The following is a 68367-nucleotide window of genomic DNA, read 5'->3' as shown; positions in this document are numbered from 1 at the left end:
TAAGATATGGTGATTTCAATTTAAATCATAGCACAAGGTTTCCTACTCCTAACAAAAATAAAAACTAACTACACACGGTTCAAACAAAACCGTTGAAAATGAATCGCGGCACAAAGAAAAACTAAGGGGGAATTAGTACACTATCTAACAAAAAAAAATCTTTTTGGTCTTTAACCTTCGACTTTAAACCCTCAAGAAACCTGTCGAGTGATATCCATCATCGGGAAAAATCAAACAATTTAACATTTTTATGGTTTTTTCCAATTTCCCGCCTACGACAACTGACAAAACTGACACATATATATATAATATACAATTATCCCCCACCCCACACTTTAAGTTGTGGCATGTCCCCATGACACACAATTAAAAAGCATAAGGTAAAGGAAACTTCTCTGAACATCTAGTCGGTGTCTAAGTCGAAGTCGGGCTCCATTCCTTGCACCCGAACTAATGCGCACATCCATGCAAACAACTTCTTCTCAGCCTTCTTGGGTTACACCCCACACTTATCTTTCTCACTCACCGAAGCCTTCTCTTTCGGACTTTTCATTTTCCACTCAACACTTGCAGCTGATTTTTCCTTTTTCACCTTCGTTGCTACATCCATCTTGAAGGCCCGCTTGGTCAACACCCGAGATTCGGACCAAAACCCATTTACCCATTTATCCCGAGCCCGATTATGTAATTAGTTTTGAAATCCGACCTCAATTTGAGGTTTAAATCTCAATTTTATAAAACCCCACAATTCTTCCCGAATTCCTAATTTTCGACCATGAAAGAACATAGGTTAAGGCTAAAAATTAATGGGTGTTAATGGAAATGGAAGAAAATAAGTTAAAGCATACTAACCTATGAAAGGGTGATGAAATTTCTCCTCCAAATCGCCTCTAGGCCGAGCTCTAAAGAAAGGATGGTGAAAATGGGTGAAATCCCATGTTTGAAATATTTTAAGGTCTGAGCATCAGGCCTGCCGCGTTTGCGATGCACAGCGGCTCAATTAGCCTTCACGTTCGCGAATGTTCCTTGAGTTTGCAATGGCTCTTGCCCCCTGGCCATCGCGTTCGCGATCCAATGATCGTGTTTGCAAATAACATAAGACCAGCTCCCCTAGAATCCCACAACGCTTTGTGTTCGTAGAGGAACAATCACGTTTGCGAAGGGCAAGCCCCCCTCCACTTCGTGTTCGCGAAGAACAACTCCTCCTCAGTTTTAAACTACTCTTCGCGATTGCGGAGTATCTTCATGATCGCAAAGAAGCATGCACCAGAAACCAGCAGAAGCTAAACCAACATTTTTTTCCTAAGTTCAAAAACATCCTCAACTTATCTGAAACTCACCCGAGCCCTCGGGGCTCCAAACCAAACATGCACACAAGTGTAAAAATATCATACGAACTCGCTCACGCAATTAAAACACCAAAATAATACCTAGAACTATGAATCAAACACCAAAATAAATGAAATTTTTAATGAAACTTAAGAACATGCAATTTCTCAACCAGACGTCCGAATCACGTCAAATCAACTCTGTTTTGCACCAAATTTTGCAGACAGGTCATAAATACTGAAATAAACCTATACCAAGTTTCGGAACTAAAATCCAAAATTGTTAGAAACAAATTCAAACTTATGAAATTTTTAAACCTTTAAACCTCCAATTTTTAACAAATTATAATAATCGAGCTAGAAACTTCCGAATTCGATTATGGGCATACGCCCAAGTCCCAAATCATGATACGGATCCACCGGGACTGTCAACATACTGATTCGAGTCCATTTACACAAAATATTGACCATAGTCAACTCAAATGAGTTTTAAGGCATGATTTTATATTTTCATAAATTTTCTCCTAAAAACCTTCCGAAAAAAGGACACGAACTGTGCACGTAAACCGAAAAAGACTAAACGGAGCTATTCGAGGTCTTGGAATACAAAAATAAATAATAAACTATAAATGACCTATCGAGTCATCACACTTTTAATGCATTATATTTTAATATTTTAATGATTAAATGTGCGACGTTTGAGCTTAATTGTGTTGTTTTTATATGTATGAGCGTTGGAGGATGAAAATACGTAAAGATTGCATACAAGGATGTCAAAGATACACAAAAAAGTACGAAAAGGTAAAAATCAAACAAGTTTCAGAACCAAGCGCCAGGCCACGCGACGCCTGGTCCTGGGCGCGGTACATCAAGCGGCACAGTAGGTGTCTCCCACTCCTCAGCGCTTCTGCACACCAGGCCTCACGAGCTCCGAGGCCTGGTCCTTTTCTAGTCCATTCATTAAACATTTTCTACTTGGATTTGTGCTTGAAGACTCCAACCCTAACCTGTAAATACCCCTAAATATGATTAGTGAAGGGTTGGTCAATTATGGAGGCAAGCAAAGGCAAAGAAACACAAATGGAGCACGGAATTCACCATTCTTCCATCTTCCATCTAGTATTCATAGCTTTTATATTTAAAAATAATATTTTGAGTATTGTCATTAAAATGAGTAGCTGAGAAACTCATTATTCTGGGGTTATGGGTTGTTACTAATTATTGTTGTTTGACGGTTGATAATATTGCTTGATTTTATCATAGTAATTTGTTTATTCAATCTTGCATTTAATTATTCTATTGCGTAGCTAACAATTGAGTATTATCTACGAATTTATCGTTGAACTCGAAAGTGGGAACTGTAGATCACATATAAGATTGAATAGAGTAAGTTCTTCAATATGGGCATCAAAGAATAGATTCGCGATTAGCATAGACATATTCTAGTTGCCTTACTTGGTTATTTTTGCAGGAAATACACATGCGTTCTTGTTAATTCTGATTCTATGGACATATAGTCTTAAATTGGCTTGAGTATGTGAGAGAAGCATCGAAAGAACTTTGCAAGCAAAATAAACTCTGCTAATCAACAAATTAGATAAATCAAGTGGTTAAATCAATCGGAAAAACACAATAGGAGAGACATTAATCCTATAACCCCGGAATATTACCATCTCATTGAATTCTTTCTAAGTGTTTGTTTGCTCTGCTTGTGATCTTATCTTCTTCTTTGCTTATTTGTTTTGTAGTAATTTAGTTAGGAAACACACAATCATCTTTCTCAAAATCGTTTGAACAAATAACTCGCACTAGTTTAAGTTAGACAATAGTTGATCATAAATCCTCGTGGGAATGATACTTTCTCATTAGTTTATTACTTGTCAACCACGTATACTTGTGTATGCGTTTGGACCCAACAATCACATATTTACTAGTCTAACAGCTATGTTTTTTAGGTAAATATTCCAGAAACAATGTATGTTTGCAGCTTTAATTAAGCTCCATACTCGAGCTTTTTTTTGTGCCAAATTTATTGTCATTTCTCTTGTTAAGATAATGATACTATTAACAGATGGGCATTTTTCTTGTAAGCATATTTCAAGTACATATCAACTTAAACAAAATAACTTCAATTCATAAAAAACGCAAGAAACCGAAACAAACATAGAGATCATCAAAGAACCAAAAGGACCATTACATTACTCTTGACAATCATAATAACCAAACTACACTAACTCTTAGCCACTAAAATCAGAATAAAGACAGCCTACGAAATAACGACAAAAAGCTTCATCCTTCGTAATTTATCCTCCATCTTAGACACTGCCGCTAAATTAGATGAATTTATGTCGTCCATTTCTGCTACAATATTCTTCAATTTTAGCTTTTCTCGACAAACAACATCATCCAAGTCAGTCACCATCTTCTTCAAAAAATTCCTTTCTACTTCCACACATTTCAGTGAGTTATTCAAGTTACTGATCACCATTATCACATGTGGTGGCATATATTGGTCGCGCCATTTCCAAAGATCACATGACAATTCTTCATCAAAATGAGGGCATTGTAAAATCTACGTCCAACATTTATAGGAGTCTTAGCCACAAAATGATTAGCAATCAACCCCCAACCACTTCAACGCAACGAATTAGAAGCAATTGAATTCTCAGATATGGTGGGCTTGTATCTTACCAAAAAAGAATAGCTTTTACAAGCAAAAGCAAGTTTAGAAGAGGAGTGGAACAAAACACTTACGACCTGAAAGGAGAAAAAAAATTGAAGAGGAAGAAAATTAGAACTTCTCTAATTTTGATGAAGAAGAAGGGGGTAAAAGGAATGGGTAGGTAGAAATAGTATTTTTACTATGGGTGGTCCGAAAAAATTGGATTGGTGGATATTTGGGGCGGGTTATATGCCTCCTGGACCAAATAGTCAAGTGTCCCAATCAAATCGTGATGATACATTAAAAGTTGGGACTACGGATGGTTCCGTTAGTCGCAGGGGTATTTTCAGACCTCAAGATAGACGGAGCGCGATAACAAACCATTTACTAGAATACTATAGGGGTATTTTTAACCCTTTTCGCTTTAGTAATAAGTTAAAAAATAGTTTCGCGTAACATATAGTTGCAAATATCTGTACATAAGAGAAATATATTTATATATTAGTTCAGTATTACATGTATCTAATCTTAGTAATAACTATTAAGTTTGAAAAAAAGTTTCATGTAACATATCGTTTTTAATTCGTGTCCCACTAGGTAATAGCTATGGGCGGTTATCAATTCAGCAAATCAATAGATACATCCTCACATTTTCTCTTATAGTTTACTTTCTTGTTCTCTTAGATATTTTTGTTGTAGTATTAGTTTAAGTATTCATACAGTATAGTATGTTTCATGGCAGTATCAAATCTAGGATTTTAAGGTTGTGGGTGCTCACTTTCTTTAACATAAAGTTGCTATCAACCATATAATATAAATGCACAACTATTCGAACGCTACAGAGAAAAAATCAAAAAATAACTTCTAGTCACAAGTCAAGTAGGAATCAAACCTGAATCTCTAGCTTCAGACACGCCTATACTTCAACCTCAACACCACAACACCCATTAGGCTTTTTGGTTTCTTAGTGCTTGATAGCATTTTATATCAGTTTTCTTATATTGTTTATATAACTGTACATAATTTATGTCAACGTCATTAGGTGCTAAAGTACCGAAAATTAGTACTCTCTCCGTTCCAATTTATGTGAACATGTTTGATTGAGCACAGAGTTTAAGAAAAAATGAAGATTTTTGGAATTATGTGCGGTCCTAAACAGGTCAAAAAGGGGTCCAGAGTATTTGTGTGGTTATAAAAGCTTCTCATTAGGGTAGAATTGTAAGTTTAAGCTAAATTATTACCAAATTTAGAAAGGAGTCATTCTTTTTTAAACGGACCAAAAAGAAAATAGGTTCACATATACTGGAACAAAGGGAGTACATAGATCCGCCACTGTTCCATGGCCGGTAAATCTGTACAATGGTCATGTTGCTTTAGCTGCATAATGAGCAATTGTTAGATGATATTCGAGAGCAGTCTTTGGTTTTGGATGACTTATTTTGATACGTTATCTTGAGATACCGTTTTGTTATTTTAAGAGATTCATTGCAAGGCGGATCCAGATTTAAAGTTTATAAGTTTCTACAATAATTGAAATTTAATATTTCAAATACACTAATAATTGTGTTCACAATGTGATATGGTGTTAGGGATGGAGCAGGAGTAGGAGTATGGGATATAGGTTCGGCCGAACCCAGTAGTTTTTGTCCAATTTCTTTATTCATTGAATACATAAATTATTAATTTAGAACCAGTAACTTAAAAGGATTGTAATTTCGAACCCACAAACTTCAAATTCTGGTTACGTATCTGTATGATGTGTTGTCAGAAGATAAGTACATTAATATAAAGAAAGAACAAATAACGAAGAATTATTTTTCAAAAGCCATGTGAACGATGGGGTCCAATGAAATACCACCCGTATCAAGCGATTTGCATGAACCTGTTACAACTCTCTAGATCCGCCCCTAATTCATATCAAGTGATTCGCTTGGTGAGCTATTCTGCTAGGCGTTGTCACGACTTTGTGGTTTTGGTTGGGACATCTTCATAAAACGTTCTATGCTTACACCAAACGGATTCGTTATGCATGCTTTAATGGGGGCATTTGCATCTATACCCGCTTTTTGAATCACCTTTTAACTTATATCCGCTTTGCAAAAAAAATTGCAAGCATACCCACTTTTCGTGTAACTTCAGACATACGGGCCTGAAGTAGCAAAAATTTATGTCTGAAGTTTGAACTTTAGAATGTTTTGTCTGAAGTGTAGCAAAACTTCAGATATTTTTGCATAAAATTTCGCCTGACTTACAAAGACAATCACGTAAACTTGAGTTCAATAAAACTACAGCATGTTTTGGTTGAAGTTGCTGTTTGTAATTGCTGAACTTCGGCATTCTAGTAGCTGAAGCTTTTTTCTGTATTTGCTAAACTTCAGCATGTTTTAGCTGAAGCTTTGTTCTGTATTTGCTGAACTTCAGCATATTTTGACTGAAACTTTGTTTTGTTTGTGATGAACTTCAACATTCTAGGGCTGAAGTTTGTTTTGTATTTGCTGAATTTCAGCATTCTTAAAGCTGAAGTTCTAAACAACAATGAATTTAATAAATCATGATTAGCAGCGATTGATGTTGTTCATTTCAAAGATTAAAGAATGAAAAATATTTTTGACATGAAAATAAGTTACTACTGATAAATTAGAACCAAAGGACAATGTGCCTGTAAAGCCAAAATATCGAAGAGGTTAAATTATTGTGAATAAGACCAAACTGAACATAATGAGACAAGTAGATATATATGAATCATCAGGCTAGAACGCATAACGATTTCTCAAGCTTCAGAAAACGAAGGAGGAGAAGGAGGAGGAGAAAGAGGCATAAAGTTGTTTAAACAGTGGGTACACGTTAAAACTTTTTCAAAAAGTGGGCATAAGTTATTTGGTCGCCCCGTGCAATTATTACTGCTTTAATGGGGAAATAACTTAAAGATTTACCATTTGACGTTCTTGATATAAAATCTCCATATAGCGCCTCCAAATGGGGCATTTGCATCTATACCCGCTTTTTGGGTCACGTTTTAACTTGTGCCCGCTTTGCAAAAAAATTACAAGCGTACCCATTTTTTTGCATAACTTCAACATACGGGGCTGAAGTAGCAAAGGCAATCACGCAAAACTTCAGCATTCTAGTAGACGGGCCTGAAGTAGGAAGTGTGCTAACCAAGTGTGCTGAAGCTTTTGTTTGTAATTGCTAAACATAAACATAGTAGCTGAAGTTTTGTTCTCTATGTGCTGAAGTTTTTATTTGTAATTGCACTAAATAAGCTAAAGTTTTTTGTCCTGGATTCATTAGTTTTGTCATTAAGCTTTTCCAAAAACTTCAGCAGAAGATGCTGAAGTTATTTAGTTCATTTATAAAAAATTCAACACTAAATAAGCTCAAATTTTTTTGTCCTCGATAAGCTTTTTCAAAAACTTCAGCAGAAGATGCTGACGTTATTTAGTTCATTTGTAAAAACTTCAGCACTATATAAGTTGAAGTTTTTTTGTCCTGGATTCATTAGTTTTGTCATAAAGATTTTTCAAAAACTTCAGCATCTTAGTTCATTTGTAAAAACTTCAGCACTATATAAGCTGAAGTTTTTGAAAAAGTTTTCTAACATACTAGATAAATAATCACCTTATTCTTTCATAGTGTATTACTACTACAAAATAATCAGATTGTCAACAGTATCTAAATCATAAATTTTGGAAACAATAAATGTTAAAAGAACAAAATTACGTGAAAATATTCACAAATTATTGTCTATTAACTTACGTAATTATTTATAATTTATTTTTAAATAATCTGATAAACATATTTATAGCAATCATCCCATGAACTGAAGAAGAAGAAGAAGAAGAAGAAGAAGAAGAAGAAGAAGAAGAAGAAGAAGAAGAAGAAGAAGAAGAAGAAGAAGAAGAAGAAGAAGAAGAAGAAGAAGAAGAAGAAGAAGAAGAAGAAGAAGAAGAAGAAGAAGAAGAAGGAGGAGGAGGAGGAGGAGGAGGAGGAGAAGGAGAAGGAGGAGGAGAAAGGGAGCTGAAGTTAAAATATTTTTAAAAAAGTGGGTATAAGTTAAATGGGGACGCCCAAATAGGGAGCCGTGCAATTTTTACCCTCCAAATATGAAAATTAGGACAAAGATCAAGGCTTTTGGGCCGAACCTTGTGTTTGAGCGAGTATTTATGGGCCTTTGTGTGGAGACTTAATAGACCCATATTTATGGTCCATTAAACACGATCATATCACACTGTATTTGCATCGAGCAAAATGGTTCCGGTATTTTTGTTTTCTTCATTTTATCTTGTTGGGAAAATAACGGTTTAATTTCGAATTATTTCTTAATTCTAAATTTGGTGTGATTGGTCCATGAAACTAGTAGAGTTAAGAACCTGAACAAATAATTGTTCTATAAAAATAGAATATAAAAGACCAAAAAAGAGACACTTCAGATGAAAGAGAGTGCTCGTTGGATTCAAAGTCTAAAATCATACATTTTGAAGTATATTTATCACTAAAACAATATCAATATAACATCAAATATTTTCATACTGCATTCAATTGGTATTTTGTTTGCAAAGTATGTAATACTGATATATTAATAATGTAGGATTGCGTATAGATGTTTATAACACGCAGCGGAAGATAATAACAATCCTAGGCAGATCTTTTCGTATTTAAAATTTATTTACATGTCAATAGATCGAATCTAAGACGTACCTGGTGAAAAAAGTCTCATTTCAAATTCTTCGATAGTGCGAAGACTTTATGCGTATCCACACCGAAACCGATCCTTGCTATCAACTCTTTGATCAACGAAATCCACGAACAAATTGAACGAAATATATTGTGTTGTATTGTACTCTCACTTTCACAAAGTGTTTTTCTTTTCAAGAATTAATAATGGCAAATTTTCTCTATCGCCCTTTATATAGCATCACCTACAAATCCTTTTCCTATTTGGTTGAGGTAATGATTTACTTAGGGTAAAAATATATTCCAAAAATAAACTTGATGGAATTTTGTAGGAAGAATTCGTAATCCCATTCTCAATGGGTAACATTACTGTCGAGTTTCATTAAGGGTGTCTAACGGGTGGGCCGGGCCAGGTTTGGGTAGGAAAAATTAGTAACCGTACGGGTTGGGGTCTGGGCCGGTTAGGGTTGGGGCTTACCGGGTTTAATGGATTCGGGTTCATCCGGGTAAAAAATAACCGTAAGGGCTACGGGTACAAGGTGCAGGGCTGGGCCGGGTTAGTGTAATTTTTATTTTATTTTTTTTGTGTTTTGCATAACTATTGTAAGTTATATTAATATAAAGTAAAAATATAAAGAATACAATGAAGATGAGAAAAAATTGCACTTATAAATTGCAAGTGCTACATTTATTTCAAAATTCAAACTTACAAATTGAAAGGTTTACATTTAACAACAAGTAAATTAACCAAAAAAGAGTAAATTCAAAGGTTTTGCATTGCCTTAGTAAGTTCGTCATAATCAAAATGAACTGAGTGGCCTTCTTCTGGAGTGTTAAATTCGGATGGGTTATCATGTGTTAATATATCTCCAAATCTTCTAGGCTATCAACATCTTCACGTCCTTGATTTCTTCGTTCCGATCTAATCCAATCTCTGAAACATACTAAAACTTCCAAAGTATTGCTTCCCAATGAGTGACGGGTGTCTCCAAGTTGTTATCTTGCTTGGTTAAATGCACTCTCTGATGCAATAGTTGAAATTGGCACATTCAGCACGTCCCGAGCCATAGCGGAAAGAACAGGAAATTGCTTTCCATTCTCATGCCACCATCCCAACGATAAAAATTCCTTTGTGCGAGGCTCTTTTTGCTTCTACAAGTAGAATTAAAGTTCATCAATGTTCCTGCTACTGGTTTGAGTGTTAGAAAATGTAGAAAAAATATTAAAACTATCAAGGCCTTCTTCATCATCCACAGTAGTAGAAGTGGTACAATGCATAGTGGGATTAACATTGGCTATATTAAGAGCAGCATCATCAATTATATTTGCATAATAGCTATATAATTATTGTAAAGAATCATTTAGCTTGTTCATACAATAAATATATCTGGGGTTTCAGTTGGTCCAATCTCCATATAAGTATATAAATCATTGATTAATTGGTGACAATCAGACATCTTAATAGAAGGATTTAAAACAGCACCAATTAAGTAAATCGGAGGAATTAGAAAGATTTTTTTTTTGAATTTTGCTTGCATTTTTTCAACAACATCCCTATATTTTTCTTTCTTCTTAAATTCAAAGAGTAGAAAAGAAATTTCAGCTATATGTACTAAAGCCATAGTAATAGTAGAGTAATATGCTCCAGAAAACTCAACAATAGCTGTATAAAAATTATGTAAAAATTTAACAACATCATTAATGGCCTCCCAAGTAGTAGTTGTTAACATACGGTTTGGATCAGTACAATGCACATTAGCAACTTCAGTTATTGGGAATCTATATTTGTAGCAACATTTTAAAAATATATATATGTATAATTCCATCTAGTCACAATTTTGTCTGGCATGAATCTGGGCTTAAGGTTATGCTCGTTACACTTATTCTTAAATTCCCTAATTCTAGATTGTCTATTATTTCTTTGAATAATACCAACTGCTCTTCTAACATGAGTAATCTCAGTTGAAAATAAATTAAGGCCACTTTTAACAATTAAATTATAAACACGACATGCACACCTAACATGAAAATTTTCGTCAAGTGGTGGTTGCAAATGCAGTTTTAATATTGAAATTGCGGCATTGTTATTAAAAGCATTATCAAAAGACATACACAATACTTTTTGCTTGAGATTATAAAATTCAACAACTTCTCAAATAGTAGTACTTATAAACACAGCAGTATGACTCTGATCTTCTTTATATTTAAAAGCGATTATATATTTTTGCATACAATAATTATCATCTATCCAATGACATGTAATTGTCAAATAATTATTTCCATTAATAGCATGGCCAATATCAGAAGTTAGAAAAACTCTACAAGGAAGGTAGCTAAACAAATAATGTATGTATGTTTGATATTATCCATGAAGTCTGAAGATATCATATCTACAAGTACTTCTAGAGATACCTTTAAATAAAGGATTGTAAATCCTTTGAATATACATAATAAGATATGATGAAGAAGCAAAAGAAAAAGGTAGACAACCTAAAGCAATCATTTTTGCTAACTCCTCACGATCCTTCATTTTATCATATTTCAAAAGACCTCCAGTAGTAGGGTTTAGAGTTGTTTGATTTCCATCTCCATCAGAGCCCCATTTTATAGGATGCTCAATTCTCATATGTCTACTAAGTATCTCAGTCCCCCCTAATTGTCCTCCAGTCTTATGTTTAAAAGTATCTGTGACGACCCGGTCAGTCGTTTCATGAGTTACCGCTCCGTTTTCCCAATTTATGCTTCTTATTGCTTTGTCTATCGGTTTTATATGCGATCGGGTTGGTTGGCTTGAGTTCGGAAAGGATTTGGTAAGGTTTGAGACACTTAGTCTCTTTTGAGGAAGCTTAAGTTGGAAAAGTTAACTGGATATTGACTTATGTGTTAGAAGGCTCGGATGTGAGTTCTGATGGTTCGAATAGCTTCGGGAGGTGATTTGGGACTTAGGAGCGTGATCTGAATGTGTTTTGGAGGTCTGGAGTAGATTTAGGCTTGAATTGACGAAGTTGGTATTTTGGCGATTTTCGGTTGATAGGTGAGATTTTGATATAGGGTTCGGATGGAATTCCAAGAGTTGAAGTAATTCCGTTGTGTCATTTGGGATGTGTGTGCAAAATTTCAGGTCATTCGGACATGGTGTGGTTGGGTTTTTGATCAAAAGCGTAATTCGGAAGAATTTGGAAACTTAGGATTGAATCCGATATGTTTTGGTTGATTCGATGTTGTTTGAGGTGTTTTGAAGATTGGTATAAGTTTGAATAAGGTTATGGGATATGTTTGTACTTTTGGTTGAGGTCCCGGGGCCCTCGGGGTGATTTCGGGTGGTTGATAGAGAAGTTTGGAATTTTGGTGAGCTGTAGATTTTCTGCTTCTGGTATTTCGTACCTGCAGATTGGGGACCGTAGGTGCAATGCCACAGATGCGAGAAGGGAGGTCGCAGAAGCGGAAAATGGCTAGGAGGCTGTGACCGCAGAAATGGTTGGTGAACCGCACCTGCGATGGCGCAGGTGCGGCTTGTACATCGCAGATGCGGAAAATAGGACTTAAGTAAGGACCGTAAATGCGGTGGTCTTGACCGTAGAAGCGGTACCGCAGAAGCGGGAATATGGCCACAAATGCGAAAATGTCTGGGCCAGAAAGTATAAATTGTTTCCTTCGCGATTTTTGAGCTATTCCACCATTTTTAAGTCGGCTTTGGAGTTTTTTGGACGATTTTGAAGAAGGAATTTAAGGGAACTTCATTGAGGTAAGGATTTTGGGTCTAAAACTCGTTCCTATGGTATTATTTCACGGGTTAGAGCTATAATTAATGTAATTTAAGGGTTAGAATTGGGGAAACTAGGGCTTGGTATTGGAGATCTAGACTTGAGGATTTGAGGGACCATTTGTGGTCGGATTTTGGTACTTTTGATATGTACGAACTTGTAGGGAGATAAGGAACCTATTGATGTGAATTTTGTCGAATTCCGAGACGTGGGCCCGCGGGTCAGGTTTTGGTAATTTTGGTATTTGTGTTGTATATTGATTATTTTCGCTTGGGCTTCGTTCCCTTAGCATATTTTGACGTCATGATTCTGATTTTGGATAGATTCGACGTGAGTGGAGGCCGATTCGAGTGGCAAAGGCATCGCAGGATAGAGTTTGGACCGGATTGAGGTGAGTAATGACTGTAAATGATGTCCTAAGGGTATGAAACCCCGGATTTGCACATTGTTGTGCTATATTGAGGTGACGCACATGCTAGATGACGAGCGTAGGGTCGTGTACTGTTGGAAATTGTGACTTAGTCCATCCTGAATGACTATTTTACCGCATATTTGACTAAAAACTATTTGCTATCATCAAGTTTTGGGCTGAATGCAATATTTGGGCCTCGTGCCAACTATCGGAACCCTTAGGGGATTTTTATTGATATTTCCTCACTATTTTGACTTTATACTTGAACTCGATCATGCTATATTCCACTGTTTTCATAACTCAGCCATACTTACTCTGTTTTAACACTTAAATGATCTTGTAAACGATATTTTGAGCTGCGAATCATGTTTTGCTATTGCCCGAATGGCTTGTGGGGATTTTGATTGAGTAAGGCCGAGGGCCTATGTTGTGAGGAAACACTGATTATGATTATGAGGCCGAGGGCCTGAGATATGTACGCCACGAGGTGGCTTGTTGATATGAGGCCGAGGGCCTAGTGATGATGCCACGAGATAACCCCGTGTGCAGATTCAGGCGTTGTTGATCCCGCTACAGGAGTCTACACACTCCTAGTGAGCGCGGGTACCCATTGTGATGTGAGATATAGCCCGCAGGGCTAGTATTGTTAACATTGTGCCCGAGGGGCAATCCTTTATGTGCTTATCCGTCTTATTTATCTATCATTTACATGATTAATTGTTAAAAGGCATTTCATGAAGTTTGAATTGAATTAAAAATGACTTTACACATTATCATTACTTCACTGCTTCTACTGGTTTTACTGCTTCATTATAGCATGTAATGTGCCTTACATGTTTTCATATCTTTCAGTCGTTTATTTATGATTATTACTCACTGAGTTAGAGTATTCACTTTACTCCCTGCACCCCGTGTGTGGATTCAGGCATTGCTGATCTTGTCAGCGCAAGTTGAGAGCTCCTAGCAGACTTCGGAGTCCACGAGGTAGCTGCTTGGCGTCCGCAGTCTCGTATTTCTCCCCCTTTATCTCATTTTTATCTCTTTATCAGTTATTCTGTAATAGTTTAGTAGGCATTTCAGACTTGTAGCGTACTGATAGATGCTCATGACTAGTGACACCCCGGTATCGGGCTGTGTTGGATTGTATTTCGCAAATTATTCTATATTGTCACTACTTACTTTTGGATTTATATCATGTTTAAGACTAAATGCTTATTGTTTAGTTGCTTAAAACTGAATTGAAAATGTGTCGATTGGCCTTGTCTTCACGAGAAGCGCCATCACGACCGGGTCTGGGTTTGGAATCGTGACAGTATCATTACAAAGTTTGCATTTAACTCTATCAGCACCTTCTATTTCGTCAAAAAATTTCCAAACATTACTTCTTTTTCTCCAATTACTAGTCGGGGCCACAAGTTGACTACTACTAGCACCATGACCACCACCCCTGCTACCAGCTCCAATACTACTAGGTGTAAGTGGTATCTCATCTTCCATTTCTAATTCATTATCTTCTATACCGAAATCTTCCTGGAATTTTTCATAATCTATATTATTATCAGGTAACGTTTCAGGAATATTTGTAGAGTCATTTAAATTACTACCAGATGCTGAAGTACTACCTCTTTTTTTATTTCTCCGATTAGTAACCTTATTACAAACTTTTTTTGCAACATTAAACATATTATAAAAATTTAACTACTAGCAACAATTAAATATGCAAATAAAATAGTAAATAAGAGAAAGAGTTGGAGGGAGTGCACCGAATTTGACAATAAATTGAGCACTTGATGATTTTGCAACTCCAATGTTACCACGAAGAAACGTCAATTGTTCCAATTTTGAAGTTCAATTGTTCAAACTTCAAATAATAAATACTACGATAAATTAAATTCCAAAAAAAGAGCCTAATAGTTGATTGCACTTTAGGTGAAGATTGAAGAATGAGAGAATATGAGAATTGAGATTGAGAAATGAGAGATGTGTGAAGAAATGAAGAAGAGGGAGGTGTATTTATAATTTTTCAAAGGGGTGTTAATTGTTTTTTTTTTTTCAAAAAAAATGGGATATTTGTGACAATCTTCCGTTGGGCAACGGCCATAAGGATAGAAGACCATTGTCAGCGGTCAGAAATAAGGCCCACTATTAAAAAAAATAAAAAAAATTAGTTAGCCGTTATACCGGTCTGGGCCGATCCGGGTCGGACCGGTTAACCAGATGAACAGTAAAAAATCGTTGATCGGGTTTGACCGATAGGATTTAAGTAGAGGGACCAACCCCATACACCTTTAACCCAGCCCCACCCGACCCCTTGTACCGATCCGGGCCGATTCCAATTTTAACCAATTTGTGCTGATCTGGAAACGGATTGATCCGGCCCGTTAGACACCCTTTATGTTTCATGGACTTTCCATGAAGTCCAATTCCAAACTTTGGAATTTTTTTGAAAACAAGGAAAGTGTCAGACGTCCTTTTATGGACTTTTACATGAATCCAAATTCCAATTGGAATTCACTTAATAAAATTTCATCAAACCTTTTTTTATTAGTATTTTAACTAATTAATATTATATATGCAACTTAATATTAATCCGTGTTAATTATATATATATATGCATATATATGCATATATTTCAATCAAGAGATATAATTTAATTTTTTATTCCAAATAGAAAACTTCAATTTGTTCACAATATTAATTATATCCTCTGTGCTAGCAAAGAATATAATAATATTTCATTTGAACTAATAATTAAATCTATTTGACTAATTAAATTCCTTAATTTAACTATCAAATAATAAGTTAATTAATCCTTTAGCAAAGATCAGAACATTCGTAAGTGTGCGACCCCATAAGTTTAATACTAAACCGGTAGTAAATTGATCATATCAATATACTAATCAAGGGTGACATCTTGTCACAACCCGGATTTTTCACCTTCGGGAGTCGTGATGGCGCCTACTAATGAAAGATAGGCAAGCCAACCGTTTGAACAATTTATCTTTTTTCCATTTTTAATCTTTTAATAATTATGAACCAACAGTTTATAAACAGCGGAATTTAAACAAGCGGAAGAAACGAATAAAACCATTTAAATATTTTCAATACAATATGTTAAACAAATACTACCCAAAACTGGTGTCACAACTTCACAGACGGTCTAGGAATACTACAAACAAGGTCCGAAAAATAAATACAACCCTGTTTCTGAATTACATAAATGAAACAGGATGAAAGGATGGAGGAAGACGCCAGGGCTTGCGGACGCCTGCAGGACTACCTTGGATCTCCGAATGGACTAAAGGCAGCCACCCAAAGCTACGGTCTGAAAGCTGCTGCACCTGGATCTGCACACAATGCAGAGTGTAGTATCAGCACTACCGACCACATGTGTTGGTAAGTGTCGAGCCTAACCTAGGCGAAGTAGTGACGAGGCTAGGACAAGACTACCAACTAAACCTGTGCAGTTAAAGCATATACATAGCAAGTAATAATAAAGGAAACTAGCGGTTAAAGATGGGAAGGGGACATGTTGTGGGGGAATATCGTTTACCAACAGTAACTCAGGAGAAAAGCATAAAGAACATTTAAAAATTCGCAACAAAAAGAATAAGGAAACAATAACAAATTAATATCCACCTTTATTCTTTATTGTTGCGGCGCGCAACCCGATCCAAATCATAAAACACTGTTATGGCGTGCAACCCGATCCATACCACATATCACTATTGCGGCGTGCAACCCAATCCGAATATAATATTATTGCGGCGTGCAATCCGATCCAAATATAATATTGTTGTGGTGTGCAACCCGATCCAAATATAATATTATTGTGGCATGCAACCCGATCCAAATATAATATTGTTGCGGCGTGCAATCCGATCCAAATAAAATATTGTTGCGGCGTGCAACCCGATCCCAATATACAATTCAACACCAATCACAAAGGAGCCATGATAAGGGAATAATAAGGGAACGACAATATACCGGCAAGGGAATCAATAACATCATAGTAAAATCAAGCAACAATAGAAAATCAGTAAATAAACGTAAAGGACAACATAACTCAATTATCAGCAAGATTCAGGAAAATCAAGGACAAGTGTACGGAATCACCCTTCGTGCTTTAACCCTCTCTTACCAAAACAATAATCACAAGAAATAAGGGCAAGGAGATAAATGAAATCACAAAAAATATCCCGGCAAGGGAACAATAGTACAACAATCGAATCCCGGTGAGGGAACAATATCAGAAACATCAACATCCCGGTAGGGGAGATAGCATTTAAAAGCAATAATGTCCCGGCAAGGGAGACAATATAATAATCCTATTCTCTTTTCCTTTTCACATTTACTTCACAACTCACTTCACAACTTGAGCCAATGCTTTATGAGGTTCAATTGTCAATTATACTTCCACAATTAATTTTACAACTTGAGCCAACACTCTTCAACATTCAAATACCCATATTACTTTCACAAGCCTTGTTTAACAATAGAAATCATCACAAAAGGGCATAAACAATACAAACGAAGTCACATTAATCATAGTATATGACTTACGAGCATGCTTGACACCAACGTATAGATACTCATCAACATGCCTATATGTCGTACTCAACTAATAACGCATAGCAAATAGGACACAACTCTTAATCCCTCAAGCTAAGGTTAGACCAAACACTTACCTCGAACTTCTACGGCCAACTCAAGCCTCAAACACCGCTTTTCCTTTAGAATTTGCCTCCAAACAACTCGTATCTAGTCCAAATTGATTTTACGACATCAATAAATGCTAAAGAATTCATACCCAATGCTTAATTATAGGTTTTCTATCATTTTTTTCCAAAAAGTCAAAAATCGGCCCCGGGCCTGCTTGGTCAAAACTCGAGGTTCGGACCAAAACTCAATCACCCATTTACCCACGAGTCCAAATATGCAATAAGTTTCAAAATTTGACCCCAAAACGAGGTCTAAATCCCAATTAATCAAAAGCCCTAATTATACCCAAATCCCCAATTTTCTATCATTAAAACCCTAGGATTTTAGATAAAAGTTGATGAAAAACATTAGAGAGTTGAAAGAAATCAGTTAATGAATACTTACTTATGAATTGGGAAGAAAATCTCTTGAGAAAATCGCCCTAGGCCTCCTATTTTTATGAAATTTTGAAAGAGAAAACGCTGAAGTTTTGTTTTAAAAGACTCCACTGCCAGATTCTCGCACCTGTGGTGCTTGGGTCGCACCTACGCAGTCGCACATGCGGAAAATACACCGCTCCTGCGAAAATGATTAGGCCCGCTGGGGCCACATTTGCGAGGGGAGACTCGCTCCTGCGGAAGCTTGTCCGCATCTGCGAGAGGCTAGACCGCACCTGCAACCCACTATTTGCACCTGCGAGCTCGTACCTGCAGTGCTTGACTCGCAAGTGCGGTTACACCAGAGCTGATGCAACAACAGTGTTTTCCTAAGCTTAAACACCTTGGAACCTACCTGAAACTCACTTGAGCCCTCGGGACTATAAACCAAACATGCATACTAATTCAAAAACATCATATGAACTTATCTGTGCGATCAAATCGCCAAAATAAAATCTTAAAAAATGAATTTAGCATAAAAATCTAAGAAAAATCTCAAAATTTTTAAAGTAACAATTTTCACAACTACGGGTGCGAATCACATCAAACGACTTCCGTTTCTTACCAAATTTTAAAGGCTCAACTTAAACCACATATAAGACCTATACTGGGCTCCAGAACCAAAATACGGGCCTGGTACCATCAACTTCCAAAACATTTTTCATTTCTAAAAACTCATATATATTTCAGAAAGCAATTTTCTTTAAAATTTTATTTCTCGGGCTTGGGACCGTGGAATTAAATTTTGGGAATACACCCAAGTCCCATATTTTCCTACGGACCCTAGAGGACCATCAAATCACGGGTCCGGATCCGTTTATCCAAAATATTAACCGAAATCAACTTAAATTTATTTTAAAGGCAAAATTCATTATTTTTCACAGATTTTTACATAATGGCTTTCCAGCTACGCGTACGGACTGCGTACGCAAATTGAGGTGAAACTGAAAGAGGTTTTTAAGGCCTCAAAATATAGAATTTTATTTCTAAAATAAGTGATGACCCAAAAGGGTCATCACATTCTCCACTTCTAAAACAAATGTTCATCCTCGAACTGACATAAGAAGGAAGTATCTGAGTCGGGGAAAAGATGGGGATAACGGCTCCGCATATCGGACTCGAACTCCCAGGTCGATGCCTCAGCAGGTTGACCTCTCCACTAAACACGAACAGAAGTTAAACTCTTCGATCTCAACTGACAAACATGCCGGTCTAGAATAGCTACCGGCTCCTCCTCATAGGACAAGTCCTTGTCTAACTAGACAGTGCTGAAATCTAACACGTGGGATGGATCGCCGTGATACTTCCGAAGCATGGACACATGAAACACTAGATGCACGGTTGATAAGCTCGGTGGCAATGCAAGTCTGTAAGCCACCTCTCCCACTCGATCAAGAATCTCAAACAGGATAATGAACCTAGGGCTAAGCTTGCCCTTCTTTCCAAATCTCATCACGCCCTTCATAGGCGACACCCGAAACAATGCCCGCTCACCGACCATGAAAGCCAAATCATGAACCTTACGGTCGACATAACTCTTTTTGCCTGGACTGAGCTATACGAAGCCTATCCTAAATAATCCTGACCTTATCCAAGGCATCCTGCACTAGATCAGTACCCAACAACCGAGCCTCTCCCGGCTCAAACCATCCAACTGGCGACCGATATCGCCTACCATACAAAGCCTCATACGGAGCCATCTAGATGCTCGACTGGTAGCTGTTGTTGTAGGCAAACTCTGCTAAAGGCAAAAATGGATCCCACGAGCCTCCAAAGTCAATGACACAAGCTCGGAGCATATCCTCCAAAATCTGAATGGTCCGCTCGGACTGCCCGTTCGTCTGAGGATGAAACGCTATGCTCAAATCAACCCGTGTACCCAACTCTCGCTGAACTGCTCTCCAGAAATGTGAGGTAAACTGCGTACCTCGATTAGAAATGATAGACATGGGCACACCATGAAGACGAACAATCTCCCGGATATAGATCTCAGCTAACCTCTCGGAAGAATAGGAGACTGCCACATGAATGAAATGTGCTGACTTGGTCAGCCTATCAACAATAACCCACACTGCACCGTACTTCCTCTGAGTCTGTGGGAGTCCAACAACGAAGTCCATAGTGATACGCTCCCACTTCCACTTAGGAATCTCAATCTTCTGGAATAAACCACCAAGCCTCTGATGCTCGTACTTAACCTGTTGACAATTCAAACACCGAGCCACATATGCAATGATATCCTTATTCATTCTTCTCCACCAATAATGCTGCCGTAGATCCTGATACATCTTCGCTGAGCCCGGATGAATAGAGTACCGGGAACTGTGGGCCTCCTCTAAAATCAACTCTCGAAGCCCATCCATGTTTGGCACACAAACTCAACCCTGTAGCCTCAAAAAATCCATCATCTCCTAAGGTAACCTGCTTGGTACTTCCGTGATGCACCATGTCTCTAAGGACACACAAATGAGGATCATCATACTACCGACCTTGGATACGCTCCAATAAAGAAGAACGAGCGATTGTGCAAGCTAACACCCGATTGGGCTCAGAAATATCCAACCTCACGAACTGATTGGCCAAAGCCTGAACATCCAAAGCAAGTGGTCTCTCACCAACCGAAATATAATCAAGATTGCCCATACTGGTTGTCTTCCTACTCAAAGCATCGACCACCATATTGGACTTTCCCGGATGATATAAGATGGTGATATCATAGTCTTTCAACAGTTCCAACCACCTTCTCTGCCTCAAATTTAGCTCCTTCTACTTGAACAAATACTGCAGACTCTTGTGATCCGTGAATACCTCACATGCCACACCATACAGATAATGCCTCCAAATCTTCAACGCGTGAACAATGGTTGCCAACTCCAAGTCATGAACCAGATAGTTCTTCTTATGAATCTTCAACTACCGCGAAGCATAGGCTGACCTTGCCATCCTGCATCAATACCACACCAAGTCCAATACGAGATGCATCACAATAAAAAGTATATGGCCTTGAATCTGTGGGCAAAACCAACACCGGTGTCATAGTCAAAGCTGTTTTGAGCATCTAAAAGCTCGTCTCACACTCGTCCGACCACCTGAACTGGGCACCCTTCTGGGTCAACCTGGTCATCGGGGCTACAATAAATGAAAACCCCTCCACAAATCGATGATAGTAGCCTGCCAAACCCAAGAAACTCCAGATCTCTGTAGCTGATGCGGGTCTAGGGCAGTTCTCGACTGCCTCTATCTTCTTCGGATCAACCTGAATACCCCTTTTTGATATAACATGACCCAGGAATGCAACTGAACTCAACCAGAACTCACACTTCAGAAACTTAGCGTACAACTGACTATCTCTCAAAGTCTGAAGAACCACTCTAAGATGTTGCTCATGCTCCTCCCGGCTGCGGGAATAGATCAAAATATCATCAATGAAGACTATCATGAACGAATCCAAGTAAGGCCTAAACACTCAGCTCATCAAATCTATAAAAGCTACTAGGGCATTTGTCAACCCGAATGACATCACCAAGAACTCATAATGCACGTACTGAGTGTGAAAAGTTGTATTAGGGACTTCGGATGCCCTAATCCTCAACTGATGGTAGTCAGATCCCAAGTCAATCTTTGAAAATACCTTGGCACCTTGATGCTGATAAAAAAAATCATCAATCCTCGGCAATGGATACTTATTCTTGATTGTAACCTTGTTCAACTACCGATAATCTACACACATTCGTATCAATCCATCCTTCTTCTTAACAAACAACACCGGCGCACCCCAAGATGAGACACTAGGTCTATTGAATCCTTTCTCAAGCAAGTCTTGTAACTGCTTCTTCAATTCTTTCAACTCAGGCAGGGCCATACGATACAGCGGAATAGAAATGGGCTGAGTGCCCGGAGCCAAATCAATGCAGAAGTTAATATCCCTGTGAGGTGGCATACCTGGTAGGTCTGAAGGAAATACCTCAGAAAACTCACGGACAACAGGCACAAAATCAATAAAAGGAACCTTGGTGTTAGAATCACAAAAATATGCCAAATAGGCCAAACACCCCTTCTCGACCATACGTCAAGCCTTCATATATGAGATGACACTACGAGTAGAATGACCAGGAGTCCCTCTCCACTCTAAACGAGGCAAACCTAGCAAGGTTAAGGTCATAGTCTTGGCATGACAGTCCAAGAAAACGTGGTAAGGTGATAACCGGTCCATCCCCAATATGACATCGAAATCAACCATGTCCAGAAGTAACAAATCTACATGAGTCTCAAGACCCCCAATTACAACTATACATGAACGATGGACACGATCTACCATAATAAAATCACCAACCGATATAGACACATATGTAGGAGCACTCAAGGAATCACCAGGCATGACGGTGCAAAATAAGATGACTCATATGAGTATGTAGATCCTGGATCAAATAGAATTGAGGCATCTCTACTACAAACCAGAACAATACTTGTACCTCCACCTCTAGCACCTCTACCTCCACCTCTATCTAGCTGAGCAAGCTGAATGAGTCCCTCAATGAACCTCCTCACTCTCTCTCTCTCGGTAGGAAGTATAAGTAGAGCATGGTGGTTCAAATCAATAAATCTGGTCTCGTATTGAGTAATAATCATAGAACCATGTTGGAGACACTCAAACTGCCTCCGATAGATTTCTCTCTGAGTGACAGGAAGAAACTTCTCCAGAAATAGCTGAGGAAACTGATCCCAAGTCAAAGCTGGTGACCCCACTGGTCTAGCCAAACAATAATCTCTCCACCAAGTCTTGGCAGATCTAGACAAGCGAAAAGTAGCAAAGTTGACCCCATTGGTCTCCACTATCCCCATGTTCCTGAGAACCCCGTGACAACTGTCTAAATAATCCTGGGGATCCTCATAAGATGCATCGCTGAAAGAGGTAGTGAAACGCTTGGTGAAGCTTATCCAACCTCCACAAAGCCTCCGAAGACATAACTAATCTATTACCGGGCTGCTACTACTCGGCTGAAGACGCGGTACATGACCTCACCATTCGCGAAAGGACAAGAGTAGAGGTTCCAATTAGCATTGAGAGAACAAAATCGCACGACATGAAAAGATAGATGTGAAGTTTCCTAACTCTGTGGCCTCTGGGGGATAAATACAGACGTCCCTGTACCGATCCTTCAGACTCTACTAAGCTTGTCTATGAATTGTGAGACCTATGTAACCTAGACCTCTGATACCAACTTGTCACAACCCGGATTTTCCACCCTCAGGAGTCGTGATGACGCCTACTTGTGAAAGCTAGACAAGCCAACCATTTGAACAATTTACCTTTTTCCAATTTTTAATCCTTTAATAATTATGAACCAACAGTTTATAAACAGCAGAATTCAAACAAGCGGAAGAAACGAATAAAATCATTTAAATATTTCCAATACAATACGTTAAACAAATACTACCCAAAACTGGTGTCACAACTTCACAAACGGTCTAGGAATACTACAAACAAGGTCCAAAAATAAATACAACCCTGTTTCTGAATTACATAAATGAAACAGGATGAAAGGATGGAGGGAGATGCCAGGGAATGCGGACGCCTATAGGGCTATCTTGGATCTCCGAATAGACTAAAGGCAGCCACCCAAAGCTACGGTCTAAAAGTTGTTGTACCGGGACCTGCACACAGTGCAGAGTGTAGTATCAGCACTATCGACGACCCCATGTGCTGGTAAGTATCGAGCCTAACCTCGGCGAAGTAGTGATGAGGATAGGACAAAACTATCAACTAAACTTGTGCAGTTAAAACATATACATAGCAAGTAATAATAAAGGAAACTAGCAGTTAAAGATGGGAAGGGGACATGCTGTGGGGGAATATCATTTACCAATAGTAACTCAGGAGAAAAGCATAAAGAACAATTTAAAATTTGCAACAGAAAGAATAAGGAAATAGTAACAAATCAATATCCACCTTTATCCTTTATTGTTGCGGTGCGCAACCCGATCCAAATCATAAAACACTGTTATAGCGTGCAATCCGATCCATATCACATATCATTGTTGCGGCATGCAACCCTATCTGAATATAATATTGTTGCGGCATGCAATCCGACCCAAATATAATATTTTTACGGCGTGCAACCCGATCCAAATATAATATTATTGCGGCGTACAATCCGATCCCAATATACAATTCAACACCAATCACAAAGGAGCCCTAACAAGGGAAAAATAAGGGAACGACAATATCCCGGCAAGGGAATCAATAACATCATAGTAAAATCAAGTAACAACAAAAAATCAGTAAATAAACGTAAAGGACAACATAATTCAATTATCAGCAAGATTCAGAAAAATCAAGGACAAGTGCATGACATCACCCTTCGTGCTTTAACCCTCTCTTACCAAAACAATAATCACAAGAAATAAGGGCAAAGAAATAAATGAAATCACAAAAAAATCCCAGCATGGGAACAATATTACAACAATCGAATCCCGGCGAGGGAACAATATCAGAAACATCAACATCCCAGAAAGGGAGATAGCATTTAAAAGCAACAACGTCCCAGCAAGGGAGACAATATAATAATCCTCTTCTCTTTTCCTTTTTACATTTACTTCAAAACTCACTTCACAACTTGAGCCAGAGGCGGAACCAAGTTTCAAACGCAGTGGGTTCTAAATTCTAGCATTCCGACATCAGGTTTAGTAACAAGGTCTAATACCAAGAAACAGTGATGAGAAAGGAAAAGACAATGAAAAAGGAAAAGCTGATATATTTTACCATTACTACAAAGGGGAGGTTCATTTCTTTCCGTTTTCATCACAGGTAATGGTTACAGATCTTCTGTTTCTTCAAAGGTTAAAAGGCTAATGATCCGAATAGTGATTCAGCTTTCATTTGTTTGCAAATCTTGCTTATTATATAAAATATAATGATAATTTTATCTCTAAGTAGTACCCATGTAAATGCAAGTTGGTCTCACTAAAAAACTAAAAACAAGAAATTAGGACCAGTGGATCACTAAGAGAAAAACATGAACACAAAATCAGAATAGAAAAAGAAGAAGGAAGAATGGTCTAACTTCTAAGGGAGAAAGAGCACACACAGTGGAGATTTAGAGGGTATCTGGCATATTGTGGTAACAACGATTGTGGATCAACAGAGGCAGAGCAGAACCCTAATTTTTATTTTTGATTTGGGAATTTAGGTTTGTTGTTTGGAGTTGGAAGGCTTCTGTTCTTTTGTTTATTAGAAAGAAAATATTTTTATGTTTTATTTATTAAAAGAAAAAATGTTAGTCTCTGTTTAGAGGTCAAATTATGGGACAACTCTAGAATCAAATATTAAAAATTAAATTTTGCATAAAATATCAAATATAAAATATAAGATAAAAACATGAAGCAAAAAATCAGAAAATAAGAATTGAAGAAGGAAGAACTAAGAAGGGTCTAACTTCTAAAGGATAAAGAGCATACACTGATACACAGTGGAGAGTTGGAGGGCGTCCGCCAGATTGTGGTACCAGTGGTTGTCAATCAATCGGAGGCAGAGGCGCAGAACAACTGAGCAGAACCCTAGTTTTTTTTGTGATTTGGGAATTGGAAGAAAACATTTGTGTTTAAAGTTGGAAAGCTTCTGGTCTTTGTTTATTAGAAAGAAAACAAGTTGTTGTGTTTTATTTATTAAATAATATTAGTGTAATGTTTGTTGAGAGAAAAGTCAGAAGAAACGTTAAAGTTGGGAAGCTTATGATTTTTGTTTATTAGAAAGAAAACAAGTTGTTATGTTTTATTTATTAAATAATGTTACTTTAGTGTTTGTTGACGGGAAGCTTATGATTTTTGTTTATTAGAAAGAAAACAAGTTGTTATGTTTTATTTATTAAATAATGTTACTTTAGTGTTTGTTGACGGGAAAATAGTTATTAAAAAATGTTAGTTTAGTGTTTGTTGAGTGAAAAGTAGAAGAAACGTCGTCGTTCACATTTTGATTTGTTAGTAACGTAAACAACAACAAAATAAAATACTGCCTTAAATGGGAATCGAACCCACATCTTTTCCAAAAGAACCCACAACCCTTACCATTGAACCCAAACCTCTTTTGTTACTGGGTTCATCATGGTATATTTATATAGATGTGACAAATTTTTCAATACAAATTTGGGGTCTCGGAAAAAGTCACTGGGTTCGTCCGAACCCACACCCACTACTGTACATCCGCCCCTAACTTGAGCCAATGCTCTATAAGGTTCAATTGCCAATTATACTTCCACAATTTATTTTACAACTTGAGCCAACACTCTTCAATATTTAAATACCCATATTACTTCTACAAGCCTTGCTCAACAATAGAAATCATCACAAAAAGGCATGAACAATACAAACAGAGTCACATTAATCATAGTATAAGATTCACAGGCATGCTTGACACCAACGTATAGATACTCGTCACCATGCTTATACGTCGTACTCAACTAATAACACATAGCAAATGGGACAAAACTCCTAATCCCTCAAGCTAAGGTTAGACCAAACACTTACCTCGAACTTTCACGGCCAACTCAAGCCTCAAACACCGCTTTTCCTTTAGAATTCGCCTCCAAACAACTCGTATCTAGTCCAAGTTGATTTCACAACATCAATAAATGCTAAAGAATTCATACCCAATGCTTAATTATAGGTTTTCTATCATTTTCCCCAAAAAGTCAAAAATCATCCCTGGGCCCGCTTAGGCAAAACTCGAGGTTCAGACCAAAACCCGATCACCCATTCACCCACGAGCCCAAAAATGCAATAAGTTTCAAAATTCGACCCCAAAACGAGGTCTAAATCCCAATTAATCAAAGCCCTAACTCTACCCAAATCCTCAATTTTCTACCATTAAAACCCTAGGATTTTAGATAAAAGTTGATGAAAAACATTAGAGAGTTGAAAGAAATCAGTTAATGAACACTTACTTATGAATTGGGAAGAAAATCTCTTGAGAAAATCGCTCTAGGCCTTCTATTTTTATGAAATTTGGAAAGAGAAAATGCTGAAGTTTTGTTTTAAAAGACTCCACTGCCCGACTCTCGCACCTGCGGTGCTTGGGTCGCACCTGCGCAGTCGCACATGCGGAAAATAGACCGCTTCTGCGGAAATGATTAGGCCCGCTGGGGCCGCATCTGCGAGGGGAGACCCGCTCATGCGGAACCGCTTCTGCGGAAGCTTGTTCGCATCTGCGAGAGGCTGGACCGCACCTACGACCCACTATTCGCACCTGCGAGCTCGTACCTGCGGTGCTTGACTCGCAAATGCGGTTACACCAGAACTGATGCAATAACAATGTTTTCCTAAGCTTAAACACCTCGGAACCTACCCGAAACTCACCCGAGCCTTTGGGGCTCCAAACCAAACATGCATACTAACTCAAAAACATCATATGAACTTATCCGTGCGATCAAATCGCCAAAATAATATCTTAAACAACAAATTTAGCATAGAAATCTAAGAAAAATCTCAAAACTTTTAAAGTATCAATTTTCACGACTACGAGTCCGAATCACATCAAATGACTTTCGTTTCTTACCAAATTTTACAGGCTCGATTTAAACCACATATAAGACCTGTACCGGGCTTCAAAACCAAAATACAGGCCCGGTACCATCAACTTCCAAACATTTTTTATTTCTAAAAACTCATATATATTTCAGAAAATAATTTTCTTTAAAAATTCATTTCTCGGGCTTGGGACCTCGGAATTCGATTCAGGGCATACGCCCAAGTCCCATATTTTCCTACGGACCCTTCAAGACCGTCAAATCACAGGTCGGGGTCCGTTTACCCAAAATATTGACCGAAGTCAACTTAATTAATTTTAAAGGCAAAATTCATCATTTTTCACAGATTTTCACATAATGGTTTTCCGGCTACGCGCCCGGACTATGCATGCAAATCAAGGTGAGACCGAAAGAGGTTTTTTAAGGCCTCAGAACATAGAATTTTATTTCGACACATCTAGCAATACTCCTTAACGACCGAATAGCATGAAGTATACAATTTACTCTCAAGAACTAGTAGAAGAATAATGTAGTAATTCCTTCTATCATTATAGCTCTGGATCACCCTAGGATATGATTCAACTATCAAATCCTAATAGGCGACCAACTATGTGTTCATGTCAAATATAATCGACCATTGAATGACCTAAGAAACTCATTTCTTCTTTCATTCAATTCCTTTGGCCAAAGTCTTAGTTTGGTCGTTTATAATTCATGACAACATGGAGCTTAAACTCATTACCAAGAGTTGACATATTCCATCTTGATCAATCACTAATTCTACAAGTATTTAATCGTACCCAATATCCTTTCAACTATCGCTCTAGGGCCATATGTGTCTGGTATCAAAGCACAATAAATAACTTGTCAATTACTATGACGATCTTAGGTCAAAGGAAACTCTTACATCACATTCTTCAAGAGAATATCCTATTGACAGTTTATGGTAATTCTAACCATTAGGAATTATCCAATGAGTCGGTTCAATGATCATATCTCTATATGCATCATCTATCTATGTAATTTAGTTAATGAGATCAACTAATCTTTATCCCATAAAGACGATCACATAAATATTGATCTAACCGGATTACTAATGTCCAAATTAATAATCCTACGATCAAGAACAAATTTAGATTAAATTATAAGAAACTTTACTCTCATTATCATGATCTCCAACACGATGACAAGTCTCAAAATTTAATCAAGGACCTTATCAAATAAATCAAGCAATTAATAATAATGATAAAAGAATATCAAATGCCATATATATTTTATATCAAATAACATTCACAAAAATATATTCAAATCATCAAATATGATATTGGATCTAGGGCGTATCTACTATATCCCTAACAAATCCAACGTATCATAATGTTTATGATAATTCAAACAAAAATTAGCTATGTATAAATTATTTAAAAAGACAGAATAACTTTTGTTTAATTTTTATCCTTTTTATTTACTTTATAAACAAGAACAAAATTGTACAAATTATGTCTGGTATATTATACTCTTAATGCATTAAATCAAACGGAGGCAAAAAAATACTAGGTGATTTCTTCCATCTATCCGAGCCTTAATGTATAAACTTACCTTACTCTATGGGGTAAAATATGTTCATATTTTGATTGCATGAAAAAGCGACATGTGGAGCCAAAGACAAAAGATAGTCAAACCCGAAGGCAATGATCTCACTTGTCATCAGAGAGAATGATACTCATAAAGACAAAATAAATGTCGCCGTCTGATAACATTCAGTGAAGAATATTCTACAGTATTACATGCATGATACGTTACAGAGAATATATCATTAAATGCCCACCAGTACACATTTTTTAATGTCCCTCATAATTGTCATTAAAGAGGAACTTGATCATAGGACCTTTGTTACCTAGCTGTAACTATAAATAGTAAGTTCTATAATCATTGTAAAGAGGAATTTTCCAAGAAGTATACATTATACATTATAGTGTACTCTATCAAAAGCTCAATAACATTTTACTTTCTTGCTTATTTATATTTTTCTTACTTCTTCCGGAACTAAGATATTTGCCGATTCATTTCAATATGAAGGTTAAGTTTTATATTTTTACCTAATTTATCTATTATTTTTGGATTAAATTAATTTACTTATTTATAAATCATGTATAAATTCGTATCGTTTTACGGGTAAACATATGGCAAGTATCCGTGAAACTAGTGCGTGTAAGTAAATCAAACAGAAATCAAACCTTTCTCTCTTCTAAAATTATATAAGGAAATGGTTGAACGTAGTTTAATTAAATAGAAAAACCGAAACTGAAATTATAATTGGGTTGGGGAACTATTTTCCCCTTTTCTTTTCTTCAGTTTATAATAGTAGACAAAACTTGCCTCAAAACAATAATCCCTCGCTCTCCTGCACTCGCCCTTTCTCTTCTGTAGATGTTGTAATTTTCTTTCAAGTTTTACATTCTAATTTCTAAGCGGGGTTTTATTAGGGTTTTACACTCAGCTATGTCTTCTACCCTTGAAATCGAAGCTCGAGAGTAAGTTCCAATTTTAATTATATAAGTATATGTTTTTGTTTTTATGAGCACTGTGTATATAATGATTATATGTTTTTCTTTGCTTGCAGTGTGATTAAGATAGTTCTTCAATTTTGCAAGGAGAATTCATTGCATCAAAGTTTTCAGGTTTTACAAAATGAGTGCCAAGTTTCACTGAATACAGTGGATAGTCTTGAAACATTTGTTGCTGATATTAATAGTGGAAGATGGGATGCAGTATTACCTCAAGTTGCTCAACTTAAGCTTCCTAGACATATACTTGAGGATTTGTATGAGCAGGTATTCACCTTCTCTACGATCTTGTCAACAGTGACGGAGCCAGTAATTTTTATAAGGGGATTCAGAAAATACTGTAGAATGTTATAGTTGAGATTTGAACTTGTGATCTAAATCAATTTTTGAATCCCCTTTACCATTACCTTAACTTTTTTTTTTGGGGGATAAAGTCCCCTTTACCACTACCTTATGCAAGGGGATTCAACAGTTTATATATAGTAATTTAACAGAATTTTTTTTTTTTTTTACCATATTTGCATAGAATAATTTTTTGATGAAGGGGATTCAATTGAACCCCCTTTGCTCTTATTTGCCCTCCCTCTACACACAAGTAGGAGTGATTTATGCATAGTCATTTAGGTTCACGCCTTGTGAATATAGTTGTTATAAAATTAATATAAAAAAATTTGATGGTGGTGTCCGCACTAACTTCCGCACCTTGACTATTCCACTGATCTTGCTACCTCCCACCAACGTTGGTACCCGGTAACTACCAATTAATAGAACCTAAAATGGATGAAACATCGGATAGGTAGAGGTGAAGGTCCTCTATTGATATCTTATACAGTGAAGATGAAGGTCCTCTATTGATATCTTATACGTTTTATAATTTCATGTATTCAAAGTAAAAGATGGCAGTTTTGTGTGCGGACATTCTTCATTGTTATTGAATTTTTCCTCTCAGATGGGTTGAGAGGAAAAAGGAAGAGAAAGATATGTTGGTTGCTTGATAATTTATTGAATACCCGTCTCACTGCTCACCTATTTATAAAGTAAAAACATAACACATAATATGTGTTCAATGTGGGACATCATCTATCTAAGAACTTAGAAACTCCTATATTCTAACACCCCCCCTCAAACCCAATGGTAGGAAAGCTAGCTTGAGTTTGTTTATTTTGAAAACAGAGAAAAGTAAACCATCAGCAAAATAGTGGATGGTCATGGAAAGCTACATAAATAGTGTTACACGAAAGGTTTTTGGGAGAAAAAAATATCTTCCTAAAAACTGGTCAAAACAATGGCCAGAATAGCTGGAAGAATGGCCGAATACTTGCCAAAGAGTGGTGGTGTCACCGAACGGTTACATGAATTGAGCACGCTATTGCCAAACAGTTACAGGAAAAGAAGTTTGATGTTGCACACTGTCACTTGAAAGAGGGACATTGTTGCCAGAACAGCCATCAGAAAGAGGTGTAATGCTCTCAGAACGGTCAGTTGAAACAGGCATGGCACTATTGGATGGTTCCTGTAATAGGATTAGTGCCAACTGTAACAGGCACAGGGAAGTAGCAAGAATAGTAAAACTCTATAAAGAAAAACTTAGATGGACAGACATCATAAGCTTGCTATCAGGTAGGCAGAAGTTAAGAGTCTGTCAAAAATTATATGGACTATGCTTTCAAGTGAGAAAGTAGTAGAGAGTGAACTGATAACTCGATAATTGATGAAGATAAGACACTTATAAGAGTAAAGCACGATGTAACTTTGACATTTGTCTAGAAGTGATCACTTCTAACATAATAACTCTCTCCACAACACTTAACATTCTAATATAATGAAGGGATTTGTGCTTTTTTTAAACATATAATTAATGTTTTGCATGCACCATTCTTTCTTATTGTGATGCCTACAGCTAACGTGGCATCAGGCTCATACATAGTCTTTGCTGCATACATGCACAAGACAGAACTTAGAGTTTGGCTTCGTGCTTCTTCTAGTAAGGTGCTGAATTAGGACGAGCTTCAAAATGATGGAAAAACATCAATTTCGAAGATTATAAGAAAAAAAATCATCAATTGTGTATCTTTTCCTTGCCTATTTTTTTCCTGAAGTACTTAGTCACCTGTTTTGCTTTCGTTTTGGTATCGAATTGTGCTCTTAACTGCTTTCCTTATCTGATAGATAGTTTTGGAAATGATTGAACTTCGGGAGATGGATACTGCAAGGGCTATTTTAAGACAAACAAACGTGATGGGTGTCATTAAACAGGAGCAACCAGAAAGATATCTGAGGCTTGAACATCTGCTAGTCCGGACTTACTTTGATCCACATGAGGTTAGGATCATTCTCTAAGAAAATGATTAAAGTTGTATGGTCTTTTTTTTCTTCTGTGAATCATAGCCGTAAACTGGTGAGATTTAACCAAGAACAAAAAGATACAGAGAAAGAAAAAGCATTCTTGGTTTTTTTGAATACCCTCGTAGGTTGTCCTCTAGTTTAGTTTGCAATTCCTTTCAAGTAGCTTTGCTCTGTGATGGGAAAAATATCTTATATTTACGAAAAAACTGTGTTAGGCTTCTCTAAATTCGTTGGTTCCCACTCCGCAAAGTTCTTGTTAACTTTGGCCTGAATATATGCTGAGTTTGGCTTTTGATATTCCATTCAAATATCATGTGGACAAGCTAGGCTGGCTTTTGACGTTGCATTCAAATATTATTTCTGCAGGCTTATGCAGATTCAACCAAAGAAAAGAGGCGTGCACAAATTGCACAAGGTTGCCATTGTTTCAGTTTCTGCAGCTTTACACATAAACCTGATAGTACACATATTTAGTGAGGATTATTTGCAGTCAGTTTTGGTCTGTTCCACATGAAACTGAGGAGTTAGTTTTAAGAATATATCTTGGTAAATGTACGGTGGCAGAAGACACCTATATCCTTTTTTTTCTTTTTTGATAATTGAGATATCTCCGAGGGCCACTACTGCATGGCTTGAAATTGATGGACAATGGGGTCGCCCTCTACCCTCCATTTAATACCAAGCTTTGGTTTGCTGCGGGGTTTGAACGCGTGACGTGCACCTAACCTACACATCAGTCGATGGCTCTTACTACTAGACCAAATCTATGAGGACCGTACAGGGTACCCCTATCCGTATCCAAATCCTAAGATTCATCTGATAATGAATTCAAACTTAGATTTGCACCGTGTTACATACTCGTAGCTCTTCATTTTTCAATACTTACTTTTTACTGTTTCTTATCATTTGTACAACTGCACCAATTCACAAATGCTGTGAAAGTGAGGGTAAATGGGATGAGAATGTAGGTGATAATGTTGGATTTGAATATCTGGCGAGCTTCATAATGTCATTTATATATGCTGAGGCATATTATTATCTGTACTCTGGATTATGATATATTTTCCCTGGCTGTATTTCAGCACTCTCTCAAGAGGTTTCTGTTGTTCCACCTTCACGACTAATGGCTTTGATCGGTCAGGCCCTGAAGTGGCAGCAGCATCAAGGTGAGATTTATAATTATCAATACATTTTTTCTACTCTTTATATTACTGGATACATTTTTCAGATTGAAATTTAACATCAGACTGATAAGCACTTTGCATTTTTTTTAATAAGCGACTTACGAGCACTTTGCATTTGTTAAGTTAGAGCAAACTACAGGCTTTATCAATGACCTCAAAAATAACTATTTGTTATATGTTGGCGAGAATGGTGAATTTTGGGTCCTACATTACACACCAGTATCGATCATTGATGAATAATCTCTGCCTCTTTATTTCACTTTGGGGAGGCAGGTGTTAGTTCTCAGGAGCTCATGGGTTCTAGATCCTTCTTTGTTTCAAATCCTAGGACCAATTTTTGATCTGAAACATTGATATATGTCTCTTATATCAGTGAATAAGAAGTATTCTAACAAACAGCACAAGGAGCAGCAAAAAGTGCGAGAACTGATAGACTGCATCTTCTTGCCTATGGTTTTAGTAGCTCATGAGCGCCAGAGCCAATTTTTTGTCTTGAAACAGTTAGCACACTTTATCCCATCTTGACACACCAATACTGGATGAAAGCACATATGTTGCTCAAACAAGGATAGAATCATACTTTTTCTTTTATCTTGTGTTAAGTGACATATTTAATTTTAGGATTTTCGTGGTTGATCTATGGCGCAAATATCACTTTATCCAAACGGTCTTTGGAATTAATTTCCTTTACTAGCATGCCAATATGACTCCTTTTTGGGTATATCTTTTTTTTTTCCGTCTCATTTCAGGTCTACTTCCACCTGGTACTCAATTTGACCTATTCCGAGGAACAGCTGCCATGAAACAAGATGAAGAAGATATGTATCCAACAACTCTTGGGCACACTATTAAGGTTGGTTTTATTATCTCAGTTCAGCTTGTCAAATTCATTTTGTTTTTAGATGAAAACATGCAATTGTGTGTTTTGGTGGTTATTTGATTTCATCAAATACCTCATGTTGTTTTGCGATTAAATTTTCTGAAATCCGTGGAATTTGTTCCATTCTTTCAGTTTCTGTGCATGTATGTTCAGATATCACTGCACGATCAGCTTTTCGTCACTGCTCTCTCTATTTATTGTGGGCAAAAAGAAATTACTGACTTACTGTAGTTTTCAGTATTAAAGAGTATTTTTCTATCTTCCTTTCTGCAAATTTGCCGGTAGAGATTGGTCTATAGTTTTACTTTTCGCATTTCGTTTTCTGTTAAAACCTAGAAGATCAGATGTGGTCAGACAATTGCTTATGTGAAATATAGAGGACATGGTCAATTCAATTTATTTAAGTTTTCTTTGTTTGTTCTTCAGCAATTACACTGGGTTTGTTGTTGTTGTTGTTGTTGTAGTTGTTGTTGTTGCTCTTCAGCAATTAAAAAAAAAAGGAGTGTCTCTTCTTTGATCCCAGCTCCCCATCCACCTATGTTTTGATTTCACTCTCTTCATCTAACAAAATAAATAGTTAAGCAGCGTCATGCTGTACTTTCTTGAGTCTCTTTTCTTGTGATCATTGTCATTGTTTATTTTCCTTTATTTTTTCCTGTGGGGATGTGCACTTATTCCATTTGGCTTCTCATTAAGATATGTATACCCTTGCTATTTTACCTAATCTTTTTCCCTGTTTTTTTTTCTTTTTCTCAAGGTTGCGTTTCCGTATAGGCCATAGGGTCTTTGCAGGTTTTACTCCATGGTGTTTGGCCAGAATAATGACGTATATGAAAGAAACTTAATCTGAACTCTAATCAAGTTTTACTTAAATCGAGAAAATTCTTTTCGGGAGAGCTTAAAATGAAAATTGAAAATATTTTCCAGCCATCTGTTTTTATTTTCTGGTGATGCCGTCAGTTCAATGTTTTCTTCTTTTCATTCTCGGGTTTTCTCTTTTCATCTAACCTAAAAAAAAGTAGAAAAAAAAAAGTAACAAATGTAGGTCCAAGATGCAAAATCCTATTGCAGCAAGCTGATATGTATCTCAAAGAGAAAACCATTTCTTTGTGATAATGAAGTACAAGCCCAATCTAGACTTAGCAGCTTCAGTTGGAGGCAAGGAAAACATGATGTGAGATGTGAGGTGATATTTAAGGTGGCTTAGCTTATCCAGTAGGAGCAGGGTGGAGCCATGGAGGAGGTTGTATAAGAAATAACAGTTTATAAGACGCTGAATAAAGGAGATGCAATATTGAGAGTGGACCATTGGGCAGTGGCTGATGCAGCTCTAAGGCAACGGGTTCATTTGCCCAGTACTTCTGACGCAGACCGATGAGATATCTGTGAAAACCCACTAAAATTTCAACAAATTTTAGATCTGAACCCATAATAGTACAATGAGTTTAGTGCTAAGAACTTTAAAGGTCGAACATATCAAATTTAAATCCTGGATCCGCCTCTGCCATTGGGAGAAATAGAATAAATGCAAAATTTCAGAATTTTCAAAGGATACTATCCAATTTTTGTGCGGAGTGGATGGCTCTTATTGTTTCCCTTGAATTTGTTAACTTGCAAAGCAGAAAATTCTTGTCTGTATGTAGCAGTTGGGTACATGGATCTTTTTGTTTTTCTTTCCTTTGTAAAAAAAATAAGTACAAGAGGCAAAACCTTAGAATCTTTCTTCTTGCATTTCCAGATGAGCAGGAGGTTTCATGAAGCTGACAATTTTCTTTGTTGTAAGTCATACTTGTATATTTATAAATAGACATGATAAAGGAATAACATAAAATAGCTTGAGAAAGTTTTCTTCTCATTTGCCATGCTTTAGTTATCTGGCAGTCAGTGAGGTTGCCTTCAAAACTATAGCTGCTTATTTGTGCCTGATAGTCTAGCTTTCCTGACGCAGTCACGCTTATTTTTCACGTTTAGGTTCCAACTTCTTTTTATCTTTCGCAAAGATAGTATAAAGTAGACCAATGAACTCCTGGGGCCGTCTTTTTGTTGACTGCATGAAACAATTGTCATGCACATGGAATAGGAATATGTTATAGTTTCTCATATGTACAGATAAATAAACTTTCAGAATCATTGCTTTGTCCTTTTGCATTGTTATGGTGGTTGCACACTCCTGATGTTTTTTAACTAATTTCTTTGAATATATCATAACGTTCAACCTTTTCTCCTTTTCTTTAAGGTGAGGGTAGGGATTCAAATCCAATAAAATGTTTATTTTACTAGTTTTGTTTTGCCTGCAGTTCGGGAAGAAAAGTCACCCAGAGTGTGCTAGGTTCTCACCAGACGGACAATTCCTTGTCTCATGTTCAGTTGATGGATTTATTGAGGTATGCAAGTCTACAACTTCGTTTTCTTTGTTGATAATGGGAGTTAACTCAGTTTTATCATCCGTCCACCAGGTTTGGGACCACATAAGTGGAAAACTGAAGAAGGATCTCCAGTACCAGGCTGATGTGAGTTCCTATTTATATCTTTGTGTATGTACTTGGTTTTCTGAGTTGTCCTTATTTTCTGGGAAGTAAACTAATCTGCCATGGTCACTGTCACGCCTGCATATTACTTTTGGTGCTTAAAAAATCTTTGATGGAAGCTTTCCTGAAGAAGGTTGAATGATTTCTGAAAAGAGGACCTGGATAGTAAATGGACTCAAATTTGTATTAGCTATTTTCGAACTTGTGTTGTTCATGCTTGTAAGGCACTTTATATTTGCTGACGTGCTGCATATTCTGTAGGAAACCTTTATGATGCATGATGATGCTGTCCTTTGTGTTGATTTCAGCAGAGACTCGGAAATGCTTGCATCTGGGTCTCAAGATGGAAAAATAAAGGTAAGCGTTTAATTTGATACCTTTCTGTTTTTTTTTTTTAATTATTTTCTCTGCAACTTTTTCTGAAGCGAGTCTGAAGAGCTTGGCATGATCTACCAGTCTTAAATTTGGTATCACTGGTTCCTTGCCCCTTCTGTCTCTTCTTCTAGAGCAGTTGCATTGTAGAGATGCATGTATTTTTGGATTTCTATGTTGCCTCACTTCAAATAGTTTCAGTACTTGGGGACAAACTTTTCAACTCACAAAGAAGAGATCCATCCCAAGTCTGATGTATTAAGTTGACTCCAGTGCATACCAAGAACATATTCCAATGGTCTGAACGTGTGAGAATTAGCAATAGAAAGTACTCAAGCTGTTCTATTTGTTATCCCAGTTTGACCTAACATGATTATTTAGGGTAGAGTTGAAAGTTGTTTATTATCTTTTCATTTGCCATGGGAAGTGATCATGACCTGCTCAGGCAATTGCTCTGTCAAAAAGTAAAAAAAAAAAGAGGCAAAAGGATTCGTCACTGGGGCTGTGCACAGAGCATTCGTGAGCACTCTCGGTGTTTGCTATTGCACCTGCTGCTTCCCTTTGCACTTTTGGTATTATATGTTATCTTAACTCTGTTTATTGATATCTGATGTTTCTACATTTGATACTGTCATGATAGGTTTGGCGCATAAGGACGGGTCAGTGCTTGCGCCGTCTTGAACGTGCACACTCTCAGGGTGTCACCAGTATAGCCTTCTCTCGAGATGGAACTCAGATCTTAAGCACGTCATTTGACAGCACAGCAAGGTTATTTTTTATTATTACATTTTTTGTTGTTTTGATGGCATGTCTGTGAGTGGATGTTCGTCACTGAGATCTTCTTCTCTTAAAAGATATCCTCAGAGATGCAATCACCCCCTTCTTTTATCTTCCTGCAAACTGGTGGAGGGAAATAAAAGAAAAGGATAAGGGCTCCTTTAATAGAAATTAATTGCTGTCAGTCTTGATTGGGAGATGCATGTCTTTCATTCTCTGATATCTCTTTGCTTTATCAAATAGAATTCACGGTCTGAAGTCAGGAAAGTTGTTAAAAGAATTTCGCGGCCACTCGTCTTATGTTAATGACGCTATCTTTACTAGTGATGGATCTCGAGTCATTACCGCATCTAGTGATGGCTCAGTGAAGGTAAGTTACTTGCAACCTAGAACTCGTGATTGAGACACAAGTGTGTTGTAGTTATCTGCATTAAGATTCTTTCGATATCTACATAGTTCTTTGACCGTAATTTGTCTGGGATACCTACAACAGGTCTGGGATTCGAAAACAACCGAGTGTCTACAAACATTTAGACCGCCACCTCCATTAAGGGTATTCAACTCTCTTAGGGGCATTACTATCTTTTTCTTGGTTTTTTTAATTTTCGGAGGATGCTTACATGAAATATTGTTTTTGAACTCGTTTGTGGCTTCCATCTTTGCCTCTGCAGGGCGGTGATGCATCTGTGAACTCTGTCCATCTTTTCCCTAAGAATACTGACCACATTATTGTGTGTAACAAGACATCATCTATTTATCTCATGACACTTCAAGGACAGGTAATCATAGTTGCGTTAGTGTTGTAATCTCCGCTCTATTTTGTTGGTAGTTTAATTATATGTAATTACTAATTACTTTGCCTATACGTTACAGGGTAGATGAAAAGCGGGTTGTATATTATGCTGAATATTTTAATTGTTATTTTTGAGGAATTTTACGTGATTAGTGCATATTGTTTAAGTGTTTTTACAAACTTCAGGGAAATCATTAGTGCTAAAATTGCATTTGTATTTCCTTGAAACTAATAATGCCTCCTGAGAACTTCATTAATTCGTATTTCTGTTGAAACTAATGATGCTCCGGTGGTTTAATGACTAGCAAGACCAGTGTTATTGGGGGGTAAGGTCTATGCTCACGGTTGAGTATGGTCTGGTGTTGTACAATATATTGGGCCTTTTGCTTATATTTTGAGCAACTCTCCCTGTAAACCATATCTGACAAGTGACAACTTCCAAAGTTTGCTGGATTCTACTTTGTCATGGTTTGCTTTTAAGTGTGGATAGTAGTTGGTTTTGGGTTACAAAAAGACCAAATGCATATAGGCTGAATGACGATAAAAGAATTGTAATGATTTAAATATCTCCTGAAGTTTTATGTACATGTGAATGTTATGCGTCTCTCTGTGTGTGTTGATAGAAGCAAAAAGAATTTGTTTGCAGCGTCACCTTTCGCACTTTATATGAAAGACGGAGAGGGAAGTGGGATGAGTACAATAGTATTCAAATTATGCATTGTAGTTGAGCTGGCATCAATAATATCCGGAGATTCTCTCTAAATTTTGTTGGAAACAGACTAGAGTGGTGAAAAATGGGTTTTCCAACAATCAGGCACACGTTCTTGTAGAAATGGAACTAATTCTTATTAATAAAAAGTTAAATAAGGTAATTATAATGGTCAATGTACTTATCAGAAAATTATAGTAGATTAAATGATTGCGCATTGCAGAATTTTAGAGAGCTCAAACTGTGCATGAGTTAATCTTCTGCAATTTTTGGATGTAGGTTGTTAAAAGTTTCTCATCTGGTAAAAGAGAAGGTGGAGATTTTCTCGCTGCTTGTCTATCACCAAAAGGTGAATGGATTTACTCTGTTGGTGAAGACAGGTATGACCAAAATTTAAGTCCTTCGCACTATTGCAATTTGAGTACCAATGGTATTAGATGGTGAATTTCTCATCCTGCTTCTATTACATTAAAACTTCAAGGACCTCTTATCTGGAGTTGTCTTTACAACTAAGTTTAGCTGGTGGATTATATATGTGCAGTCTAAGGAATTAATGTGAAACTCCTTTGCTGTCTTCGAGCTACTTATAAAATTCCTCGCTAGTTGTAGAGTTCCGATATATTTCTTTTTCCTTTCTTTCTAACCGTCAATGTGTATATCAGTTATATGAACTTGATGAAGTGCTTTCTATTATACCTATGAACTTTGTATTGAAAAAATCTTGGGTTAATGAGGTGTTTTGTACATTTCGACAGAAATTTGTACTGCTTTGGTTTTCAATCAGGCAAACTGGAGCATCTGATGAAGGTAAGCTTTTATGCTGAGGTTAAGTTTGTATCTACCATGTGTTATTCGTTGCTTTTATTAATGCTTTTATTGGCATACTATGTGAAAATATGGCTTTGCATTGGTTCTAAGACTTGCATTCTCATTTTCGTTGGGGAGAGATTGAAGTGATTGAACATTATACTCTCTGCATTCTGGCAGGTACATGAAAAGGAAGTTATTGGTATTACACACCATCCTCATATAAACCTTGTTGCCACATATGGAGAAGACTGCACTATGAAACTATGGAAGCCTTAGCCAGTCTTTGCCTTGTTGAAGTTTGCAGAAAAGCAATATTTTCGACAGTAAGGTTAATTGTTTGTTGGATATCTTGCCTTGCCTCGGAGGTGGATGCCACAATTTTATTTGGGGTGTATTTCGGGGATCGTATCGGTTTGTTAGTGGGATCTGATTTATCCAGCTTTTGTATCCTATGTAATTTATCTCCTACTTGTTGAATTTTAGTCTATTAATTCTTAGATTCTCAGATTACTCGGGATATTAAAAGTTTGAATTCATTGAGTATTGAAGAAGTTTAAATATCTGTATCAAATCCTAGACTTGTGAAGTAAAATAGTGACTGACGATCTGCCCCTTTTAATTGTTTATTATTTTTATTAGCAGATGTTGTCAGGTTCTAATATGTTGTTTTAAAGAACTGAATATCGAATTTTTAGATGGGTCTTTTAACAGAGAAACATGGATGCCGATGATTCATATAGCCGGCCTCGATTAGTTTGGGGCTGAGGCGTAATTGTTTCTGTATTTTAATTTGCATATAGTGCAATGACACCACCTACACAGGATACTCTCTTTAGGTTAAAAGTCTGCATAATGAGCATTAGTTGTTTCTGATTTCTGCGAGGTATAACAGGAGATTCTCTAATGGTAAGAGAACTGCATAATAAGCATTAGTGGTTTCTGAAAATTATACAAATAGAGTAAATGCCTTCAATTTGAATGGCTATATAGGTTAGGGAGTGGCCAGGAGAACTTATGGAGGGATGTTATCAAAACTAAATTTCGAATTTAGACTTCCTGGTGCATCAGAACAGTAACTTACCCATTTGGAGAGATATACAAGTAACAATTGTGATGAATTAACCAAGGGTCGTTACAGCAATCAGTAAGAGATGGAAAAAATAAATAAATCAGGTTATGGCAACATAAAAATGAACCTTTAATTGGAAAGAAAAGACAACCAACATAAAAATCAGGACATATTTTAATATTACATTTCCACTGGCTTTTTTCTGCGCAAAAGATGGTAAGCAAGGTGGACCATTATTTTCATTTTCCTCACATTAACACTAATAATACTCAATCCACATATAAGTGAGATCCCACTCAATTCCTCCATGTTGGGTGATGGGGCAAGGTTCTCCTGCCCCATCAACACAAGAAACAAAATGTTTGGAGTAGGGGTGTGCATTCGAATCGGTTTATCCATAAATCGAATCGATTATTTGTTATCGAAATCGAAATCAAAAAAATCAAAAAAATCGAAACCTTATTGAAACGATAACGATAAGCATATGTACAAATCGATAATCGATAAGTAATTATCGATAAGGGTCAAAATCGAATCGATAAATCGAATGCACACCCCTAGTGTAGACACTTGTTACCTATTTGTGTAGATTAATTAATTTATCACAAATATCTTATAGCTAATCTATAGGGGTATTATCACTTTTAGCCTACGCAAGATATTTGGTAGCAGAAAAAGTGTATAAAATTTTTACTATAATTTTTTAATATAACATACAGAATATATATATATATTCCGCTACTATTTTGAAAGCGGCTATACAATATCATTTTCCTTAATCTATATAGAATGCGTCACCCATAAGATATACTAAAAAGACAAAAAAAAATATTTTTTTTTTACCCTTATTCTATAATACCCTTTCCTTTATCCTAAGTCCCTAACTCTATTATTTCCTCTACCACATTTAAGGAATGATCATATTTAAAGATCAAGAGAATGAAGTTCAAATTAATGGAAAACAGAATTAGCCGTGATGATGTATTTTTTTTTATACCGTTGGAGTGTTGATGACATACATTTGATCCCTTACTTTAGTTTTGTTGCATGTGCTTGTTGACACAATTTTTATGTTATAAACGGTGTTCGTCTTATTTTAGCTTCTTTCTGTCCATATTAGTTAGGTGCGTTTATAGCGATATACTTTTCGTGGAATCCCGCAAATTTTCTTATTGGTGTAATCGATAACCGAATCGATAAGCTCCCAAAATTGATAAATCGAAATCGAAAAAATCGAAACCTTATTGAAACGATAACGATAAGCATATGTACAAATCGATAATCGATAAGTAATTATCGATAAGGATCAAAATCGAATCGATAAATCGAATGCACACCCCTAGTTCGGAGATAATGAATGATGGGAGACATGATTATAAGTTCTCTCTTAAGAGTATACCTTCCATTCCTTGAACTTAAAGAGTACACCTTCCATTCTTTATTTTGAGTAAATTTGGAGCATAAGTAGGTCTTTTTTTTTTTTTTTTGATGACCGAGAAATTCGTTTGGGGCCGATCTTTTGGACCAACCGGAGCCTTCGAAACTCGGTGAATAATGGGCACGCCCCTCTACCCTTTTCCACTTAAATACCAGGCTTTGTTTTACATGGTGTGGGGCCTTGAACCTGTGACCCTAAGACACAAATCCACCATCCTTTGCCACTTGAGCTAGGGCAATTAGGTTTCTCTCTTACCCCTCCGTTTCAATTTATGTGAACCCATTTGACTGAGTACGGAGTTTAAAAAAAGAGAGAAAGACTTTTGATCTTGTGGTGTAAAATGAGACACATATATTTTGTGTGGCTATAAATCATTGTGTAAAGGTAAATTGTTTCCAAATAAGGAAAGAGGTCATTCTTTTTGGCACGAACTAAAAAGGAAATAAGTTCACATAAATTGAAACGGAGGGAGTACTATTTATTTAATACGTACATTCGTTCAGAGTCGAATTAGTGTTGGAGTTGAGTTGGTTATAAGTTCTCTCTCGATAGAAAAGATAAAACACATGAGAGGAAACATGTAAAAAACATACATAAGTCAAGTGCATAAAATGCTAGTGATCTTTATTGATAGATCACTTTTTATGTGAGACATATGAAGCATCTGGCGAACCCCTCTCTCCAACAACAAAAATAAAACAAAAAAAGAAAGAAAGAAAGAACGTATCCGATGCTTCCTTGACATCATGCTGTGGTTTCCAGAAATGGATAGTCAGTATAGCCAACAACAGGATCAGATGTATAGAATGTATCCCTGTTATACTTGTTGAGAGGAGCATCGAGCTCAAATCGCCTTGGTAAATCTGGATTGGCTAAGAATTGACGTCCATACGCAACAAGATCAGCTCGGTCTTCAACCACAGCTTCGTTTCCTTCTCCTTGATCATAACGACCGCTACCATAAAAGTAACTTTGAATGCCTTCCTCATTGGTACAAGGCTTTCAGCACATTCAACTTTTTCCCCAACTGTTTTCATCCTTGGCTCAACCATGTGGCAGTAAGCAATGCCATACTTATTCAAGGATTCAGCCATGTAAAGTCCCAAAGCGCTCGGGTTTGAGTCTCCTGATTCCATGTAGCTTGCAAATGGTGAAAGCCTTATTCCAACTCCGTCAGCTCCTATCTCATTTCCAACCGCTTCAACTATTTCTAGAGCAAATCTACAACGGTTCTCTAAAGACCCTCCATAATGGTCAGTTCGATCATTGACTTGGTCTTTCATAAACTGGTCGATTAGATAGCCATGAGCTCCATGGATCTCAACCCCATCAAATCCTACAAATATAAGCGAAGTTAGTTCAAGGGAGGGTGTTAATTTGACGACAATACTGATGTGACAGCACAGGGACAGATAACCAAAGCAAGGAGTATACATCACAACTAACAACTCACCATGTAATCAATCTAACAAAGCACCTATATCAGAAAATGCTCTGCAATATTTAAAATTTCCGTGAAACGTCTATACCTAAAAAAAATTCTCCTGATTCTTAGGAAACCATAATGGAGATAACTGAAAAGTGAGACATTCTGGTCATTCTGAAGAGCCATTTAGACCGTGCGTGTCACAGTGTTCACGCACACTACATTGTTGTTTATAGCAAAAGTTCTAATCAAATGTTCAGATATAGTAAGTTGCGCCAGCTGAACGATATGTGAAGCAGACTCTACATATAAGGATTTTACATATTTGAAGAAAAGATAACCTCTTCCTACATAAAACATGTCGGAAGTTCATCCTGTTTTACCAAGTTCACCAAATGGAAACTTTTTATCCGCTACACATCATATGAGTCAGCGGAATTATTCAAGCAGTAACGTAGCAAAATATGTTGCAACCATTTTCCAGTCCAGAATTTCAGACTGAAGCAGCTTTCCAAAAAGTGGTCAAGTCTCTTACCAGCTTCAATGGCATTTCTAGCAGCAAGCCGAAAATCGTTGACAATCTGAGGAATTTCATCTGTCATCAACCGCCGTGGTGGTGTATATTGTGCAACATCCACACCATTGGCACGAATTTGAGGTGTTAATGGTTTGTCTGTGCAGGAAATAGGAGCCTATCCATTGGGCTGAAAATCTGAACAAAAGGAGTCAATTAAGAAGCACATAAGTTTACATTTAGTGAGACAGTTATCTCAAAGCTTCAAATATGATTTGATAAAATGATTGGTAGCAAAGTCAGTTACCTTTATGGGAAACTCTCCCACCATGCCAAATTTGGCAAAAAAAGATTCCTCCTTTGGCATGGACTGCATTAACAATTGGTTTCCAGGCCTCAACTTGCTCCTTTGTCCATATACCAGGTGTATCTTTGTACCTTCAATAAAAAGACATTTTAGCAGTATTTAGAAAGTGTATTTGTTAGTAACTACAACTATGAAGTTACCCTTGGGCAGTGTCAGATATTCCTGTGGCCTCTGCTATTAGAAGACCACCTTTTGTGGTTCGTTGAGAGTAATAAAGGATAGCATGTGGCTGAGGAACATTGCCATAAGATCTCTGCCTTGTCAATGGTGCCAATACAACCCTGAAAAACATTAAGAGTGCAATAAGTACCAGTTTCCATCTTTAACCATCATATGTTTAGGACTATGCAATCATAGGATGTCTAAACTCAATGCTAAAATGAATTGCAAATAAGGATGAGATAATTATCAATATATTAACACAAGTAAATTCAATTCGCTTGAAGTTTTAGATGATGGCTGGGACATAAGTAACTGGTTCACTGCCACTGTCTGTACTCTGCACTCGCTCATCAAGAATTTGAATCAATTGGGAATATCAGCTAAGCATCAAATATAAAACTCATCACCAGAACAAAAAAGCTAATGGAACAGAAGTTCATCTCCATTAGTTGCAATTGTATTTCAAGTTTTAACCAAATTAAAGAGGGGGTTAATAAAAGTTGCTACTTCTTTCTTTTTTTTTTTCTTTTTTTTTTTTTGGGGCGGTTGGGGTCAGCTAGTATTTTTTTTTATAACCGTGGTTTCCGTGCAAATAACTGTATCTACCAAGGCTTGGAAAGATGGACCAAAACATCTAGTGTTATTTATCTCTGCTAGGAATCGAACCTAAAACCTCATAGTTCTAAACATACTTCATCGAACACTAGGCCACACCCTTGGGTGCGGGTCAGCTAGTATTCTGGACGACACCTAGTGAAGTTGCTTCTAAATCTCATATATGTATCTTTTAATTTGCAGAAATCAGAAACCTTTAACAGCAAAAAGATGAACAACATAACCATATGGGCATCTCCCAATATGAATAATCAGGAAGAATCAAACATCAAAATTCAAGTGATGAACCTAAAAAAATGAAGAAAAGGAGAATTGATCTGGAAGAAGAATACCTATGAGATAACTGAAAAATTCCCATTTTATAAGGAGTCAGTAGAGGAATGTCTTGTTGTTTGCCTTCAGCAGCATTGTTTTCCATTTTGGGTATTTTCTTGTTACATTCATTGTTGTTCTGTTTTAATGGCCGTTCTCCTTTTTTTTTCTTTTTTAACTTTTGTTGCATTCACTTTGACTCTACACTTTCTTCACAGATAAAGAAAAAAGAAAAAGTTCACGTGACTGGTGATCTCTCTGTTTAATTTTTTTTAAAAAAATTTAAATGAAGCTGGTGTTGGAACCAATAATATTGAGAAGTTTTATTTCGTGTCTCGTCCAATTTGCGCTAGCTGTATGAGGCTTTTTTTTGTCTTATAAATTTATGGACCCTAATCTTGTACTTCTGGGTCCACAAAACTGTAAGACAAAAAAGTTATCTTATACAACTGACAATTGTATGAAATACAAAATAAAATTTTCCCAATGTTATCTCCCAGCGCAATCAGTGATGTTCATTGTTCGGTCCAATTCATTTTTACCAAATTTCATTTTGACTTCTTATTATTCGATTTTGAAAATAGAAAAAATTGATGTGATTACAAATAAATTGGATATGGTCACATTCGTTTCTTTCAATTCAATTTGGGGGGGTTTCTACAGCCATGCACAACTGTACCGTATTCTCCTTAAGTTCAAAGTGGCCCGGGATTGGTCATGTTCTCAATGTTAGATCTGGCAACCTCAATCACACAACATGTTCCACGTTCTGTACCATCTTTACAGGTAGTTGAACGGGTCCTTAAGATCACATGTTCTTTTAGCCTCTCTGAACCGCTTCTGAAAGCTATTCCGTGCTCGGGGTCGAACTCTTCAAGTCGGTCTTCAAGAATCAATACTGGAGATGCCACAAATAAAGACGAATTAAAATTAAAACTTAAACAAATATCAGATAAAAGCTCAACATAGAAAAGCAATTAATTTCTAAATCCCGGCAATGACGTCAAAAACTTGTCTATCTAAAGCACACAAGTATACATGGTCAATAAATACTAAAGTGACTTAGAATTGGATGTCGAATCCAAAGACACTTGCCGTTAACTGCTTACTAGGCAAACTAGAATTTCTTATTCATTAAAGGTTATGAAGTTGAAGGTGCGTTAATAATCACTATTGCAAAAATTGATAAGTAATAACAATCAAACAAACAAGGAAATAATTATTTACGAATTCGACTTCAGATAGTATTCTCGGGTTGTGGTTCACCAATCCTATTGATATTCGATTCCACATAGTAATTCGAATTACCTATGGTTGCTAATTAATTGGATTAAAATGACAGTAGCTAATTAATTGGATGAAAATGTCTTGTAGGCTTTAGCATTCTCCCGACGTACTGTTAAATTTAGAATTTTAGTAATGATCAATAATTAAAAGAGCCTTGACTAATGACATCTCATTGTGTGCATATTCAAAGAGCAACGACATTGATGAAAGGAAAGAAAATCATACCGGAAATCAGAGGAACCCAATGATTATGTATTTCGAACTTTGCATCAAATGGAAAGAGAATCAATCAATCAAAGAACAAGGAAGGAAAGTCAATCAATCAGACTTGCTAAAGATCCTCAAGCGCGCAAGAAAGGAAAGAGAGCCAATCACGGCTAGAGAGCAAATCAAGGACAATCTGCGGAAGCTCTAATCAAGGATAAGTGAAGGAATAAATTCTTCAAGATTAAGAATGAATCTAGCCACGCTTTTTAAGATAGATTCATGTGGCTACCTTGGGTCTCACTCTTAGATATCTATGTCTCACAAGGAAAAGCCTCCAATCATTGCTGCTATGTGATCCCAGGAGACTCACCAAGCTATAAAAGAAGAAGTAGAAGGACCAAAAAGATCATGCAACTTCACATCTGTTTTTACACCTTTCTAGTTCTTAGTACAAACACTGTATTCCTAAGTTTACAAGTGTTGCAAAAGATAGGAAGAGCTAGAAAATAAAACAAGAGTTGTGTCAACACTAGAAAGAAACCTTGTTGCTATATATCATTGGTGGTGAACGTACTAAAACCATGACTATTGTAAAAGCCTACTAAAGATCTAAGAGAACCCTTGTGACCCAAGGGAATTGGACGTAGGTGCCACACCAGTACTGAACCAATATAAAAATTGTTGCGTCTCCTTTACTTTTTTGCTTGCTCAATTTATTTTTGCTGCGATTAATTCCTGTGTGAAGTTTAGTCGACTAATTTCCTACATAGTTAGCTAAGTTTTACAAATAGGCTATAATTCACCACCCTCCCTCCCCCCTCTTGTACTTTCAATTGGTATCAGAGCGAGGACTCACAAATATTTCTTAATATCAAGTGAGAAAAAGATCATGGCATCAAACATAGTTGTTGGAGCACAATTTTAAGAAGGAACTTCTCAGGTAGACCTCCTTACTTCAACGGTCAACACTTCTCACATTGGAAAGTGCGCATAAAGGCCTACACTATGTCATATAATATTAGGTCTGGCGTGTGGTTAAAAAGGAAAATCTTCCAATTCCGCCAAAGAAGGATAAAGACGGTGAAATCATAGTATCATCTGATCCTCTTGATTTAGATTATTACATTGAAGAACAAGCAGATGTTATCCAAGTGAATGCCAAGGCAAAAAATCTACTGTACAATGCCATAAGCAGAGAAGAATATGAAAATATATCTAGCTGTGAAACTGCAAAGGAAATGTGGATAAGTTAGAAGTCACATATGAAGGAACTAACAAAGTGAAAGACATAGGGATTAATCTCCTGGTTCGAGATTATGAATTGTTTCAAATGAAGGATGGAGAATTAGTGGAGGAAATGTTCTCTAGGTTCAGCAAAATCCTTAGAGACTTAAAATCCTTTGGTAGACCAATCATAAGTGGAGAACACGTCAGAAATATTCTGAGAAGTCTCCCACAATTTGGCAATCCAAAGCTATTGCTTTGTAATGTCAGGATGACAAAATGTCCTATGATGAACTCAGAGGTTCTCTAATTGCGTTTGAGAAAACACATTTAGACAGGCAAGTCCAGCAAGAAAAAAAGAAGAAATTTGCGTTCAAAGCAACCGCAGTTGAATTAGAAAATGAAGAAGAAGGAGGAGAACAAAATGAGAACATAACTATGCTCTCTAAAGTTATAATAAGCATGATGAGGAAAAACAAAAATAGCAGAAGAGCTAAATCAAATTTCAGAGAAGGGAAGATGAATAATGAAAATGACAAAAACGACAGAAGATGCTACGAGTGTGAAAAACATGGACACATTCAAGCCGAATGCCCTGAACTAAAAAAGAAACTAAGCAGAAATTTCCAAAAGAAGAAATCCTTTGGAGCTTGCAGTGATGACGAAGAATCTAACTATGAGGAAATTGCCAACATGTGTTTCATAGCCATCAAAGAAGATAGTGATGAAGACTCAGGTAAGCTTGGTCTCATGGAAGACGAAGGAACAAGCGAGGTACGTTTTCCTACATGTCCTAACTGTCATGAACTTCAAGAATTTATTGATATTGCTCTTGCAAATATTGAGAAAGTTCTTCAAAAAATCCAACAAGAAAAGAAAGGTTGGGCTATGAAATTAGAAGTCTGTGAAATTGAGAGAGATATGCTTCAATATCAAGTTAATGAACTTTAATTCCAACTGAATGGATTGCGAAAATCCACCAGTCATAGCTCAGTTAGATCAAATCAGTCTGCTCCTCATAATTTGTCACATAGAACTAGAAATCGCTCTGCATACACTTGTTATGGAAAAAATGGTCACACCTCTAACCACTGCAGGTTTAGAATCAGAGGAGAAAAAGTCTCTAAAAATTCCAATAACCCTTCCTTCTTTATTGTGGAAAACCTGGTCATACATCTAATCATTGCAGGTAGGAGATGGGTCTGGCAACCCAAGCCCTCTAGTCAAGCTAATATTCAAAACACTAACCATTCAGGACCCAAGCAGGCTTGGGTACCTAAAAATAAGTAATTTGTTTTTGCAGGAACACCGTAAGAAGAATCGAAAAGGAAAATGGTATCTTGATAGCGCGTATTCCAGACATATGACAGGTGACAAATAATTGTTCAAAACTGTCACCAAACTAGATGGAGGAACGATCACCTTTGGAGACATGAAAAGGAAATGTAATTGGAGTTGGAAGAGTCTATCTCAGCTCATCATGTGACGTAGACGAAGTATACCTGGTATATGAACTTGGCTACAACCTACTCACTATCAGCCAACTATGTGACAATAATTATGAGGTTCGTTTTAAAAAGCATGGTTGGTTTATTGAAGATGAATCAGGTAAAGTTATTCTTTCTAGATATAGAGATAGGAACATCTACACCATCAGTAATATAGACAGTCTTGGAAATCAGATTTGTCTAGCCTCTATTAATGATCCTTGGGTTTGGCACAGAAAACTTGGTTATGCCAGCATGCATACTATTCATAAACTTTCCAAACATGATCTTGTCATTGGTCTTCCAAAATTAGATTTTTCAAAAGATCAAATCTGTGATGCATGTCAACTAGGAAAACAAACCAGATCCTCTTTTAAAGTTAAAAACATAGTTTCTACTACAAAACCTCTTTAACTCTTGCATATAGACCATTTTGGTCCAACTAGAACTGGTAGTATAGGTAGTAGAAAATATACCTTTATTATAGTAGATGATTTTTATCAATTTACCTGGGCTATTTTTCTGAGTCATAAAGATGAAGCATTAAGGAATTTTGAAGTCTTCTGCAAGAAGGTACAACGGGAAAAAAGTTACTACATATCTGCCATAAGAAGTGACCATGGAGGAGAATTTGAAAGCAAAACATTTAAGAACTTTTGCAATGATAAAGGTATCTCCCACAATTTTTCATCTCCAAGATCACCTCAACAAAATGGAGTGGTAGAACACAAAAATAGAACCTTGCAAGATATGGCAAGAACTATGATTGTGAAAAACTCCCTTCTACACCACTTCTGAGCAGAAGCTGTAAGCACAACATGTCACATCATCCACATATGCTTAATTCGACCTTTATCAAAAATACTCCATATGAACTATGGAAAGGTAAAAGACCTAACATCAATTATTTCTATCCTTTCGGTTGCAAATGTTTCATTCACACCAATGGAAAAGACAATTTTGGTAAGTTTGATCCCAAAAGAAATGAAGGTATTTTTCTTAGATACCCTTCCTCTAGTAGAGCATATAGAGTTTTTAATAAACGTACTCTTTCTATTGATGAATCTATACATGTTGTTTTTGTGGACACTAACCCTCGCTTAAGGAATAAAAAACTTCCTAAAGATGAGGAAATTTCCATATTTCCAAAATCTATCAATATAGGTGAAAACACTCCTGATGAGGTGACTGATCAGTAGGATCAGTCGACTGATAGTCGCGTAGATAATCAGGAACTTCCTACAGTTGAACAGTCGAGTCCTATTGAAAAAGAGACAGTATTAGTCATTCCAAATGAATAGAAATGTGAGCCTGGATATCCACATAAGTACATCATTAGAAATCCTCGAGAAGAAATGAAAACTAGAAGATCTCTAAAGTAGATGTCGAATAATACCCTCATATCTCAGTTCAAACCAAAAAAAAGTGGATGAGGCCCTTGGGGACGAAAGCTGGATAACTGCAATGAAGGAAAACTTGATCAATCTGAGAATAATAAAGTATGGGAACTCATTCCTAAACCTCCAAATGCATCCATTATTGGAACAAAATGGGTGTACAGAAATAAATTGATTGAGTCTGGTCAAGTAGTATGAAATAAAGGTAGATTGTTGCTCAAGGCTATTCACAGTAAGAAGAAATTGATTATGAGGAGACTTTCACTCATGTTTCCAGGTTAGAATCTATTCACATCTTATTAGCCTATGCTGCTCACAAATGTTTCAGACTATTTCAGATGGATGTGAAAAACGCTTTCTTTATTGGTCTCATCTCTAAGGAAGTGTTTGTTAAGAAACCTCTAGGATTTGTAAATGAATCCTTTCCAAATCATGCCTACAAATTATCCAAAGCCATATACGGTCTAAAGCAATCTCCTAGAGCTTGGTATGAAAGGTTGAGTTCATTCCTACTCGAACATGGGTTTGACAGAGGTAATATTGATACTACTCTTTTTTATCAAACGATCGACTGAAGCTAATTTAATAAAATAAATCTACTTAGATGATATTATTTTTGGCAGTACTAACCCTATTTTATGCAAGGACTTTTCAAACATCATGAAAGAGAAATTTGAAATGAGTATGATAGGAGAATTAACCTTTTTCAGTGGGCTTCACATCAAGAAAGTATAGAAAGGGATTTTCATTAGTCAAAAAAAATACACAAAAGAGCTCATCAAAAAGTTTGGAATGTATAATTCAAAGGCCATGAGGACTCCTATGAGTCCGTCAACCATCTTAGATAAAGATAAAGATGGTAAGAGTGTTGATGAAATAATGTATGGAGGTATGATTGGTTCTCTACTCTATCTTACGGTTAGTCGACCTGATATTATTTTCAGTGTTTGCAAATATACAAGATATCAAACAACTCCCAATGAATCCCACTTGACTACTGTTAAACATATTATCGGATATCTAATAGGGATAGTCGACTATGGATTATGGTAAGAAATCTTAAATGTCTTTGATCTCAAAGGTTTTTCAGATGCAGACTTTGCAAGAGATAAAATTGACAAGAAAAGCACAAGTGGAACGTGTTAATTACCTAGAAAATCTCTTATATCCTGGCATAACAAGAAACAAAGTTGTATTGCCATATCTACTACTGAAGCAGAATATTTGGCTGTAGGCAACTGCTGCACACAACTTCTATGGATTATGCATCAACTGTTAGACTATGATTTATGTCTTAACTGTGTTCCTATTATGTATGATAACACTAGTGCTATTTGTCTTTCAAAAAATTCTATGCATCATTCTAGGGCTAAGCATATTCAGATTAAGCATCATTTTATCCGTGATCATGTTGCTAAAGGTGATATTGTGTTAGAATTTATCAATACTAAAAATCAGTTATGTAAGGCCCCGTTAAAATTTCCTAATGATTTAAGATTATAAAATCTGTCATCGATATTTGGGAATAACGTATTCAAGTATTAAAGGGGACCTATGGGATAGAACCACATTATTTTGAAATGAAAATATATGTTTAAGAGTGTTGGAACATAGTAAGGAGTTTTATGAACGTGAATAATTTGTGTGTAACAAGTTGGATACATTAAATGGAAATGATGTTATTATGTAAACATGGTTTCATACTTATACGAAGGTTTGGAAGTCAATTCGGGTCTATATCATATCAAGGTATCAATTAGGGTGAGTGTAGAAGCGAGCAATGGAAAAAAAGAAAATAACTGGGAGCGTTCCAGGTTCAGTGCAACGCGTGGATTGTGGCACGCCAGCCCTCTCAACAACTTTGAAAGCCAGGAAGTATAGGCATATTGCGCTGGCACAGACACGCTACCCACACCTGAAGCCTTTTTAAGCACTCATCTTTGGGGTTCATTTTTCCCATTTCACTTGGACGAATTTTGGAGCTCTTCTCCACTCTCTCAAGACCACAAACTCCTCTATTCTTTAATGTAAGCAATCCCCATTATCTTGGTGTGAAATTCCATCATTTCTACACTAGTGTTGATGAAATCTTTAGATTTTCAAGGAATTTCTTCAAGAACTCAAAGTGAGGGTTTTGCAAGATATCTTCCAAACGGTAATCCTACACCCTTAGACTTACATGCATGAATTTATTATGGGAGTATGAGTATTAATTAAGTATTGGGGCTCATGGAATGGTGATTGCAAGCTATAATTTTCCAATTTAAATATATACCCATTGTAGAGATTGAAAGGTAATTATTTGATGAAATTTTGTTGGTTGGGTATGGATGGATGGTCATACATGTGATATTGGAAGTTATAAAATGTTCAAGAATGATGGTGGGATAAATTGTTGGTAATGGTGGTAGTTGGACGAACCAATTCTATGGTTATGAGATGTAGAGATTTACGCCTACTATGTGTTTGATAAAGTGTCCAAATGGCCTAAACTATGGAATTTTGTATTAATGATGGTCCCATTGGATGCTAATATTGTAGATTGAAGTTGCTTAGTGTAGTGGCTTGTTGTAGTATCATTAAGAGGCGAATTTCAGGTATGTATGCTAAAACCCCTCTTCTTAGTAATTGAACCCCCTTGATGTCCATGCAATTGGTGTAAGCTCCAAAAATTGATTAATGTAGAAATTGATATTCCAAATGTGTTTGTGTTGAAATAATATATGCGCAATATGTATTTCAATGCTCCCGATATGCTATCTTATTATTTGAGGATGTGTTAAAGATATGGAATATGTGTTAAAATGCCTAGACATGTCGAATTTGAATAAAGATTGTTATGCCAAGTAGGTGAAAGCCTTTATATACCTATGACCTGTAATTGCTCTCATGTGTACTCAATATCTTGAATTGAAAGGCTTGTTTGTTGAAAATGGTAATAATAATGTGAAATGTGGGAAGGAACTTGCATTATGACATACGACCAAGAGCCAAGGTATGATATAACAATTGTGGCCACTAGTGCCGATGAATTGATGTATATGAAAGAAATATGAAATGAGAGGATCGATGGAAAATGGTAATGTCTTGGGTGAAACGGCTTAGCCGATCGGGCCGTGATCAGACGCCATGCCACATACATAGTGGTATTGTGCTAGAAACTGTGATTAGAAATTGAAACTGGAATTATGGTTGGGCTGAATGTCTCTAATGGGACGACCTAGCCGATCAGGTCGTGATCGGACGCCGTATAAAATTATGGTGGTATTGTGAATGATGAGGTATCGATACTAATGATGTCCCAATTTAAAGATATGAAAATTACTTGAAAGTTTGTGTGATCCTTAATTTGATGTTGTAGTGTTATTTAAGGTTTCCATTAATTCCATGATTATTTCTTTTTGTATTATTGTTCTTTCTAATGAGATAGTGTTTAGTTATACATACTAGTACTATTTGACAGTACTAACGTCCATTTTGCCGGGCGCTACATCGTTAAATGGATGTAGGTGGTTCCATAGCAGACAATGTTGATTGCAGCCAGTGGTACATCATCATCATCTTCCCAGCAAACTTGGTGAGCCCCATTTCTTTCTGGGGTCATGTAGTACATCTTTTGTTTGTATGTTTGCCACATTTTGAGGTATAGCCGAGGCCTTGTTTCCAACATTATTATGACTCTCTTTTGTATCTTTAGAGTTTGTAGACACTATGTGGGTTGTATATGGGTATTGGAAAGGTCAGTGGATTATGTTGTATTTTGGACCCTTATTCATTCAAATTGAAAAGTGTATGAAATTTTGAAAAACTTACCAATGACGTAACAACTGAATCGATTTGGAAATGTTTACAAAATCTTCCAGTTGGATAATTAATAAGAACCTGTTTACTTGATCATAACGAGTTGGGTAGAAAATGTCTAATATGCTTGCTCAGTCTTGTTCACTCGGTTGAGCGCCGATCGCGCCTCCCGAGGTTAGGGCGTAACAAATTTGGTATTAGAGCCTAAGGTTTTAAAGTGTCCTAGGATGTCTCAGAGCTGTGTCTATTAGAGTCCTTCTTATCGGTGTGTTGTTGAACACAACTATAAGTTGGAGGCTACATGGACATTTAGGAATATTACCCTTCTTCAACACTCCAGATCGTGCGATAAAGCTTGACTATAAGATTATCTTCTAACTCATGTGTTGAGATTTAAGGCAAGTTTAAACGCTCTTTCATCTATTTCAAGTAATGTTGTCATATGACATGATCAATGGGCAAAGACATGAATATTAAGGAGATGGCACATGTATCTTGTTGAACGAATGGTATGGACATATAGGATAAGTACATAGTACCATGAGCATACTTTATTCGAGAAAAATGTTAAAAATGATACCCATCTCCGAAGAGACATTGATTTGATAAGTGAGACGTAAGCTTGAATAGCACATGTGGGTAGTGTGGGAAACATGTAAATAATCCTAAGGTGTGAAAGAAAATTGGTTATATAAGTTGTGATATATGGGAGGCATGACCAGGAGATTAATGATGAAAGTATAAGTCTCTCCCAATAGACAAGAAGTTATAAAAGGAGAGTCGATTGAACCCACGATGAGAAGACCCTTATACTACGAACTTTCTAAGAATCCAAAAATGTACGAAGTTGTATTACACTCCTAAAGGATATTGACATGAGAAGTTGGAATCCAAGATCGTGTGGCTGAATAAGAGCAGATAACTTATGAGGTTAATACCATGGTAACTTAAATCTCCCTAATAGTCGAACATATATATGAGGGATAGAGACATGAGACATATGTCCTTAAAATTGCTAAATTCAAGACTTGTGTCAAAATTCGGAACATTCGCCCCAAGTGGGGGAGGAAGGGCCATAGTGAAGCCATTAAATACAATGAAACAAGAGTAAGACAATGTAGCTATGATGTTTGAATATTTTGTTGAAGATGGGTGTTGTCTAGAAAAGAGATAATGGGTAATGTGACTCTCAGAAAAGATATGCTAATGATAGACCACTAGTACCCCAAGAAGGTGGAAGGTTAAGGAAGGTAAATTCTTCATACACGGCAATGTGAATGACAGGGTCAATGATCCTAGAAACTAAGAGTGACGTTTGTAAAAGGATTTTATACTTGTTAGAGGGTCAGGAACAATGGAACCCAAGGAAGTACTATAGGTCAAATATGAAAGGTTGCAAGTTTTTAGAATGGGTTAATCATGGATATGCTATTTAACCAAGTTCCAAGGCGTTAAGAAAGGCAGAACGAGTGGGAGAAATAAATGGAATGCTATAATAACCCAAGAGGGTATTTGAACTTAATGGAGAGCCTATTAAGAATCTTACAAGCAAGGAAGTGTTAAGTGATACGCGGATGAACAAACTTTCCCACGGATATCACAACAAGTGTTGAGCGGTGAGTGGGATGAATTCCTAACTAAGGGAAAAGACCACGTTACATATGGAAGAGTGCATAGCTATTCATTAACTAGGAAGAATGAGGCGAGAAGAAATGGGAAGGAAATCTATAAATTGAGATGGTCATGGTTATCATAAAATTGTTCGTATCAGAATGGTGGACTCGCTTAGAGCACAAGTGTTAATAGAAGGTATAAAGGGCTAACCGTAATGCAACCGACTTGGATGACACTGAATATCAACTAAAAGATATAGAGAGAGTTTATGTCTACATATTATAATGGAAAGTGAGACTACTGGTGGTGAGTTTGTGGTATGATAAACTCAGCAAACTATGCACAATGATACTACGAGTTCATGCGAGGTAGACAAGAGTGTGGCATAGTATGGCTATCAAATCCGCACTATGAGAAAAATGCAATGGAAATGGATATTTTAGTAACAAAGAAGAGATGGTACCAACATATTGCCCAGTCCAGAGGGCAATCAAAAAGGGAAACGCAACACAATCTACCCAAAGAGCAAAAGGAAGATTCGAAACAGAATGAGAGAGGATGGACACTTGTTACGAACCAGACATGTTTAACATGGTAGATCTTAAGCCACAATATTAGGGAACTCTATTGGTAGATACAATATTGGGAATATGGTAAGTTACTCATAGAGGATGGAATTAGGTGGACTAAGTCTTACACTTAAGAGTAAAACTAAAAGTTGTTGAAGAATTGAGGAAGATCTCATGTTTTAGAGAATGCCCTGTTCGGGTCAGTGACTCTTCCTGAATTGTATATATATAAAGGGTGTTGATATGTGTTTTGGGAGGTGTTTAATAGTAAATAGGGATCGTAAGAATGTTCACAAGGGAAGTAGAGCGGTTCTTGAATTCTATAAGGCACATAATGGGATAAGAGGATGGCTAATAAAAGTTTGAGCACAATGTTACCTTACATTTGATGCAATGTCGTGCAAGTTGATGTTATCAGGGTGTGTTCACAAGCTAGCAGATGCTATTCATTTGAAACAGAAGGTTCTATAAGAAAACACATTTAGTAATTCTTTTGTTGAGAATTTGGAAGAGCGAGTTGCAAGTATTCATAGAAGATTGTAACCATATCAGGAAAATTATTGTAGAACTCAATTCCTAGGAGGTCTTATGTAAGAGAAATGTGGTAAAGATGTTCCACTAATGGTGCAACATTGTAAAGTGATAGTTTATGCATCTAGGAAACTCAAGAATCATGAAAAAAACTATGCAACACAGGACTTAGAACTTGTAGCAGTGGTATTTGCATTGAAGATTTGGTGCTATTACTTGTATGGGGTCCACGTGGATGTATTTACGGACCACAAGAGCCTTCAATATATTTTCAAACAAAAGGAATTGAATTTGAGGCAGAGAAGATGGCTTGAGTTGCTCAAGGATTACGACATCGATATTTTATATCATCCGGGGAAGACTAATGTTGTGGCGGATGCCCTCAGTCGGAAATCTATGGGAATTTTGGCTCACTTGGAGGCGTATCAAAGGCCGTTGGCCAGGGAGGTTCACCGGTTGCAAAGTTTGGGAATTCGTCTTGCGGACTCTAATAACGGAGGGGTAATTGTGCAGAATAGGGCTGAATCATCGCTTGTGGTGGAGGTCAAGGAGAAGCAATACAATGATTCATTGTTGGTACAGCTAAAGGAAGGGATTCATAAACATAAAAATATTTCGTTTACTTTTGCCATGAATGATGGTACACTAAGGTACCAAGGGCGGCTATGTGTTCCAAATGTAGATGGTTTCCGGGAAAGAATCATGACCGAGGCTCACACTTCTGGGTATTCCGTGCACCCAGGTTCTACAAAGATGTATCATGATCTCTAGGAAGTCTATTGGTGGAATGACATGAAAAGAAATGTGGCAGACTTTGTGGAAAGGTGTCCGAATTGTCAGCAAGTGAAGGATGGACATCAACGTCCTGGTGGGTTGGAACAAAACATAGAAATTCCAATGTGGAAGTGGAAAATGATTAACATGACTTTGTGGTAGAACTACCGTGCACTCAGTGCAAGTTTGACTTAATTTGGGTGATTATGATCGACTCATAAAATCAGCACACTTCTTCCTAGTTAAATCTACTGACACAACAAAACAACATGCTCAGTTGTAAATCAAAGAAATAGTCAGGTTGCATGGCACTCCAGTTTCTATCATTTCGGATCGAGGAGTACAGTTCACAGCTAACTTTTGGAAGAAATTTCAGCAAGGTTTGGGTACTTAGGTGAATCTTAGTACAACCTTTCATCCACAGACCGACAGGTAGGCAAAGCGGACTATTCAAACGCTTGAGGATATGTTGCGTGCTTGTGTTCTTGATTTCAAAGGTAGATGAGATGATCATTTCCCACTTATAAAGTTTTCTTATAACAACAACTTTCATGCGAGTGTTCAGATGGCACTATTTAAGGCATTATATAGTAGGAGATGTAGATCTCTTATTGGGTGGTTCGAGATTGGGAGTCCAAGGTATGTCGAACCGTACAGAATTATTCAAAAGATTGGTCAGGAGCGTACAAGCTTGAGCTACCACCTGAGATGTCATTAGTGCACCCAATATTTCATGAGTCTATGTTGAAAAAGGTAATTGGAGATCTATCGCTTATCGTACCAGTTGAGACTATAGAGGCTAATGAGGAACTGTCATATGAAGAAATTCCAGTTGCCATTCTTGATAGATAAGTCCAAAAGTCAAGGAATAAAAAAGTTGCCTCCGTGAAAGTGCTATGGCGAAACTAGCAGGTTGAAGAGGCTACATGGGAGGCCAAGAAGAGATGAAGAAGAAGTATCCATACTTGTTTGAATAACTATGTAAACTTTTTACGAAATTGTCAACTATGAATTTTGTAACACTTGTTCAGTTAATGTAAAAATGTTCCTATTGGTTATATGTTGTTTTTGAGGCCAGAGTTGGTGTTGTTTTGTGCTATTTTATGTCATTGAATCATGTATATGTCGTTAGGATGTATTTTTGGGATTTTATGACAGGTGGATAGGCCCAGTTATAAAGGAAACTCTGGCGAAATTTTTGAAAATTCTGGGAGTTAGTCAAAATTTGGGATTGTTAAGAGTGTAATATGACAACTAAGACTCATTGGGTGCCAATAGTGAACTTTGACCCTCATTCGAAGACGAATGATCTTAAGTGGGGGAAGATGTAAGGTCCCGTTAAAATTTCCTAGTGATTTAAGATTAAAAAAATATGTCATCGGTATTTGGGAATAACGTATTCAAGTATTAAATGGGACCTATGGGATAGAACCACATTATTTTGAAATGAAAATATATGTTTAAGAATGTTGGAACATAGTAAGGAGTTTTGAGAATGGGAATAATTTGTGTGTAACAAGTTGGATACATTAAATGGAAATGATGTTATTATGTAAACATGGTTTCATACTTATATGAAGGTTTGGAAGTCAATTCGGGTCTGTATCATATCAAGGTATCAATAAGGGTGAGTGTAGAAGCAAGCAATGGAAAAAAAGAAAATAACTGGGAGCATGCCAGGTTCAGTGCAACGCGTGGATTGTGGCATGCCAGCCCTCTCAGCAACTTTTAAAACCAGTGAAGTATAGGCATATTGCACTGGCACATGCAAGCTATCCCCACCTGAAGCCTTTTTAAGTATTCACCTTTGGGGTTCATTTCCCCCATTTCACTTGGACAAATTTTGGATCTCTTCTCCACTCTCTCAAGACCATAAACTCCTCTCTTCTTTAATGTAAGCAATTGTAACGGCCCGACCGGTCGTTTTGAGCTTTTGCACTTTGCTCGCCAATTCTCAGATTTGACTAGCCTCGTATGATGTATTTTGACTTATGTAAATCATTGATTTTGATTTTCCGGGTAATCAGAATGAAATTGGAAGAAACAGTCCTCAGTTTGAAGTTTAAAATTTGAAAGATTTGACCAAGTTTTGACTTGTTGGTATATGATCTCGAATCGGAAATTTTATGATTTGGTTAGCTCCGTTAGGTGATTTGGGACTTAGGAGCGTGATCGAAATGTGTTTTGGAGGTCTGTGGAAGGTTTAGACCTGAATTGGTGAAATTGGAATTTTGACGATTTCTGGTTGATAGGTGAGATTTTGATATAGTGGTTGGAGTAAAATTCGGGGAGTTGTAGTAGGTCCGTTGTGTCATTTGGGTTATGTGTGCATAATTTTATGTCATTCGGACGTGGTTTGGTAGGCTTTTTGATCAAAAGTGAATTCGGAAGATTTTGGAACCTTAGGCTTGATTTCGATGTGATTTGATGGATTCGATGTTGTTTGACATGTTTCGAAGATTGGTACAAGTTTGGGTAGTGGTATATGATGTGGTTGTGCTCTTGGTTGAGGTCTCGGAGGACTCGGGGTGATTTCAGATAGGTGACGGAAGAATTGGAATTTAGTTTTTGCAGTTGAAGCATTTTGGTTTCTGTCATAACCGCACTTGCGGTTGGAAGGCCGCAGGTGCGATGCCTGCAGAAGCGGAAGGCAGCCGCAAATGCAGCCAAGGAGAAGATCATCAGGGACCGCAGAAGCAGTGAAAGGGATGCATCTGCAGTAGCGCAGATGCTAGATTCTAAATGTAGATGCGGAAATTGGCAAATAAGTGAAAATCGCAGATGCGATGGATTTGGCACAAAAGTGGGACCGCGGAAGCGGCAAAAGGACCGCAGGTACAAAAATGCCTGGGTCAGAAAGTATAAAAAAGTTTCCCTTCGCGATTTTTAGTGGGTTTTCACCATATTTCATTCGGGAGAAGGCTTTGGAGAGCTAATTGAAAAGGAAACCAAAGGATAATCTCGTGGAGGTAATATTTTTGACTTCATAACTCGTTTATGTATGATTAAAGGCCTAATTAGTGGTGAATTTTTGGGAAATATCAGTGCAAAAAAATGGTAATTAGGGCTTGAGATTAAGAGACTTTTGAGTGGGTATTTGAAGGGCCATTTGAGGTCCGATTTTGATGTTCTTGATATGTATAGACTCGTGGGAGGATGAGGATTCTACTGATGTGATTTTTATCGGGTTCTGAGGCATGGTACCGGGGGCCGGGTTTGAGCAATTTCGGGATTAATGTTGTAAATTGATTATTTCCGCATGGGCTTCGTTCCCTTAGCATATTTTGATGTCGTGTTTCTGATTTGGATAGATTCGATGCGAGTTGAGGCCAATTCGAGGAGCAAAGGCATCACGGGCTAGAGTTTGGACCGGATCGAGGTGAGTAATGATTGTAAATGTTGTCCTGAGGGTATGAAACCCCAGATTGCACATCGTTGTGCTATATTGAGGTGATGCACACGCTAGATGATGAGCGTGGGGTCGTGCACTGTTGGGGATTGTGAGTTAGTCCGTCCTGAATGACTCATTTACCGCGTATTTGATTGAAAACTATTTGCTATCATCATGTTTTGGGCTGAATGCCATATTTGGGCCTCGTGCCAACTATTTGAACCCTTAGGGAATTTTTATTGATATTTCCTCACTGTTTTGACTTTATACTTGAACTCAGTCATGCTATATTCTACTATTTTCATAACTCAGCCATATGTACTCTATTTTAACACTTAAATGATATTCAGGGATGAGCATCATGTTTTACTATTGCCCGAGTGGCTTGTGAGATTATGACTGAGTAAGGCCGATGGCCTATGTTGTGAGGAAATACTGATTATGATTATGAGGTCGAGGGCCTGAGATTTGTATGCCATGAGGTGACTTGTTGATGTGAGGCTGAGAGCCTAGTGATGACGCCACGAGATGGCTTGATATTGCGCTTGGGCCGTAAGGGGCCCCTCCAGGAGTCTGCACACCCCTAGTGAGCGCGGGTACCCATTGTGATGTGAGATATAGCCCGAGGGGCTGGTTGTTGTTCCATGCGTTGCCTGAGGGGCTGATTTTGTTGGCATTGTCCCGAAGGGCATTTCTTTATGTGTTTACCTTTTCTAGCTGCCTGTTTTTACTTGCTTAACTATTTAAAAAGGGATTATAAGAAGCTTAACCTGAACTAAAGTGACTTTGCATATTTTCACTGTTTCATTACTTTTACTGGGTTTTACTACTTTTTTATAGCCCGTTGAAGTGCCTTATGTGATTTCTTATTACTTAGTCTGTATTTATTATTATTACTCACTGGGTTGGAGTACTCACTTTACTTCTTGCACCCCGTGTGCAGACTCAGGCGCATCAGGTCCTGCTGGCGAGGGTTGAGAGCTTCCAGCAGATTCCGGAGTTCATGAGGTAACTGCTCAGTGTTCACAACCCCGTGCTTCTCCCTACTATCTCATTTATTTTCTCTTATTAGTATTCTGTAATAATTTGAGTAGAACCTTTCAGACTTGTAGTAGTAGTACAGATGCTCATGATTGGTGACACCCCGATGTCAGGCTGTATTGGTTTTATTTTCCGCAACTGTACTATTTTACTATATCTATTTGGGATATTTATTATGTTTAAGACTTACTTGCATTATCTTAACTGCTTAAAAATGAATTGGGAATGTGTCGGCTGGACTTGTCTTCACAAGAGGCACCATCACGACCGGGTTCGGGTTTAGGGTCGTGACAAGTTGGTATCAGAGTCTAGGTTATATAGGTCTTATGAGTCATGAGAAGGTTTAGTAGAGTCTCGCATATCGGTATGGATACGTCTGTATTTATCCTCAGGAGGCTGCAGAACCTTTAGGAAAAACTTCACATTCTCGAATTCTTGTCATGCGTCCTTGATTTAGCTCGAAATGTAACTCTTTGAATTCCTTTCCACGCATTCGTATGCACGCATGAGCGCTCAGTATCAGATGTGCATCGATGGCTTGTGATTACCTGATTGAGGGGCGAGAAGTGATCTCTGTGTGTTGAGGTTGGGCCAGTCTGGAGGACTTGAGGCTGGGTTTTTGCGTATGGTTGAAGCATTGAGGCATTGATTGTGTGAGCACGTGGTTTTAGATTTGTATTGCCGATAGTGTCCCTATTAGTGGGAATGATGACTGGATAGCTGTGTGATGAGTATGATGTGACTGCAAGATGTATTCATACGATTTGGAAGTGACGAGAAGGGTCTGCTGGAGGATAGAAGAACTATTAGGTGCTTGATTTCCATCTTGATTTGAGGTATAGCCCCGAGTTATGGGTGTGTGAAGAATCTTTTCATGTTTTCTAGTTGGGGGAGTGAAGTGGATTTCACGTTGTGTTATGAGTTCAAACTCAGGAACATCAAGTGACTGCGTAATGTCTATGGCGGTGGAAGGGTATAAAGAGATGTTAGTTGAGGCGAAACAGGTGGGTCATTCCCTGCGGAGTGTTCTGAAGTTTGCGTGATCCTTATGTGATCTGATGGAAGATCTCTTATACAAGTGAAATATATGTGTTGCAACTTAAATTTGGGCCGCTTAAGAGAGTGAGTTTAACTGTTTCGAGAGCGAATGCGAGATTTGCGAAAGATTTAAAGTACTAGATGGTCTGTGTTTCACGAGCTTATGAAGGATTAAGTTTAATCTCACTATGGTATTATGGTAAGCGTATATGCATTATGAAGGATTATGTGTGTGTTTTAATCTATGGATTCGAGCCAAGTGGGGGATACTGCTACTGATGTATTGGCTACACGATTATATGCTATGCTGGTTACAATTTGAGGCGTACAGGTGGATCAGTTATGGATTACGGAGATTGAGACCGAGGATGGCTCGAGTAAAGGAAATTTCAATAAATGTTATGCTATGATTTATGGGTGTATGAGAGTCACAGAATGACTTAAGTTGTTATTGGTAAATGTTGCTCGGTGCATAGGGCAGAAAGTTGCTTGGTTGGATTAAGGTGAGGTTGCGTTATGCGGTGTTGGAGTGCTAATGAGGCACATGTTGCTCAGTTTATTTGGTCAGGCTAATTGCAGTTGAGTAGAGTGGATGACTCCTGAGAATTGTTCTAATGTGTTCCTAATTTTACATGTAATAATTGGAGATTTTCAAGTTGTATTTTTGACTAGAAACTGAGGTTTGCAATTGAGGGTGTCAAGACTTGCGGCATTCCTATATCAACTATGGGATTCTATTTGTCAACATCGGGAAGGTGAAGATAACAAATTTAGATTTGCAGGAAGTCTCTTCAGAGTAAAGTATTTCGAATGTGGTGCTTTTGGGGACGTTTAAGAGAGTATTCAACGGCTTATGAGCCTTAGATGGTGTGGCTTTATGCTTGGGTCTCGTGTGGTGAGTCTGCGTTGAGGAATTATGGCATTATAGCAAGAAGGAGTATCAAGTTGAAGGTCAATCAGAAGGAAACTCGGAGAGATGAGATAGCTTGGTAGTAGGCCGAATCGGTATGGTAAGGATATGATTAGCTCTTTGGAAGCTTATGAGGTAATGAGTTATATAGGTGTTTCACGGTGATGCCCTTGGGTTTTAGTGGCATGCGTAGCTTGGTTGAGTTAGAAGGATTCAGTCCTGACAGGTTTGGTTTGTGCAAGGGAACTCAGAGAGTTCTTGATGATCTCTACCGTGGATTGAAGTTGTATATTTCTACTGGCATGGGGCGTGGGTTGTGTAGTGATTTTATTTCGAATAGGATTGATGGAAAATTCTTAGCTAGTTGAGTACATAGTTGCTTGTGGCTCGGAAGGGATATGGAGTTCTCATGGTTGTCTTAGGACAGTATGGTTTATGCAGTATGTTGTGTAGGATTAAGATTTTCATGTGTGAGGTCATGGTCCAGTTCTGAAAGAAAGGTCATAAAATTCTTAGGCAGCACATGCAGCTTCAGATGATTTGGGAAGATGATAATACTAAGTGGTGTAGCATGATGAGGGTATACGCTTTAGGAAAAGGGTAGTGTAATTGAGTTGATAGTACTTCATTAGTATTGCAGCATTCTCTTGTTGGATCGACTGCTGATATTCGAGTTGCTTGGTGGCACAAAAGAATTTTAGGAGTACTTCTCGTAGGATGATTGGGTGTTAGAAGTATTGTGTATTTGGACGGTGGAGTTGGGATCGAATATGGTGATTCGTGTGCTTTATGGATTTGGAGACTGGGGGTTATTATAAACAAGTTATGTTTTGGTTATGGGTTGCGTGTATCGGCACTGTGTAATGACTATTAAGGTTTGGAGACCCGAGTGGATCTTTTGCTCTTAACATGTTAGATTTTGATGTAATATTAGATATAGACAGGTTGTCTCCGTGTCGTGTTTTTCTGGACTATTGCACTAAGGCGGCGATGTTGGCTATGCCGGGGGTGCCATGGATTGAGTGGCGAGGTTCGATAGATTAAGTTCCCAGTAGGGTGGTGTCATTTTTGAAGACCCAGTGGATGGCTGGGAAGGGTTGTCTTTCCTATTTGACCTTCGTGATGGATGTCAGTGCAGAGGCTCCTACCATTGATTTAGTTCCGGTGATGAGGGATTTTTTTTCCGGATGTGTTTCCTGCCGCCGGGCATGTCGCCGGATAGGATTATTGATTTTGGTATGTATTTGGTGTTGGGCACTATATCGTATGGCATCGAAATAGTTAGAGAAGTTGAAGGAGCGGTAGATATGTGTTCTGCATCGAGACGACTTTGTTGACTTCGAGTCATTATTGGGGAGGGATGTGTTGATTCGGTTGTTATTGAGCTATTAGTGTTGTGAGGTGATATATGAGTTACTTTTCTGTGTTGTGAGGCGTTATGATTTGTTGGTTATAGGCACATATGGTGCAGTTCTATTGGGATTTCATAGTGGAAGTCGAGCGGGAAGAGTACTGGGTATTGCTCGGTGGATGGCGTATCGGTTATGTCCTTTCGGGTTGTGTGGTGTTATTATTTGCTTCACCGTGGTTATGATGATTTGCTTTGGTTCTAGACATCAAATTGCATGTGGTTGTCAATTTTGAGCATGGAGACTTGAGGTGTTTCATGTGGACCAATGTTTGGATAGGGTCGCGCCTTGCAGCAAAGTTATGTGAAAGTCTGACCCTTCAGGGTAGACTCGTGTGTTCTGTTTCGACGACATGTGAATGGTCCTCAACATTGTATTGTGGTGGCACTGTTGAGCTTGCAGTACAACTCTTTCATTTGAGTCATTTTTATGATTTAAGTATGTTCAGATTGTTGCTTATTAGTGCGCGGATTGCGCAAGTTGTGGCTTTAGTCTGTATTGAGGTGTCATGTCACCAAAGTAGTTGTGTTGAATTAGATGAGATTGTTGGGATCTTTAATGAATACAAACTGATTCGATTTCAGCATGTTGGAAGGATAATATCGAGGTTTGGCTCAGAAATTTGTTATGGTCTTTGCCAAAGGAGAAGTGGCTTCTTGAATGGTTGATCTGAGAAATGGTTATGTCTTACTGCATGTTTCATTTATCATTAGCAATATATGAAAGTGTTGGAATGAGACTTTAGTTGATAAAAGGTTTTCTATCGGTATTCGGTTGTTATGTGCAACTACTATGCTTAGAAGTTACCGTTACAAGTGTTTGAATTATGTGGTATATCATGTAATTGCACCTGAAGTTGTAGGTATGGGTTACTACCGCTTGTTTAGGCTTATTCAGAGTATAGATGTGGGATTCTGATCTTGTGGATGATTTTAGAAGTGGAAATGTGGTTCTAAGGTTTATGGGCTAGGTTAGATTGTGAAAATTTCAGTTACATTGTGTTATCAGACGTATATGAGATAGGGTGATGTGGGATCACCCCCAGATATATGCATGGTAAGGTTACACAACAATTTGATGGTTTTCAAAACAATGCTGGGCACGTTCGAGGACGAACATATGTTTAAGTGGGGGAGGATGTAACGACCCGACCAGTCGTTTTGAGATTTTGCACTTCTCTCGCCAGTTCTCGGGCTTGACTAGCCCCGTGTGATGTATTTTGACTTATGTAAATCATCGGTTTTGGTTTTCGGTGTAATCAGAATGAAATTGGAAGAAACAGTCCTCAATTTGAATTTTAAAATTTGTAAGATTTGACCAAG

The 68367-nt window shown here is 37.3% G+C and overlaps 1 protein-coding gene, 1 long non-coding RNA gene and 1 pseudogene across 2 annotated transcripts; 1 reads left to right on the top strand and 2 right to left on the bottom strand.

The window, feature by feature from the left end:
- Positions 1-15970: 15970 nt before the first annotated feature.
- Positions 15971-25705, bottom strand: LOC107789204 (uncharacterized). Its single transcript, XR_012710228.1, has 3 exons — positions 25437-25705; positions 16480-24174; positions 15971-16187 (listed from the first exon to the last, which is right to left on the bottom strand). It is a non-coding gene; the product is annotated as an uncharacterized LOC107789204 (long non-coding RNA).
- Positions 25706-29783: 4078 nt separating this feature from the next.
- Positions 29784-41054, top strand: LOC107789207 (suppressor of mec-8 and unc-52 protein homolog 1). Its single transcript, XM_016610982.2, has 16 exons — positions 29784-30030; positions 30120-30330; positions 32233-32385; positions 32776-32824; positions 33492-33575; positions 34343-34446; positions 36771-36857; positions 36930-36983; positions 37263-37358; positions 38014-38141; positions 38394-38520; positions 38644-38703; positions 38822-38929; positions 39932-40032; positions 40408-40459; positions 40640-41054. The coding sequence occupies exons 1-16, from the start codon at positions 29999-30001 to the stop codon at positions 40736-40738; spliced, it is 1545 nt and encodes a 514-aa protein (XP_016466468.1). The 5' UTR covers positions 29784-29998; the 3' UTR covers positions 40739-41054.
- Positions 41055-43467: 2413 nt separating this feature from the next.
- Positions 43468-46603, bottom strand: LOC107789206 (12-oxophytodienoate reductase 1-like; annotated as a pseudogene).
- Between the last annotated feature and the right edge of the window lie 21764 nt (positions 46604-68367).

This window comes from Nicotiana tabacum, chromosome 6 (genome assembly GCF_000715075.1).
Source record: "Nicotiana tabacum cultivar K326 chromosome 6, ASM71507v2, whole genome shotgun sequence".
Taxonomy (NCBI): Eukaryota; Viridiplantae; Streptophyta; class Magnoliopsida; order Solanales; family Solanaceae; genus Nicotiana; species Nicotiana tabacum.
This window is presented reverse-complemented; position numbering and strand designations above follow the sequence as displayed.

Coding starts and splice junctions, on each gene's coding strand:
- LOC107789207 (XM_016610982.2), top strand. CDS start 29,999: ATGTCTTCTACCCTTGAAATCGAAGCTCGAGA. Junction 36,984..37,262: donor ATCTCCAGTACCAGGCTGAT/GTGAGTTCCTAT, acceptor CATATTCTGTAG/GAAACCTTTATGATGCATGA. Junction 40,460..40,639: donor AACTGGAGCATCTGATGAAG/GTAAGCTTTTAT, acceptor GCATTCTGGCAG/GTACATGAAAAGGAAGTTAT.